Source organism: Diadema antillarum, unplaced genomic scaffold, assembly GCF_040938485.1.
Source record: "Diadema antillarum isolate AM-2024a unplaced genomic scaffold, OU_Dant_1.0 seq00001265_RagTag, whole genome shotgun sequence".
Classification (NCBI taxonomy): Eukaryota; Metazoa; Echinodermata; class Echinoidea; order Diadematoida; family Diadematidae; genus Diadema; species Diadema antillarum.
Window position 1 is genome coordinate 589,713 of NW_027272047.1, and position 72,089 is coordinate 661,801.

Here is a 72,089-nt window from a genome sequence, read left to right on the forward strand (position 1 = left end):
CAAATATCTTAATAAGAACAGTCAATGAAGAATTGATAATGGTCATACAATGGATATACGCAAACAAATTGTCATTAAATATTCAAAAAACAAAAGTTATGCTTTTTAGTAATTCTTTAGATAGCCTCCCAGGCAATATAACATTTGATACTACTCCCTTAGAAGAAGTTTCTTCTTTTAAATTTCTTGGTGTTTGCGTTGATAACAAGCTTTCATGGAGGAATCATATTGATAACATATGTACAATTATTTCACGTAACATTGGCGTAATGAATAGATTAAAATATTATCTTCCTTCATCTGCATTATTAACTCTTTATTCTAGTTTGATACTCCCTTACTTAAACTACGGGATTCTTGCTTGGGGTAATACATATCAGATGTTACTTGATAAACTTCTTTTATTGCAAAAGAAAGGGCTTAGAATTGTTTTTAATTTACATACCCGAGAACATACAGATGCTTTGTTTTCTGACCATAAAATATTAAAAGTAAATGATTTGTATGTGTTTCAACTTGGTCAGTTTATGTTTAATTACAACAGTACCTTTTTACCTAAAATATTCCACAATTTATTTCATCGAAACAGTCATGTTCATAACTATCCCACGCGACGATCCGACGAATTCCATCTTCCGTTAATGAGAACCGCACATGCCCAAAATACATTTCTTTATACCGGACCCAGACTTTGGAATAATTTAGATAATAGTTTAAAAGATTCCCCCAAATTTGTCACATTTAAATATAAACTCAGAAAACATTTACTTTCTATTTATAATCTTAGATAATTTAAATTGCTATAATTTATGCTTGAGCTTTCACCTGTCCTGATGTCGCAGCACTTGGCGTGTTCTGTGTGCAGACCTCTCTTCTTTCTTCTCTCCTTTTCCTTTCCTGTCTATTGTTCTTCGTAGACTTGTATTGTTACCGTCTTCTCTCCTCTCGGTACTGTCTCGCGTCCAACAGTGTATATGCGTGTGGGTAATTGAATGTGTGTACGAATGTATTGTCCTTGTCTTATTTTCCCGGTACATGTGGTTCAATGAACAGTGTCCGGGCACTATAGCATTGGTATTCTATATTTTTTTCCCGACCTGTGTATCTCAAAATAACTACATGTATATTGTTATAGAATAGTATATCATTCACTCATTATTTATCTAGCGATCCACGTCCGACAAGCTTTGCTTTTTAGTGGATCACTATTTTCCATGATCGAATTTATTTTCCGCTCGCCCACGTAGTATTTGTACAGTGTTCCTCTTTATTATTGTACATATATGTTGTTCTATAATTTGTCTCGTATATTACATGAATCTTTTGCAAGCGTTTGAACAATATCAGTTAATGACATGTATACATTGTACTATGTTTTTGATTTTCGTTGATTGGAAATAAACTATGATTAAATTGAATTGAATTGAAAAATGAAATAACCCAGAAATCACAATGTTCAGAAAAGATCAACGAGATGAATTTGAATGAAAATTTGACAAAAATGATATAAGCAAAGGATGAAATAGCTTTTGCTGCTATGCGTGCAGCTAGTGTGACGGACGAATTTGAATTGTAAATGAGGAAAATGTGTGACAAATTATATAGGCCTACTTTATTGAATACTTTGTTGAATAGACTTTGACGAAATACGAATTTGAATAAAGGATTGGCAAATCCCAATTTTTTCGGGACGAAAGTGAACTAAAGATCTATCAAAGTGAATGAAAAAAAGTTTGAAAATGAACGGGGAAAAAAGTGAATGGTTATAAATTCGTAATAACTGTCAACTATATATCGTCCGCGTGTGCATCTTTTCACTGTGTAGCCCTACAAAGTTTATGGAAGTGGACCGAAGGGGGAGACGTCACACACGAGGGAGTTTTTGCATTTTTAGAATTAACATTCAACAATTTGATATAAGATTTTGGTGGAATTTATGCAAATTTTCAATCAAAAAATTTATACTCTTGTATGTTCGCATTCATTATCAAAAATGCTATCAAAATAGAAATATAACAGCATTAAGCTTAAAGCTAACTTCTCCTCAGGAAGTGGTAAGCAGCAACATTATAACCGTCCAAAAAATAAAGGATTCAGTACTGGCGACCTCAACGTTCAGACTCAGTGTAACTAATAAAACACTATACATGTAAATACTCTTCATCGTCACTCATTTTACGCTGAAATGGTGATTGTTAAGAGACACATTATCATAGTATTGAAATGTGCAGTGTAATTCCCAGACAATAAACCTATCAGTAACTTAACCGCCCGAAACATGTGTTTGTTTGTTTTGTTTTGTTTTTTTCAAATGCACATTAATATAATATGTAATGCAGTGTCAAATATGGACTCATCTGTTTTTCATTGAGTGAAATATAAATGTCATATACATGTCATAATTGAATACATCATTTATCCAATGCCACGACTTCTTGTTTATGCATTATATATATATATATATATATATATATATATATATATATATATATTTATATTTATATATATTATACATATATATGATTATATATATGTATTTATATATACATATAATCAGATAGTAATATGCATGTGTGTGTGCATTTGTGTGAGTGCATAATGTTTACATATTTGAGTATACACCTATCATACATAACTGAATAAAACTGTTCTTGCCGCAACCACATTACTGTATCATTCTGTGCTCTATTCCAATTTGTGAATGTAGCGTTAGCAAATTACAAATCGATTTGTTCATCTTGATAGTATACATAAAGGTAGGCCTATGTACCCTTACCTCATACTATAATTTCTCTTTATCTCTCTTTCTCCATGTAATTTGATATATATATATATATATATATATATATATATATATATGTAATAAGTTGAAATTTCACGTATTGGCTCCACAAAGATTTGAAGAAACAAACTGGCAATGCATCTTTGGCCATTAAAGCATGAGTTTATTCGACTGAAACAAAATTTACATACACGATGGTGGTTAGTTCCGGTCACTTGTATGCGAGACTGGAAAATAATTAATTTTGTATATCTGAAATTCTCTCGCGCAGACCCACATTTTCTTTTTCGTCAGGCATTTGTTTTTTTTTAACTTTTTCTAACACGTCTAATGGTACTCACAACAAAAGAAAAATAATTTGAAATCACTATTATTCTCAAGTTTTACTAGCAATCAATAACTTCAAGCCCTTTGTTTCGTTTTGAATTCAAGTGGATATAAAATCACTTTGAATCAACTCAAGAATATTTAACACATTCAACTTTCTTGCTTCAATCTTTGCTTTTAAGTTTTTACTTGAGCATATCCAAGGAAAGCCTCTGAATGACATGTCCATTGGGAAAAGTTGAACAGGGACACACCCTGATAGAGATGTTGTCCTAATCCAATATTTTTTCCCTGGACTCCTGTTATACTATACATTTGTTTTCTGGAGGAGAAAGGATGTTCATTGTCCATGGAATGCCCTCCATAATAACGGTGACTCAACCTTCCATTGAAAGCGGAACTAATGGACTTTACATTGTACATTGAAGGAATTGCTTCCGCTACAACATCCTTTATTGTAATAAAAAAAACCCAAGAATTCCTTTCACTGATGAATTTATTACCATCCACTAGTCGAGCCTTATGGTATTTTTGACAATTGTTTTCGAATTCGGTATTTGAAGACATTTCCTTCGCCCGTTTTCTCTACGAGATGAAAAAGGTAACATACAAAAAAAAAGCACTTAGAAGGAAGTGACAAATTTTACGGTTTATTTTGATAAGAGGAATTAGTGAAGTGTACTAAAATTAATCACAAATAAAAAAAAAAAACATATCATACGTTTAAACAACTCTGTCCACAATACACTTTACTGTGGAGCGTGGATTACTGAAAAATGCTATAACCTTCAAGAATTCTGTTTTATTTCATATTGTAAAATAATTTCTTTTCCTTTTTCTGAACTCTAAGAGCATCATTGATTTATTATCCAAGATGTGATGTTTTCAAGGAACAAGTTCCAGTCTCGTCTACAACTTCTGGCTTTAAAAGGCCTATTTGATAGGCAGTTAGTGGAAGTGGACTATACATTTCATTTTAAAAGATAGCAAATCATACATCATAAAGAAAAGATAACAATGCCAATGCTGCCTGTCGCCAGTGATAGTACTCAAAGTGTAATAACAATAATAATGATAGTAATAATAGTAATAATAATAATGATAATAATAATAATAATAGTGATAATAAAACCAAGCTAATATATAAAGGGAAAAACCTTCGAAACACAATCAATATTTTGAATGCCCATATTGGCAGCAAGCTTATTTACTAAAGATTATGTTTGTGAACATGCTTTTTTCGATTCTACATACTTTTTTGTGGCTTTACTGCCTTTTCGAGTTCTCCTGAGAGAGAGTCCCTCTGAAATCGATTACTGTACTCCAAGCTCATAGAGTGACTTCTATTGTGTTGTAGTATTGACAAAGGGAACGACGAATCAACTGACGTACGACGATAAAAACTTCATAAAAATGTCCATTAGGGTACTTTCGGAGGAGATGAAATTTCAAATAGCAACAATAGACGCTGACGTGTGTCCTTCAGATAATCACTTCGGGGGGGGGGGGGGGGGGGGGGGTCACCGTCGGCTGCGGGAAAGTTTATCAGGGGAAAAAAGTCACGCGTGGCGCCAGAGCATCTCATTTGGATCTCCTCTCCTTACGTCGATCACCTCTCTTTTCGATTCTGTCGCAGTGTTTCCAGACTTCTTCTCGGTAAAGTGGTATGTCCCAGCACAATGAAGAGTGTTTGCAAAAACCGATAAGTCCATATTTGCCAAATGGAGATATTTGCGATTAAAGGTCCAGAAAAATAAGGAGTATAAAAAGATTTTGTTTGCTTCTTTTGACCATAACTTCAAAAATGTACCTTTAAAGTGACCAATGTATCATTTAAAAGGTATCATTTTGCACTTTTCGACAGAGACTTTACTTCAAAATCTTCAAAAATGGACTTATCGGTTTTTGCAAACAAACTTTCTATATAAGATACATACATGTATATATGGCGCTGTCAATAAGGGGTATATCATGCTGTATTATTCGGATCGAAGCTGTAAAAAAATTATATATTTTCACCAAACATGATTTATTATACCTCTATGAACATGATGATATTGTTCTTCTTGATCACTCACTTTAAAGAGATGGTATAGTATTGGTGGAGATGAAGTTTGGGTTTTTAACTTTCTGCGAGATACCAAGAAACCACTTATGAAATAGGACAGAGTACAACATCATAGCCTATCATTCTTAAAGGAATTCAACGTTTATTTGACGAAAATCGGTTTTGGAATGGCCGAGACATCTAAACACAAACTAAAACATAGCGATCGTAATAAAAAATTGGATCCCACCTTTTATTAACATCCATCTGTTTTGGATATCTAGCATTTTCAAAACCAATCTTCCACAAATAAACGGTGAATTGATCTTGAAGTTACATGCTCTTTGTATTTCATCAATTACAGGTTCCTCGTTTTCTCACACCAAAACAAAACAAAAAAAAAAAATATTAGGAACATGAAGTTAGGTCTAAACCAAAACTTTTTGTGGCGCAGGACTGACACTATGGTCCTTGTTCCTCCAGAAATGTTCAGAGATTATGTCCATATTTTCAGCATTCTTTTTACCTTGTCTTTGTGTTGTGTTGGTTCTTTTGCTTGTTTTCACTTTTACATTCCGTCTGTCGTTGATTTTTTTTTTATTGACTAAGCCCACTACCCAAAACGTAATTATGTTTGTTTATGGTATGATGTCGCAGTATTTTCAGTGATAGTAAATTTGTTAAGGAAGAACAGAATAACTTGCAGAGTGGTCCTGATGTCATTTGTTTATGGCTAGAAATCAAACCTCACACCCATAAAAGACAGAAGTCATTTGGGTTTTTTTTTTAATGAATAAAAAATGTGAAATGTTTTGATGATACAATAAAAAAAAATACCTATTCAAATTCATGAATTTTTGCCGCCAAGTGTTTTCATTGCAACTAATTAACAAATTGCCCTACATTGACGATTATTTGTTTGTTTGTTTGGTTTATTTCTGCATTTTCTTTCTCCGAATACAATTGCAAATGAAAACAAAATGATACAGATACATACAAATCAATACAAAAAAAAATCATTTGCGTAACAACATTCAGTCTGAAGTGGCATAATTATGAATCAAAATAACATATTAAGGCTTACTGTATCTAATAACAAAGGAGAAATCAATACAGGGGACCGTCATCATAAGCAGAGCTTGACGTGGATGAGGCCCTATCTGAATATGTGATACCAATGTAATACAACACCAATTATATATGTACTCATAAAACTCTTAATCTTAATACACAAAACACATTTTGCTACAGAAAAAAAAACAGAAAAGAAAAATAGTGACTTGGCGCTTTAGAACAAGAAAAAAAAAACAGCACGCAGCACCATTGACTGCTGCATGGTATAGTAGACAATAAAAGTGTAGGTGTGTGCGAGTGACAGTGCGTCGTGTGTGCAGGTGACAGTGCAAGAGAGAATAAAGGCTGTAGCATGCCTATTTTGGGGGTAAGGTATACGCTTTAATGAATGTATGCAATATCATTATCAAAGAAAGGAAAGGAACGGGAGGGAATGAAAAAAAAACACTTTGCATGGATCAGGGCTTACTGAGACTTCAGAAAAAAAGAAGAAAAAGTACATTGATCAAAAACTACTAACTGGAAACATATTTCAATAATAAATACTTTTTAAAATGAGCTTTAAAGGAAAACAGTGAAGTACACTGCTTTAATTGATCAGGTAGGTTATTCCAGACATCGGGACCGTAATGTCTAATTGATTTCTGAGCTAAAACAGTTTTGGGGTTTACAAGGTGAAAATCTGTCGAACGGCGAGTTGGATATGTGTGTATATTCGAATTTAAGTGAAAAATATTATGAAATAAAGAGGGAAGTTGATTTGTTGCATACTTGTACATAAATATACCTGTTTGTAAAATGTGGATGTCCTGAAGCTTCGAAGTATGCAAACGATGAAATAAAGGATCTGTATGAGATAAATATGTGGAATTAGTAATAATACGAATAGCACGCTTTTGGAGTAAATACAATGAATTCAGTTTAGTAATACTACAATTTCCCCATACAATATTTGAATACAATATATGAGGCAAAATTAAAGAATTATATAAAATAATCAGGGATCGTTCTGATAAGAGATCTTTCAACTTCCAGAGTACACCAATATTTCTTGATAGGGTCCTTTGTAAACAGGATATATGTTCGTTCCATGTTAAATGAGAATCGATTGTAATGCCTAAAAATCTAATAACCTGTTTCTCGCAAAGAGAAAACCCATCAATTGATATGTTGACATTAAGATCCTGTGAGTAGGGTTTTTTAAAATAAACAAAATTTGTCTTATTAACATTCAAAGATAACTTGTTTGATTTAAACCAATTCAATATATTCAATAATTCAGTGTTCAAACGATTAACAAGTGTCCCTATATCATAATCTGATGTAATAATGGATGTATCATCAGCAAAAAGTATAAAATTCAAAGATGGAGAAGAACCTATAATATCATTTATATAAATGTTAAACAACAGAGGCCCTAAAATGGAGCCTTGAGGTACCCCACATTTAATATCAAGTTTGTGTGATTCATAAGACTGAAAACTAACATACTGTTGACGGTTTTGCAAATAATTTATAAACCAGAGCAGAGCGTGACCTCGTATACCATACGTATTAAGTTTATGTATCAATACTTCATGGTCGATGGTGTCGAATGCTTTCGACAAATCCATGTATATACCTATAACATGCTTTTTATCAGCAAAAGCTTCAATCATTTTATCACACATGTGAGCGATTGCATAGTCAGTAGAATATCCACTTCTAAATCCAAATTGATTGGGTATCAATAAATTATTGGTTTGTAAAAACTGATATAACCTTTTATACACAATTTTTTCAAGAACTTTGGATATACTTGTTAATAATGAAATTGGTCTATAATTACTCATTAATTTAAAGTCATCTTTTTTATGAATGGGAATAACTTTTGCAAGTTTGAATGAGTTCGGAAAAATGCCTGTTGAAAGAGACATATTAAATACGTGAGTTAGGGGGCTTGCAATGTAAAAGATTATTTGTTTCAATAAATGAACACTAAGACCATCATGCCCACTCGATTTAGTTGTTTTCAGATTCTGAACAATATTGATTATTTCATGGTCATTGGTAGGCGTGAGAAATAATGAATTTTCACAAGGATTGGGTAAATAATCAGTAAAATGTGTATTACATGAATTCATATTAGATGCTAAACTAGGACCAATATTTATAAAATAATCATTAAATGAATTGGCAATTGTGGTAAAATCAGTAATTTCCTCATTGTCAATGATGATAGAGTTGGTAGTTTCTTTTACCGTCTTTCCCATAAGAGCATTGACAGTTTTCCACAATGAAAAAAGATTATCCTTATTTTTTTCTATATTAGTTGAATAATACAATTTTCGGGACAATCTTATTACTGATGTTAATTGATTTCTATATTTCCGGTATTTCATAAATGAGTTATTACTTTGATTCTTTATTGCTTGCTTATATAACTTATTACGGGTTGATATAGACCGCATAATACCTTTGGTAATCCAGGGTTGTCTATTTTTCTTTAAAGGTTTCCGTTTAACCAAAGGAATATTTCTCTGATAATAATACAATAATCTGCTGATAAATTTTTCATAAGCAGTATCAGCATTGCTTTCATCAAATACATCGTCCCATTCTTCCTGCGCTAAATCAAATATCAAAGAATTTATATTACTTTCTGTTTCCTTATAATACATTTGAGATTTTTTATTTTCAAAATATTGTTTTATTTTCAAAGAACTATTGTTGATGGTAAAAACAGGTAAATGATCGGATATATCATAATAAAATATACCATTTGTGAATTCTGTGTTTATTACATTTGAAAATATATTATCAATAAGAGTTTTTGACGTACTAGAAATTCTTGTTGGGTTGCTGATATGTGGTTGAAATGAGAAAGTTGCTAATAAACTTAGCAACTGCATTGTATGATTATCAGAATTATTTAAAAGATCAATATTAAAATCTCCCATTATAAAAGTGTCTTTCTTTTCCTGAGAAATAATACTCAGAATTTGATCAAAACTTTCTAAAAAACAATCAATGTTATTTCTTGGGGACCTATATATATTACCTATTATTATATTTTTTGCTTTACTGTTCACAATTTCAACAAAAATATCTTCCGTACCCTCGATATGTAAGTCATGCCTGACTTTTATATCAATGTTATTTCTAATGTAGAAAGCAACCCCACCTCCCTTGCCTAAGTAACGATCAGAACGATACATTCGATAATGCTCTAAATTAAACATTGGTGGTGAATTTGTATTAAGCCAAGTTTCTGATATGCCAATTATACTAAATTGAAAATTTTGTAAAGAGGAAAGAAATGATTCTATGGAATCAAAATTCTTATTTAAACTTCTGGCATTGATGTGAAGAAGACTAAACAAATCCAAAAATGATTGAAATTTATTTTGTTTTATGAGTGCATTAAACTCGGCAGTTGTGTAATAAGTACTTTCGGAGTCATTCAAACTTTGATCATCAAAGATCATACCATGAGGGATCATTGTCGGTGTGGGGGTATGAGTAGAAATTGAAGGGTTGTGGGAAGAGGTTTGAGTGCAAGTGCAGGTGTCTGTGTGTGCATGTGCGCTGAGCGTGCGTGCGTGTGCATTCATCTTGAGTGTATGTGATAAAGAGTGAAGCGTCTAAATTATTTACTTGAAACTAGAGTCACCGTATACAGAACTAGAAAAATATACAATGTCTGGAATATGCGGGAAGAATTAATGGGTAAAAAAAAAAACCTACAACAGTATTTGGCAGTCTGCCAGGGGTACCAAAATGGGTAATAATATACAGCAAATGTTATCTAAATAATCACTTTTTATATATTTACGAGAAAAAAAAAACCAAAGTGATTGCAAAGAGAATCACGATACATACGAGTCTCATTGAACCCAGAGTGATTGAGCAAGAAGATGACAGGAGCAGTGACATTGGTGTATTGACGAAAAAAAAAAAAAAAAAATCCAGCTGGTATAACAATCTCAGCTCTGGAGAGGTACAAAAAAAATGGAATTTAGCAGTAAATAGCCTTGTGTGAAGTACTGAAATTATTGTGAGCTATTACGAAACCAAAGGAGCTAACAGTATACAACTTAATACGGTTAATGAACTTAGAGAAACTTGGTGGGCTTAAAGTCATTGGACAAGGGTCGTCGTACTGGACTAAAATTCCCGTGCATATCTTTTATTATCTTTCAAAAAAAAAATTATCAAATTTATGGCAGTTAAACCAAATCGGTGTTTGCAGCACCAGGGATAAAATAAACGCACTGACATATTCATGCAGAAACATGCTGTCTTTAAACACTGTGAAAGTGCTAGTTGTTTCATTACCCTCTTTTAATAGAGGGTCACACACACAAAAAAAGAAATGGAACAGAACCTGGCTGCACATACAGATGTATATTCGTATATAATGTCGAATGACGATCGAGTTGTCGCCTCAGGATTGGAATATTGCTATGTGGCATTGAACAACGTACTGAGTTGAATTCTCCAGGAAAACCCGGAAGACCAAGAGTCATTAACCGTAGGCTGGAAAATAATATAACACCTGACATGTTCGCATTACTTTGTGGTTCAACATTTGGCTAAATGGATGTTTGTGAATAGGTCTACCAGGATGGAATAGAATAGTAAGACACTCTCGTTCAAATGTCTTGACAATCTGAGCCTGGATAAACTTAATTGTAATGGAATTATAATGATTGATACGAAATAGGGACAGCCACAATTTAAGTCGATCTAGGGCAATTTGTCAATCAGCTGCAAAGAAAATACTTGTAAAAAATTACAAATGTTAAATGAAATAATAAATTTGGGAGTAAAACTCGACCCTAATCTTAAATGTAAATTACATGTTTCAAGCACGTATTATTTGTCACAATAAAGTCTCCATGTCATATGAGGAAAATATGAAAATTTCTTTGATTATGAATAAATCAAAATATGAAGATTACTCTACTGCAATTTTACCTTGCATTGCCAATTGCAGTACATCTTGGTTAATAATTTGCAAAAGCACACAGGGATAAGTTACTGAAGCTTCAGAATTAATATGAACAAATAATTTTGAATGAAGACTGTGATTGCCTTCCATCAGAAATTGTTGCAAACGCTAAATTGATAATCAATGATAAACGTGTCAGATATCAATATTGTGTTCTTGTTTATAAAAACTGATTATGATTTAATACCAACCTATTTAGAACCAGTGATAAACGAACGTAGCATAATTGGTTACTGTAGAAAGCGATATTCAATAAAGTGTCACCTCAAATTACCCTGTCCAAGGAAGGGATATAAACGAAATTTATTTACGTAATTATGTTGACGCTACTTTTTACCATGCACTTCTTTGTAATATTCAGAATTGCATGTTCTAGCTCCATACTTTTAAAAAAGTATCGTAAATCTTTAGAATTTGACTTTATTTGATATTCTGACTAAATAGGAAATGAGTAAGTATCAATAATCGAATTGCGGAATGATACCTCCTTTTTTCCCAAGAAAATGCTTTACTGATTTCGAATTCGCTAATTAGTTATTACCGCGGTCCACTGCCATATAAAGATATACTATGGTTTCATCACAAATAACACTCAGTTTGTAACATGAAGATGAATTGTAAACGCCGTTCTTGAAATTTCTTTATGGCTCTTCTAATTTTTTCACCTCTTAAAACAACTTAAAATGTTTTCATTACTATAGTGTTCGGATTAACCAGTCCCCTTTGATTTTTCAGATTAACGAATATAATAGGTAGGCCTATAGGGGGTTAATGTGTGTTTCAGAACAACGAATCTTTGAAATAAAATCTTATTTCCGGATTAACAAGCCCTCGGAATAACGACCTTCACACGTTTCTAAGGCCGAGTAAAATTCTCTTTATCAATTTTTACACTCTGCGGTATACACAGACTTGGTGGTTTCGGATGTAGTGTTTTCAAAAGCTTTGAAATCGCTGAACTTCCTAAAGGAGCAATTGCCCACACTAACTTGGGAATTTAAGGCTAGTGTTAGACGGTTTCAAATTGGATATCAATTTCGTGCATTTCACCAATTATTTCCAAGTGTTTTCTTCCATAAGACACATGCCGTGAAATTAACGGTTACACCAATCTAACAACGAACAGCCGATCGTTTCAACGTTAGATAAGTGCATCATTAGGACTTGATTGGGTATGCCATAATAAATAAATTGTGATATTATCAATCGCTATCTAGAATAGAAATCCGTAAAATGGTGTACGTCCGCTTACATTGTTGAATCTTGTAGTAAAAGATGGGGGTATTGTGGCATAGTGAATAAGAACCCTGTATTTCAATCGGAGCTAGGACCCGAGTTCAAATCAAATCCAATTCTTGTCATGATGCTTGGACAAGATGTTTTAATCCACAATTTCCCTCTGGACCCAGGTGTATAAAAGGGTACCTGGCAACGCTTCGGGCAACGCTGGGGTAATAAAAATGGCTGGTCCTCTTGTAGGACAATGTGAACAGGAGGGAGGTTCCTCTGAATGAGGGAGACCATGTTGCCATGAATATGTTACTTTTCGCATTTTTTTTATTTGTCATAAACATAGTGGTGCCTTTCTGATTTAGTAACAAAGAGAAGTAAGAATTCTAAAACTCGTCAATCTGACACATTTTCTTAAATTGTTCCCTAGAAACCACCCTAAGAATCAACAACATGAGCACCCTCTACGTTGACGGCGTTATCAGTGTTGCTGACGAAACGGTTTTCCTAGACACCACGATATACCCATCTGTAACCTGGCGGGTTATCGCTGTGATATGCGTAACTGTGGTGACCGTCATTTCGAATTTTGCCATTCTTCTGGCGTTCTACTACGAGAGGAAGCTACGGACGTATAGCAACTACTACATCATGCCGATTCGCGCGACGTTTCTTCTCTTGGGCAGGACCTGGGTATTGGGTCAACCTTTCTGTCACGTTTTCTTGGGACTCCAGCGCGCGCTGCAGGGCGTGTCCGTTTTGGAATCGTCGTCATCTGCTTCGATCGTTACCTAGCAACGTCGTATCCTCTGCATCACTATAAGATGAAGAACAAGCGATCGGCCATGATTGCAAACTTGTTTACCTGGCTCCTTACAGTTTACTTACAAGGTATTCGTTTTCAACACAGTGTATGATGCCTGCGTTTGGTAACGAAACTGAATGAAAAATGATGGGGTAAATTACCTTAGGTAATTTTTACATACTTGAGGTTTACACTTTGTTGATGGCTTGAATCAAGGGCGACTCGCACATGTGGGTAACAGCGTGTGTTCCAGGTCGGACGTCTGTTTGAGGGTTCAATGACATTTTGGTCTCCGACAACTGCTTCCATTAAAACATCTCCACGCTATGACAAAGATAGACTCTACCGAAAAATATAATGCCACCCCTAATCCTAATTTTCACATCAAACTACTGAATCGAATTGAATTGAACTAATATTAAACCCATGTCACAACCCTAACAATACAATTCTATAACCATAACCCTAAACCCATGGAGAAAACTAGCGCACTCGCAAACGAGCAAAAATGTATCCCCCGAACCCGTCCCATACCCCATCTGGATTGCTTTTCAGGCCAGAATGTTGTACAAGACGGAACAAGCGAGGGCGCCACCACCAAAAACAATGGTTATCTTCATTCACTATAGGGCTCACACCCATAAATATTTCCCCATAGGGATGTGTGTTAAAAATCAACTTTCAAAAAATTCTGTAAAATAGCTGGGAGAAATGAGGTGTTTCAGCTTCACTAACCTGGATAAGTTAGATATACCCTTTCATCCATCAAATTCTCAGGGTGGATAATTCAGTTCAAATTCTGTCCAGGGGTCCGCAAAGCCAGACTACGAGTTCTTGTCACTCAAAAAACACCCATTTTCCGTACACGTACACAATGAAATATAGTCCCCTCAAATTCCACCAGAAAAGCTTTCATCTTCCAACCAAAATGCAATTTGTAGAGGAATTCATACTCAATATGTACAGCTATTCAGTTTTTTTTTTTTTGCCAAACTACATCATTGATTTTTAATCAATTTTTTTCAACATTTATTTTTGTATCTTTGGTACGAATTTGTGAAGGGGTCTGGGACAGTTCATTGTATTTACGGGTGTGAGTCCTATAGTGGAGGTCATATTTCTCATTTAAATTGAAGGGGTCGGTGCAATATAGTGCTAACCCACACAATAGTCATTATGAGATAATCGCTGTTGAATGTTTGGAAAGTCCATACATTGTACATTAATAAAACATGAATGCATGCATTTTTAACCATCTTATTGGTTGAATTGAAATATGATATTTTCATGGAGGTTAGAGTGAAGGATAAGGATTATAAAAATGCATGTAATTCAATTTTTACAAAAGTGTGGGTTAGCACTATATTGCACCGACCCCTTCAATTTTAAACATGATAAATGTGTTTTTGATGATATTTGCCCTTACATCACATGGAAAATTACACATTCAAGGGATATAAAGCTTCTCAAAGGACACTTTTGAATCTCATGCCATTTGAGGGTTTTTTTTTTTTTTAATAAAAATGTAATGTTGATCAGTTCTTCATAAGATGAATACCTAGATGCAGGCAGTAATCTTTGATTGTGGGGGTGTCATCATCACATTATTGCCTGCAAAATACTTGAAAAGACATTGTTTTGTCAAACAGACTAACTTTATGAATTTTAACCTGTTTCAGAGGTAGCCAAACAAAGAAATACATTAAAATAACACAGTCATTCAAAGTTGTGTGATACTGATGACTGCTATGTACAAAGAACTAGTAACACAACAACATAAAAAGAAAACAAATTGTAGCCAAACAGAGTGGGGGGGGGGGGTGGCAGAGGAGAGGGGGGGGGGGTAGGAAGTAGAAGGGGGGAGGGAGGAAGAGATCTGACACAATAGATCGACATAAACCAGCAGAGTTTGTATGGGATGAATACTTCCCATAGACTTGCGTGCATTGCATGCATCCTCTATAGGGCTCACACCCATAAATATTTCCCCATAGGGATGTGTGTTAAAAATCAAATTTCAAAAAATTCTGTAAAATAGCTGGGAGAAATGAGGTGTTTCAGCTTCACTAACCTGGATAAGTTAGATATACCCTTCCATCCATCAAATTCTCAGGGTGGATAATTCAGTTCAAATTCTGTCCAGTGGTCCGCAAAGCCAGACTACGAGTTCTTGTCACTCAAAAAAATCACCCATTTTCCGTACACGAACACAATGAAATATAGTCCCCTCAAATTCCACCAGAAAAGCTTTCATCTTCCAACCAAAATGCAATTTGTAGAGGAATTCATACTCAATATCTACAGCTATTCAGTTTTTTGCCAAACTACATCATTGATTTTTAATCAATTTTTTTCAACATTTATTTTTGTATCTTTGGTAAGAATTTGGGAAGGGGTCTGGGACAGTTCATTGTATTTACGGGTGTGAGCCCTATAATGCACCTTTTCTCCAAATTTGAAGAAATGTGGCTGATAGAGCACACACAAGAAATTTGCACTGGCATCCAAGTCGGAACACTGAGGGCGCCGTCACCACAAACTGTTGTTTCCTTCATGTAGAATGACCACCCATACATCTCCTTAGCAAGTCTGAATAAAATTCATTGAGTAACAATCAAGTTATTGCTTAAATAAGCACTTCTGCAAATTTTGACATGATCAGCTAGGTGACCTTTGACCTTGTAAAAGGTGGAACAATGAGAGCAGCATTTTCAATAGATATGGATGTATAGATTAGACTATGATACATTTACATACCGAATTTGAAAAAAAAAAATGGTCGAGAAACAAGGCCAGCATCACACACACAAGCAGATCCTGTTAAATTTACCTTTTCATGTATAAAGACGGAACAAGCGAGGGCGCCATCACCAAAAACAATAGGCGTCTTCGTCTTACCATAATACACCTTCATGCCAAATTGAAGATGATCGAAGAAGTACTGCAGCCAGTAGAGCGCTCTCAAGAAAATCTCTGCGGCGGACGCGGCGGACGCGGACGCGGACGCGGCGCACTGAGGCCAATTATAATATCCTCCGAACTCTGTTCGTGGAATACAATAAGACCGAAGCAGCTGTCGCAAGAGTAAAACTAATTTCGTGTCACCCTGTTGGAGTTTTTGATGTTTCAGGTACCTGAATTAGTGCACTCAGGTATATCAATTTACAACTTGAGGGCTGCATTTAAATGGTGTTGTTTTTAAGTTGTACATGTACGTCAATCGGATAAAGACATTATATTGCTTGACAGACAATGACATAACTTGCATTAAAGAAGAAATGAATTCATGTGTTATAAATATTGATTTTTCATTACTAATTTTCTTCTTCTTTGAACCTCAGGTAGTGAAATGCTGAATAGTTATTTTCATGTACATTGTCTCCCCATATTTCTAAGCCAACACGTATTACACATACATCAGAAGCGCTTACTGATAATATATTTTTGAAATGTTCTGACTCACGATGATTTTTTTTTTATTTTACATTTTGTAGCGGTGTATCGGATCATCTCTTTATTTTTCCTGTCACAGAAAATACGCTCGTTTTACCATGATTATCACCAAGGGTAATGTTAATTGCGCCGAAACGAAACCTGTGCTAACACTGATTAATGAAGACTTATGTTTAGCGCAGGTGCAATGATTATATAGATGCTAATTCCAAAAACGACACCAAAAGGGCAAATAAAATTTTCATATAATTATTTGTGATACGTACATGTCCCCTACATGTATGTACTGAAAAAAATTCGAAAAATACTCTATATCATACATTCACCCCTTAGTTTTGATAATATCTTGCATTCATTATTGTTTTCCTTTGAAACTACCACAAGAAGTGCATTTTAGTGAGATACACTACAAAAAAAAAAAACAACTACAATTTCCATAATTCTGTATAGATTCTGTGCTCCCTTGCACAGATATTTAAACTCCAAGTCCCTCTCCCACCCACCATCATTAAAACGGTACGATGCCCCTGAGATGATTGCTTTATTGACTTAAATCAAGAAAATTGAAAAATACAATAGCTACAGGAAAATATCGACTATACGTTATTACATAAAAAGAAATGGAGATCCAATTTTTTTATTGAATTTATTTGGGCATCATTCAGGGCTGCGCTACTTTTTTCAAAGGGGGGGGGGGGGGTGAAAATTGCCTGTCAGCCAAGAAGAAAGAAAATCAAAAGACAAGAGAAATAGCAAAAAAAAAAAAGTCTTCATACTTTTAAGGTCTGTTTTTTTTCCGCCGAAAATCGGCTGACAAACATTAAAAAAAAAAAGAAAAAAGGAAAAAAAGAAAGAAAAAAAGTCTTCATATTTTTGCCGCCACTTCCCTCCCACTTTATATTTCATGGGGTGGGGTGGGGTGGGGGAACCAAGCTTCTCTCCCCCCCCCCCCCCCCCCCCTCCCCCAAACGCTGCGCCGGTCCGGTTATGGGCTTGTAATCGTGGTAATGGTGACTATTGCTGATCATCCCCCCCCCCCCCCACTCCTCAGTACGGATTTACGCCCTTGCTTCAACAGTCTTTGATCGACGCTTCAACATACAGACAGGGGAATGTGCAACTGCGTTTCGTATTCAAGGCGATTTTTGCAGTGTGTAGCAGAGGGGGCACACGGTTTAGAAGCTTTATGAAGAACATTGTACATGAAATTAAGAGATCAAAGTTTAACATTTGACATTTTGTTATTTTCACGAAGCGATGACATGTTAGTTGACCTGTTTTGCATGCAAATTACATAAAATGATGTATTTCACAAGTCTACCTATGTACTTTGATCACTTTGTTTTAATGCTATATAAATGCGTTCATAACTTAGAACCTTCTTACCTTCAGGTACACTTAAGACCGCGTATGACTGCTGTATGACGGATCTGTAATAAACTAGCGTGTTTACATGGTTTATTCTTAGGTTATTGTGATTTATTTCGGATCCAAAGTCGGTCAGTCGTGCCACCGGTGTGAGCGGTGGCCTTTTGTAATAGTTAAACCTAATGATGTTCATGAACATTACACAAGGCAAGTACGTGTGCCGAGATTTCGCTCTGATTGTTATAAGCGTAGCCCAGTCATATCTTCTTCGCTTGAATGGAACAAGCTAGATGATTCAATCAGATCAGCTTCTTCCATATTATTATGTTCTTTTAAAAAGATTTTTTAAATATAGTTGTTGTTTATTTTAGATCTACTCATCAAATTTATTTTGTGATAACTATTATTATTCCTGCACATAATAGCGACTTGATTGGTATTTCGGCATTCTGGTGAACTCATGTTGTGCCATGTTAGCATAAAATATGTTCTATGTTACTTTTCAATGTACAGTATATACCTATGTTTTATCTTGTAAGTACGTTTTGAGTGTAGTTTGCATAACTATGTTTGTCAGTATCACTGAGGGCCCCGATGGAAGACCATGACAAAAGATTAGAAATAATCTTCTTTTGCAGTCAAAGTAAAAGAATGCTATAGAGAAACACAATGGCACCTACTTAAACATGTTAAAAGCAAGCTTGCCGGGTATAGCTACATATGAGCAACTTTGGCCATTTTGAAAAATGTGACCCAAGCTTGTTGAGTGAAAAAAGGCAAGTGCTGAGAACCTCGACTGCAACAAAACAATTTATTCACAAGCGTCCTCCCATCTTTTGCCTCAGCCGAAGACAATGCCTCAGAAATACAGAAAAATGGGCGCCCATCATTTGCATGCGATATGTGAAGAGATTGCAGTAATTTTGTTACGTACATATCTTGTAATTTGTTGCATGACCAGTATGATTTTAGGTGTGACTGAGCTTTTAGTGTGTGTGTGTGTGTGTGTGTGTGCGTGTGTGTGCGTGTGTGTGCGTGTGTGTGTGTGTTTCCCTTGGGGTGAGGGGAATAAGCAATTCTTTAAGGGCAAGGTCTGCGTCAACTCAATTTGTCACAAATTTCTGCTTTTTATAAATCAGAATCCACGATCAGCTTACACTTTCACTAAACACTCTCCTCCTTCCACGCATCACTCCATGCTTCTACCTATCCACCCGGAGAGTCCCGTTCTTCAATCACACACGTTGCCTTAGCAACTGTCTGGAGTCTCGTTTCTGCACCATCAATATGAAATTATGATATACCGTCACAAAAATAGAGAAAAAGAAAGACTTCACTGCTGAGAGAAAGAGTGATTTAATGATTGACTTACAGTGATTTATCTTTAACACAAAACAGGTTCATTCGTCGCATGCCTATTATACAGGCATCCTATACTCTGCCAGGTTCGTAACGAAATTGTTTCTAACAACTTACTGAACGGAAGTGATGTACATTGTATACACGGAATTTCCTCTCAAAGCAAAATCGTACAGCGATGAAAGCAGGTGGGTTAAAACAGCATATTAGTACAAATGGAATTTATTTACGAGAGTCGCAGAGTGTAAATAAAATCAAATTCGGCATTAACGTGCTACACTAGTATCAGATGCTTGAAGTAAATCAAGGGAAGACGTCTCATCCAAACTGTTCGTGCAAACTTGAAATATCCACAGAATTATTTGTCTCAAACATTCATCAGGGTTTCGTTTTCTTTGTGTAAGGAACATGAGAATAATAATAGGCAAGATAAGTATTAATTTTTATGTTGGTATTATTCATTTTTCTCTTGGGGGAGGGGATAGTGACATTAGGAAAATACCTATTCGCAAAACATAATATTGATGAGTACAACAACGATCAGCACGATGGTTATGTGATTTGGTCTGCAGAAATCACAACGTTGAGAAAAAAATACTCTCACCGGTCCACAAAATCACGATGACAAATGCACTACAACTGTAGCGTAGTAGGTCACGCTAACGTAGTTACAACAAAAGGATCCTAGAGTCGCTGACGGGCGAGCCAAACATGGCCCAGAAAAATGTTATTTTTAGGCCTTTCCTTTGATCATTTAGCTTCGAAATTTCGGCAGATGATAGAAGATACATAAGACTACAAAATTATGTAAAAACAGACATCTGAACGTTTTGACAGATTTTGGTGATCTGTCTTCAAACTCGATTTTTCTCGGCTCACCCGTCAGCGACTTTAGGATCCTTTTGTTGTAGTGGGTCACATATTATGTATGTCAATGGGATTATAATTGTCTTCTTTTGCAAGACGCTCAGGAACTGTGGTGTATGAAACGAAGTAACGACATCTGATACATTTCAGCACAATCTGGTTTTCTACGCCTAATGAAAGATTTCCACCAGCTATGGAGACCAATCTCATGGCTGCACGGTTCTAGAAGCCATTAGAAAAAGCTTCATTTTCCCTAACTGTGTAGTTTTTATTATCGGAAGCGACATTTTCCCCAATATAGCATTGTATATAGTAGTTGTTCAGCTATAAAATATAGTAATGATTATGCCTTTAATAGGCATCTGTTTATAGTATGCGTACATCAGACAATGGAAGAAAAACAAGTCGTGCAAAAATATAGTGATTACATGAAAAAAAGATAGAGAGATGAAAAGAGAAAAAGGAGGAAGAGAGAGAGAGAGAGAGAGAGAGAGAGAGAAGGAGGAACTGAGGGAGAAGGAGGAGAGACCGATTAAAGCCGGGAAACTTGCATCAGGCTCGTGTGGTCCAGGAGTGTAGTCATGGCTCGTTTAAACGGGAATCAAATCAACCTCGAGAAGATCATCGATCTCACGACGACGACGACGTTCATGGTCCTCATCATCATGGTGACCGTGGTGTCCGTGTCCATGTCCGTGTCCGTGCCCGTGTTTGTGTCCGTGTTTGTGTCCGTGTCCGTGTCCGTGCCAGTTCCCGTGTCCGTGGTCGCCGTCCTCGGTTGGTACGAGAATTTCAAAGCGATGTGGCTGGGGTCTCCATGGAGCATCGTAAGCTGTATAATTCCACGTGGATGTACAAAGAGAAGTTTATACATTAAGAAGATAGCTAAGTGATAACGCAAACTGCAACAACAGAGGGCGCTAATCAAGTCATTTCCTCAGAGCCGTAATATAGAACGGCTCTGCCTTTATTTTCTTAATGAATATCGGCAGTCACCATGATGTCGAGAGAAATGAAATGCTTCAGCCTAAATACATGCATTGCATAGTAAACATTATTGATACATAAATAAGGCAGTTTGTATGTTAAGTTTGTTTATAATTAAGATCTTTGCTATTTAACTGCTCACAACGGTAGGTATACACAGATAGGAAATACTGCTGTTATGTGATACATGTATACCTCTCCAAAGTTAAATCTATCAACAGTAGCTCAGGTTGAACAGATTGATGGAAGAACTTTCATTGATATAAAGTAAATAAAGTAAGTAGCTTTTAAAATGTGCATACTTTCTTTGCTAACAACAATGGCATGGTGTCATTCAAAGGCATAACTTATTAGCCATTTGCAAATAGTTCTAAAATGTGAGTTAGGGATAGAAACAACTAACGTAAAATATTAAGCCAGTATAATCGTGGTTAAGTATTGTTAAATAAACAAATGTGAACAATAGTTATAATGAAAATGTTTCCATACTCAACCATCTACAGTTAGAGTTTAATGAGAAAAATAGTGTTATCTTCTTATATCCTAGGCATTATCGCAAGTTATGATAGGGAGTTTTGTGATACTGTACTACTGACCTACATACATGCATCAAAAGTGATATCTTGAACATTATCAACTCTTTACGTGCCATGGTGGAAACCCCCTATGTGCCACGTTATTCTGAGATACGAAGGTAGTCATGCTTTGAGAAATAATTCTGTTTTTCCAATTTGTATAACTTCTACAAATTTCTGTTAAGATGGGGGTAATAGTAGGCAAAGTTAAAGAGGAATGCCAAACTTTGTTTCGATATAAATTCTATGCCGACTCTATTTTCATTTTTTTTTCTTTTAATGACCAGTTGCTACATTACTATAAAGGCATGACTTTTGCACATTAAATCGTGACAGAAACATAGAATGTACGAGTAAATCTAGTTGGGAACATCGCTGGATAGTCGATCACCATAGAATGCAAGCCGTATACGAAAGGAACAAAAGCAGGAGAAACGCTTTCATTGTGCCGCGGGATTAGCAGTAATTAGCGGTTTATCGATCGGTCTTGGCGGCTTTGTTTGTTGAGCAGAATATGCGAAGTTGGCACGCCGTCGACTGAGTCGGAGGTGCGAACGTGGCACATAAAGAGTTAAATCACCGCTAAAGGTATAGTCTGTAATACCATCGTAATACCATCTAATATGCAAATGAATGGGGCGTGATGTGAGTCCGAGCATTCTAGGCTAGAATATGCCATTCACTTCATCTGTAATGTGCATAATCAAGTCCGTGAAAGTGCGTGCTTGCCAGTGTGTGAACATTTCTTTGTTTATTGGTGCTGAGAAGATCGAGTTTCCAATCAATGTGTTGTATCAATATAATACAATCATATAACAACCATTCCCCGAATTGAATGCAATTCCAATCGTTATATTTATTTCAAATATAGGCCTAATATTTAAATGTTCTATCATCAACCTATCAGGGTTGTTGTTGGTTTGTTCTTTGCTGTCTGTATGTTCGTTTGTGTTTTGGACCTCTACTCTGAGGGAATGTAATATGACACGAACCTCCGGGACTCTTTAGACATTATTGATTATTGGTTTGAATTAGTTCTTCTGATTATAATAATAATCATTAAAAAAAGAATCATACTTGATCCCAAATGTGTGTAAGTGTGTCTATGCTCTTTAGGGACCATGGGACTGGCGTATATGATACTAATTACGCAGGACTACACGGAATTATGCCTAATTTGCAAAATGGACTAATCTAGCTTTTTTACCTCTGCTGACCAAATTTGGAAGTCAATTCCTTCATACTCAATTTCATTCTGAGTAATAAAAGAATATCGATGAGTATTGCAACAAATTTGAGTTTACCCCGTATCTTTCTTAGACATTTCTGGAGTTTAATTTGGCATATTCTTTTCTAATCCTTATTCTTCTGGACTATTCTATTTTATTTCATTTCATCCTACGCTATGTATGCTACATGCTATTCTATTCTATTCTGTTCTATTCTATTCTATTCTATTTTTTCTATTCTATTCTATTCTACTTTATTCGCATGATTCCAATCTATTTACTCGAGTTACAATGACGTTGATGTGGAGTTCTGTTTTAATGTATTTCTATATTTTGGATGTAGGCCTATTTGGATTTTTTTTTCATTTACCACATGTGTACCGGTATATACTTGCATTTTTTCTTCTTTTTAATGCGTAAGTAATCTTATGGAATTATTTTAGATGAAATGGTAGTATTTTCGTTAAAAAGTCATTGATTTTACGGTGTATGATAATTGTGTTTGTTTCTATTTCTTATGTTATGTATACTAAGTATAAAATGTTGTATTATGTTACCTTGATTTGTTTTTACCTCATCACGGACTCACTGAAGGACAGCCATTGGCTGAAGTGAGTGACCGTGTCAAAATAAAATAAACTGAAACTGATATGTGGCTTTGATTAGGCTTTGGCTGCAATCCACTATAAAAAAAAAAAGAAGTCAAACTTACACAAGATGGAGTACGCGTCACGGCTGAACCAAAATGTCCGCTCCTCCAGAAACGTCACGAGCTCTCGGTAATGCTGTTTTAACGCGGCTAAGGTCGGGCGGCCACCAATGAGAGCACGGCCGTAGAATTCTCGTGGCTCTGTAGCTCGGATCAGATGAATGTCGGACTTCTGTGAATGACAGAATGATAAAGTGGGATTAAAATTATGATCTTCGCGAAAAGCAGATTCTTAATATCCTAAAACATTCAAAATTAAAGTAAGAGAGCATAATTATCATGCTGTTTATCGGGTTTTGTTTTCCTCTGCAGCATTTGCAACAGCTAAGTTTTCTCTGATTGACTACCGTCTATGTTTGAGGACGTGTCCCTCATTATCTTTATGATGATAAAAACGAGTTAACAGCGATGATGGTCATTCGATTGCTTCTCCTTCATTAAAATATTCATTCTCATAATTCACAAAAGGGTCTCGAACTATTGTAAAAATAAAAATAATAATGATAATAATGATAATAACAATGATAATAATAATAATAATAAAAATAAAACTTAAAAGTAATAATAATAATGATAAAAACAATAAGAACAATAGTGTTAACATTATCATTTTTTATTTTAATTTCATATTTCTCACATATATCACAATAAAATATATAAATACGAAAATTATACATGATATAATCTGAAATGGAGTTTCACCGGAATGTTCAAAAGTTTGTTTTGGTACAAACACAATTATTATTATTAATATCGGTTATCATTATTATTATTATTAATCATCATCATTTTAGTTGTAGTAGTAGTAGTAGTAGTAGTAGTAGTAGTAGTATTAGTAGTAGTAATAGTAGTAGTAGTAGTAGTAGCAGTAGTTATCATCATCATTATTATCAAACGGCCCCGAACTTTGCATAAAGAACAGCTAATGACCATAAAACCTACATTCATGACATGGACACACAATCTCATCGCTACACAAACTCTCAACACTATTACATTAAGCACTACTGGACCCCCCCCCCCCCCCCCTTAAAAAGAAAAAAAAAAGTTCGGTGAGTGGTGACTGCGTTATTTTGAGAGGGGACTGATATATATTGAATTCTGAAATGCCCATAAACTTAATACGCAAGCCACCAGGTTTCGTGTGGAACGGACTAACTAATAGTCGGAGAGATGTGAGGTTATAATTGCATGATTCAGTACTCTTCCAATTTGCTTGTGCTGTCACTATGCGGTGAAAACATAATTTATAGAACTATAACTTAGTCCTCCACGGCTGTTTAATTCAAATTCAAATTTTGATGAAACTCCGTATCCCTAAAAATTATTTTGTTCGTGTGATCTAAGGCATGTGAAAATGTGGAATTGCACTTTTGTAAAGAAAGAACATAAACACATTGATAAAGAGCGTGGGTATGGTTTTGTGAAGGATGTTGACTAGAAACGCACATTTGACGGTGGTGGCGCTGTAGCCTGTGACTCCGAGGGAATGTAGAATTGGAGGCTGAAGCCCTGTGGGCAGCACCAAAGGTGGTCCGACTCCTCCGGGCAGAACACGGAGCGCTGTTTCTTCTCATTCACAGTCAGGACGATAGGGGTGGTTCGCTTAATGCCATTGTCTACAGGCACACAAACACACACACATACACATAAACATACACACAAAAATAGTGAGTTATGATATTAAAAAAAAAAAACCTTATGATATTAATAAGCACTGTCTTATACAGTGCTCACCGCTTATAATCGCATGGGGTCAGGAGATATAAGTTTTTCTCCCGTTTAAGCGGGCTCCCGCTTAAGCGATGGCCAATATTGGTCCGTGCAAACCAAACAAAATGAAGCCAAGTATGTGAGCATTACATTAAACCATGCACAGTCGTCATACTCGGTATTACAAATACATAAAACTTGTATAAGGGCCTATCTATTCATTATACACAATATTCAACACCACCTGTCCTTTTCTTTTTCGGTGGTGGCCCATTCGAGCCACCAGAATCATCAAATATCAATTTTTGGTCGTGGCCCGATGACAATGAAATTTGATGGCCCCGGGGGAAAAAAAAAAGGTCAAAGAAAATAAAAAATGCGTTTACTTAACAAATTATCAAAATAGTACAACAAACCGTGATCATTTTGTAAAAACTATATCTATATAATTGCTATTACAGATACAGATAAAGACATATTGTGTGTACATGTGGAATCTGTCACGTCTTTCGCGCGACATTAAAAAAGCACCAGAATTTTGTGCGCGAAAATTTTCACTTTTGAAGTGTATTCGTAATCAATTATGTAGAAGAAATAACTAGCTATAAACTTGTTGAAATGAATACAAATATATCATAAGAAATTTTGCCATTACTGTCATTGAATAATTATGGTAAAAATGTAATATAGCTACTATAGCAGATGCTATTTTCTCATCGTCAAAGGCAAATTATGTGTATGAGATATTCGTCACATAACTGAGGTTGATGCAAGGCATGCGCCAAATCTACCTCTTACTAGAAAGACATAACCTATAAACAGGTATGTTCAATAAAATGCGATTCCTCATCGCGTTCAAGTTGACTTTGATAAGTGAGCTTGTGTTTCTTGGTTAATGCTATTAATTAGAATATACTTTGAAAACTTTACTCCGCAACAAGAATTAACTGATAAAACAAAGGGGTAAAAGCACCTAACAACAATAAAAAAAAACCTGCTGATTGTACAATGGAGGCGAACGGGAAAGGAAAATACAGGTATTATTGTGTGTATTGCTGTAGGACAACGACGATACATTGAACAAAAACACAGTAAAGGTGTATTAAAAAAAAAACATTACCTCGGAAGTAGTAGTGGAGATCCATGTAAACACTCATTGTAGCGGACGTAATATTGCAGGTCGGCGCAACCTTGTAGACCCATGCGCCTGGTTCGACGCGACGCTTGAAGAAGCCGTCACCATAATCCTCCAGCAAGGTGTACTCGGGACATGGAGATCCTAGTTAGGGTCGGAGCGGTCAACATTCCAAATTTATTGATTAACAGGGGGGTGTTTCATAAAGCTGTTCGTAAACTTACGAACGACTTACGAGCGACTGGTGATCAGTTCTGGTGCTGAGTTATGGAAATTATGATAAGTATAGCACGTCAGAACTGATCACCAGTCGCTCGTAAGTTGTTCGTAACTTTACGAGCAGCTTTATGAAACAGGGCCCAGGTTAATCAACAAACTGATTGGTTGATTGATCTTGAAGAGCAGTAGCAACACTGAAGTGGCTATACCCTGGGTAGATAAGACCTCGTTATTATTATCGTTATTATCATTAGTAGTAGTATTATCATTATCATTATTATTATCATTATTATTATTAGCATTATTATTATCACTATTATTATTATTAGTATTATTATTATTATTATCATTATTAATGATAATAATAATAATAATAATATTATTATTATTATCATCATCATTATTATTATTACTATTATTATTGTTACTATCTATCAATTTAGTTTGATTCACAGAGTGTGATTTTTCGTCTCAACAAAAAAAAAAAGGAAGGAGATGAACAGGTCTGAAATGATGATTATCAATAACTCTTTGATATTGGATGTCCCTCCCCCCTCTACCACCACCACCACCACTACCAACAAAGTGGTAGAAAATCCATCCCGTATAAATGAAACGTTGCCTCCGAGTAAAGGAGCTTTGGTATCAAGTTCACTTATAAGATTAGTCAGACGTGCGGAATATTCAAATTAATCTCGATGAATATGACAAGAAGGGATAATCAAATCAGCTGGAATCTTAGCTTTTTTTGCTACGCACATCTTATCCATGATACGCTCAACAGTATCGAAATTTTTCAAACTTTCTTAGGGGTGTTCATGCAAAACTTTCACTTCACTCTTCGATGGAAGGCGGAGGACGTTATACTTCAAATCTGTAAACAAGAAATGACACGGCAATCTGTTACTGAACATTTCTTGTGGCTCATCCTGCTCTTCCAAACTGCAGATTTAAATGGAAAGGGTGGCTACAGTGGACATTTTGGAATATTATACCCAAAACAACCCACATTACACTTTTGGCATGTTTTTCAAAGTTAAGTTGTGAAAGCTGGGAAGACGAACAGCTTTTTCACGTGGGAGACAAGAATCGAACGCTGTTTGCAGGTTAGGAGAAGAGTTCGATAATGGTTATGATATGGTGGTCATTCAGCAGGCTGTATAGATGGATAAATTTGTATAGATGACAATGACTTTTCAAGGAGGTGTCCCACACTCACGGGCACATTGACGAATACCGTTCGGTGCAGGCGTGGGCGTAGGTGTGGGTTTGGTCGCAGGTAAAGCGGCCGCTTTGGTCGCAGGTAAAGCGGCCGCTACTGAGATGGCAGCCGTTAGAATCAAAGGCACCAGCATGGTTGCAGTAGCAGGACACTAGGCTCTGCCCTTTCAAAACCTGTTAATAGCTGAAATTACATCAAATCGCAACTCAAATCATCATCCAAAAACCAGATTTCCCATTAGATTTTAATAGATCTTACCGTTACAACTAGATTTCCTGCTGGTATTTGCAGTCACATCTTTATGTTTATAAATTTGAGAAGCATAATGAATATTTTGATTTTCTTTCGTTGATTTATAACGCCTCATTAATACTTCATGTTCGCGGAAGTGAAATTTACTTCTGTCCCCGGAGTTTGATAACTTATCAATTGCATTTGTATCACACTGACTGGTATCAATTATTTCTCGATCAATTCCAAATCATTCTTTTGCAATCCTTCCAAAATTTCCCTATTTCGTTCTTATTCTGTTATTCTATTGCTTCAAACGAATCGAGGATGGTAGGAGAGTGTAGGAAGGAACAATTGTAACTATTTTATATTATGTCATTCCGAGTAAAAACAAACAAACAAAAAAACAACAAAAAAAAAGAAAAACCAACTGGATACATTTTCCGTGGCCAAGCAAAATGAGCGATATCAATACGCTCAATTCAACACAATTTGATAAACATACAAGTAGGCAATACACATACAAAAAGTAAATAAAAACAAAAAAGTACGATGGGTATCCTTCGGCGGGGGAAAGATGATGAGGCATTGATGCTGATGAGCATAAAAGAAAATAGGACGCCAGGAGGATTTGGGCCAAATTATGTCCTTTGAATCTCTCAAGCACCCGTGACGTTCATGTCTCTGTGTATAATTATCTTATTTTTTTTATTTGGACAATTACAGGTTAGTTGTTAATCTTTGCGTACAAGTTGCATTTTATTTTGGATGTATCCCCCTTTTTAGGTTAGCGAGTCTTTTTGTTTCAAGATTTGTACTAGACCCTTTGCCATCTATTATGTGTATTGAGCCAAGATGTCACAGACAAGAGAACGCACAAGGATTGACCGGCTGAAGTCTACTTGGCTCAAAAACCAGTTTTATTTGTTTTTTGTTTGCTTTGTTCTGTTTTGTGTTAAATTTCATTTCATTTCATATCATTTATTTTTCAGCATGATGGTACAAATCAACAAAATCATGCTAGAAAACATACACATTGATTCATCATTTATTACATAGTAAATGTAGCTAACCTTTGCACGCGAGAGCAAAGAAGTCATCGTAACAGAATATCAAAAATAGAATACAAGGAAAACTCAAACTACCACACCGAAGGATCCCCAACAAGCCAAAAGAATAAAGGGCCTCATTAGACACATATAGAAATGACAGTGATTTTGATGAATAAAACCACAAACTATTTCATAAAACAAAACATTGATAGACATGTACACACGTTATGCTAATGAAAAAAAGAACGAAGAAAGAGAAATGATGTAAGATAGTGAGAACGAAAAGGAGAGAATAGAAAAGGGTGCACGTCACGAGTTCGACACCCACGAATAACACAGCCCAAGAATCATACAGCCCCAAAAGCACTATAACACTTAAAGTAGACAAGGCCCATGAAACTGACACATTAGAGGGATAGTATATAGTATTGTTGGAGATGAGGATTGGGTGTTTAACTTTTTGCGAGATACCAAGAAACCTGCACTAATGAAATAATACAGAGCATACCAAGAGGAATTCAAAGTTCATTAGATGAAAATCGAAAGGCAGAGACATCTAAAAACAAAATAAGACAAGGGGATCCTCATAAAAGGTGGATCCCATCTTTTATTAGTATTGCTTCGTTTTGCATACCTCCGACAGTTCAAAACCAATTTTTGTGAAATAAACGTTGAATCCCTCTTGGAATTACATGCTCTTTCATATTTCATAAGAGGCTTCTCATATTCTCACCAAAACAATGTTAGAAACCTGAGGTTGGGTCTGAACCAAAACTATACACGATCCCTTTATAAGCCCGTGCTGTAATGTCATGGGCTGTTTTGACCTCTGTAATGTCGAACTCATGAGCCTTATTTGCTTATAGGGCGGTATTCTGAAATCCTTACTAGCAAGATTTTTCTTCCTAACTAACTCTAAATCAGGATTTTTTCCAAGTGGTATTCTGAAGATCTTCTTAAAACTGCTTCACATGAAAATTGAACACTGACTTTGCATCCTTTTATAGTACCTGGCACGGATTGTGTAATGTTGGTTATAATTTTCACACTGCTGCAACTACAGCAACCAAACTCTGCCTTTCAGGACACGTAAATTACTGGGACATTGCTGTCACATATTGCTTTGTTTCTCAGGGCATGACGAAAAAATGAACTCACAGGTGGTAAAGTATTTCTTATCTACCCAGAAATATATATAGTGAAATAGAGTTCTAGAACTTACCTGTTGGTGAAACGCGCAGTATTAGAAGCGAACCGTCTTGTTCGTCCAAGCACAGGATGGGTTTGTGTGTTTGTGGCCTGTGATATCATCGTTTTGTCAGAAATGAAAAAAAGAGGGAAATTTACCGGAACCATCGCAACAACCTCGTGATCTGAGGATGTCATCGCATACATTGGATACAGCGGGAAAACTTGTCCGGCATAAGATTATCAATAGAGTCTTCTGTATCATCAGACCAGAAGTATGTTTCATTGTTTGTTTGCTTGCTTGCTAATTGTTTGATTGTGCATTCGTTTAGTTGTTAATAGATGTTTGGTTGTTTTTGTCTTCTCTTCTTTTTCAAGACCAAGACCAGATAGCAGAATAATATTCAAAAGATAATTCAAGTAACTTGTTTGTAAACGACACAGGCAACACGAAACTCACTTATTACGTTTTTATCAGAGTATCCAATATCCTAGTTCCCTTTATAAATAAATACATGTCTGTGAACAATGGAGGTCAATAACCATACCGGGGCAGAATACAGACTGGAACATCCGTACATAACAATTGAGATTTATATCATGAGGACGGTTAGTCTGCATTGTGAGATCATCTGTCAATCAGTGCAGGGAACTTACCTTTGTCAAATCCCTGGTCCTGGATGTTGTTGTTGTTGTTTTCCGCAAGGATGTTACCTACAAGCAAAACGACAGAGCTTGGCTGCTTGTGTTTTGCTTCGATTTATCCCCTGACCTATAAGTAGGGTTATTCTGCGATGCACCACCACGCGAGTACCCATGGATTTCCTTTTTTTTGGGGGGGGGGGGGGGGGGGGGATTGGAAAAAGTGGCTCTCTCTGAGCGGGGCGTCTATTTGGGGATAGTTTTAAAAGGAAAATTCAATAAATTATTCACCTTTAGTAGTTTGAGAGAAGATCTCTGATCTCCTTCACGCCTTGATCTAATCTATCATCTATCTCTCAAACTTTCTTGTCATAAAGGTAGATAATTTCAAGAGACGCTAAAACTAAATGGTTTTCATGAGGATGCGTGCAAGAATTTGTTCAATATCTTTGAGAGCACGTTAGTAAGGGAGCTGGACGGGGGGGGGGGGGATTACCTAGCACATTGGGAAGTTATAGCCGTTCTAGTATTGAAATTCAGTTTTTTTGGTGCACACTGTTGGTAAAATATTAAGGAAATGTTTAAATCCAAGATATACAACGAGGATCTTATTTTCCCCCTTTTGCTGATAAAACAAGTTTAAATATGTTATTTTGAAAGCGCACCGAGACAGTCTGTGCGTATGCGGAGGGGGGGGGGGGGGGTGGGGAGCTCAGGGGGCACAGGGGGCGCAAAGTTGGAGGGAGGGAGATGTCCCCTCTCCCACACAAGGGAGCTATTGCGTTTTTAGAATTGAGATGCATCGGTCTAGCGCCCACCGTTGGTAGATTATATGTCTGTGAATTTTTTGCCCATTAAAGGGATTTTATAGTTTTGCTTGAGACCTAATTTCAGGCTTCTAACATTTTGGGTGACATAATGAGAAACCTCTTATGAAATATGAAAGAGCATGTAATTCCAATTGGCCAAGATAATGCAGAATAGAGCAATCCTAATAAAAGGCGGGAACCACCTTTTATTATGATCGCTTTGATTAATACCTTGTTTCTGGATGTCTCAGCAATTCCAGAACCGATTTCATCCAATTAAAACTTTGCATTCGTCATAGAATGGTATGCTCTGTACTATTTCATAAGTGGTCTCTTCATATCTCACAAAAAGTTAAAAGCCTAATCCTCGCCTCCACCAATACTGTACCATCCCTTTAACAAAAGTAAGACTATACACATTAGGGGGCAAACCTTCGATAACCCCCCCCCCCCTACTGTGGCACATTACAAATTTGCCTTGTCAAAATCATATGTGGTCTCTTTCACCGCTTTGCGATATCACTAAAAAGATTTAAGTGGAATTGATTTAAAATGTTTATGATTTCGGTGAATGCAGAAATAACATAACACATCACTGAAGTTTGACGAAACTCAGACAATCCATTCACTGTACAAGAGAATAGTTATTTCCATGCTGACACATACAAGTGGAGCAATTCAAAGGGAATATTGATAATACCCAAAAAAGATAATTTTGTCATGAAAAGTACACAGTATGGTAGCAAATTTAAGGCTAATATGATTTCCCCTACTTTCTGAAGGAAATAAGTAAAATCTTTTTAGCATATTAAACACACACACACACACGCGCGCGCACACACACACACACACACACACACACATTCAAAGGTTCTGACGGTGTTCTGGCGAGGGGTTAGGACCTAATTCTTGAATCTAAAATGTGTTGATTCATCTTCGGTTGCAGTCACCATGGTACATTTTGGCAATCAATACCTGTTATGCCCCCAAACAAACAAACAAACAAACAAACAAACAAACAAACACGAAATAGTCATGTTAACGAACCCCGACTGACATATAGGCCTACCCATATTCGTTATTGCCTCTATGGCATAATACGAAACGATGAAACGATACATTCCTGTTACCCTGCCTTCATTTCTTCTTCTTCTTCTTCTTCTTCTTCTTCTTCTTCTTCTTCTTCTTCTTCTTCTTCTTCATGGCGTGAAATGTGACACCTCATACCAAAATATGTGAAAGATTTCTCGTCTTAACTTCAAGTGAGCAAACCTTATTTTACCCGGCGATATAATGAGGAAGAAAATTGATGCTTTTTAAAAAAGTTTAAAAATCGTTATTAAAAGCAAAGTTTGTGTAAAGGTTGATCTTTTCGAAAGGACTGGGAACTAGCCCGATATGAAAGTGTCTTGTCAGGACCGATCCTAACGAAGAATACGAACCGGGGACAAATTCATACTGCTTCCCTGGTCTTACGCAAGAACGTGCCTTCTTAATTCCAATGATAGAAGAGAAAAGGGCAGGATTTTCTCCCTTTTTCTCTCAACACTTAGGGCTACTCATTAAGCAATGTCAAACCTCATACGCTGATATTTCCTTTGCCAATCTATAAACTTTCAAACACTAACTTACATGAGACCTGGTAACAAGGCTTCATACCAAGGCCTTGCATGGTTCCAGTCACTATGGAAACGAAAGAGCAGTTCCTACCTGCCGCTGCCAAGTGCTGGGATAACAGCTGCAATAGAAACCTTTTCCTTTTATTGAGTAGGGATTTCCCCATCGCTCGGCCGAATAGATAATCGGAAGGAACTACATACGCTAAACACGGGCGAGGTCAGTGGTACATTGTTTCGACTCAATTGGACTGCCTTCTATGGTTTATAGGCAATCCCTATGCTATCTTTACAAAGTCACCACGCAATATTGTATTCAGAATACATCCCCTGACACCCCTACCCCCCCCCCCCCCGCCCGCCTCATGTCTTCTCACCGTATGCCACAGATCTCGAGGTGCCTTGGAGCTGTGAGCTTCCCTATATGAGATAGCACTATTATGGTTGCAAGGTTTCATGCCATCGGAACAATGCGAAAAATACAGCAATTGCCTTTTCGAAGGCTACTTAATTCAAAAATTGAATAATGTTTGTTATTCCGATGGTTCATTAATGCCTTCTCTTCATTTTCGGATAGACGCACCTTCGGAATAACAAACCTTATTTCATTTTTGAATTAATGAACCTTCGGAATAATGTTGGCCGAAGGCATGCATGCGTTGCAGTCTCAAAATAATGTGACACACAGGGTTTACACCCTGGCGCACAAAGAGTTAAACCGCCTGTCCAAAAACAACCAAACACTGTAGTATTAAAGTGTGAGAGATGTCGGACACCCTAACACTTCAGTGTTGGCCCAGTGGATAATAGGGACACTTTAACGGGAGGTCATGCATTTGACTCCTCTCTGGAGCTTATAACCGTGGAAAAGCTGTTTTATTCATGATGTCCACCAAAACGGTTACGCCACAATGCTGGGGTTATAAAAGATCTCCGGGGTCCTACTTGTATACACAACAGAGAACCACGTCAGACTTGGTCAAAATCAGTTTCCATTTTTGTGATTACTAATATCACCACCGTAAACACAAGGCCTATATTGTCATAATATAACAATGATGAAGACTATGACGATTGGAATTATTATCATCATCATAGTTATCAGCATTTAGGTTTTTATTATTATTATTATTGCCCCTTTCAATATTATTGCCATCATCATCAACACCATCGTATGAAATTGTGGACTGCTTACAAGTTGAAAATAATGTCAGTTGTAACTGTATCAATGCCCTTTTAAACTGTGACCCTGTGTCTCAGTGTATCGTGACGGGGGAGGGGGGGGGGGAATAGATATTGTCAGCTATTAGTACAAAGCAGGGACCGCTATGGATGAGGATGTACAATTAATCCTTGATATATCCCCCATTGGTCCGCAGCCCCCACATTAAAACAAACAAACAAACAAACAAACAAACAAACAAACAAACAAGCAAACAAAAACTTTCCGCGGCCGCTGCAAGGGTGTGAGAGATCATGACTTTAAAGGCACTGTTTACCATTGAGAACAGTGATTAAGAAAACGTTTGATATATCACATATGATGCATGTGTAGGTCAGTCGTATCACAAAACATCCTATACCATAAAGTTTCCGTAATAAAGATATCAGGAGATATCACTATTTTTCAGACTATTCCATAATATTGTACACGGCTTAGTCTAGAGACATTTTTACAAAAATTATTGCTCACAATGTCATTTGTGTATTAAACAATACTTAACATTGATTATACTGATTCATATTTTCACATTAGTTGTTTCTATTCCTAACTCACCATTTAGAACTTTTTAAGCACAAAAGCTCGGTTTTTGTTTCATCTGCAAATAGTAAATAATGCCTTTAAAGCATTTTATCATACTCCGCTATTGGCTCACACTTTCACGATGATACATTCTCATCCGCCCACATATCTTGGAATACTTCTTCACAACATGCACAACACTCAGGCATCCTTGATATTCAGTCACACACTGCATCCTGCGTGTTGCCATAACAACTGTCTGGAATGGTCTTGCTTCATCGTCAGTTTATCAATCCCTTTATCGCCAATCAGTTGAAAAATAACGAAAAGACAGACCGCACTGATGAAGAAAAGGGTCATTTAATGATTGACTTACAGGAACATACACAAGTCATCTTCAAAAGAGTATTAAAATAAAACGGAAGTAACGTATACAATGTGAGCAAGGCATTTGTTCTCTAAGCAAAGTGGACATGGGCGAAAGCAGTTGAATTATCAAAGGAAAAATTCACCTTCATAGACATTATTATGGATCGAGCAAATGCAGCAATATTAGTATCACATCAGTGAAAGTTTGAGGAAAATCAGACAATCCGTTCAAAAGTAGTAATTTTTGGAAGTTTCTGCGCAGTCACTGCTGGATACTACAGCTTGTGATGTTACATGTGTGGAACGATATAAGGAAAATATAAAGAAAATTCAGCATATTTTCACTTCTCTTGCATCATAAAAGAACACTTGACTTGCAGGTAATGTGCACTTTTTCCTCCAAATGGTGAAATTTTGTTTTTATTATTTTCCTTATATCTTTCTACGCATGTGACATCATGCACTCTGGTTGTCTGGCGAAACTTTAAAAATCAATTACTTTTGAACGGATTATTCGCTGCATTCACTCAATCTACATGTATATGTAGTTGGACATGTCTTTTAAAAGCAGAAAATTTGTTCAAAAGCGAATGCAGTAAGAACGAAGAACATGTAGATTGACTATTCGGCAATAACGTCTTGAACGTACTGTCTGAGGCTTTACTTGTAATGTTGTCTAGATCATGTAGATCATAATGATGGCGTCCCTCGCTAACAACTTTCCATAATCCTCATCATAATGTTGTACAAGAAAATATCCATGGAATTATTTGTGTCGAATTTTCATCAGGGATTTGACTTCTTTGTCTAAGGTAAATAAGAACAATAAACCTATTTTTGTATTATTTTGTTAAAGGATTCTGACACTAGCACAAGCCTAGTCGCAAAACGCAAATTGTAAGGTTACATTCACTGTCATCGTGATTACGGTTACAGCTCGATATTCCGAAGGTTCGTTATTCCGAAGGCTCTTTATTCCTAAGATTCGCTATTCCGAAGGTTCATTGTTCCGAATTTCATTTTCGGATTAACCAATCTTCGGAATAACGAACCTTCGGAATAACGCCACAAATCTTCGGATGAACGAACCCTTTTTCATTTTCGGATTAACGAACCTGTAGGTATAGGGAATTTGCGTGTTTCGGATTAACGACCCTTCGGAATAACGAACCTTCGGAATAGCGAACCTTCGGAGTAACGAACAGCACCCGTGATATTACTGGTGATGGTTCTGTGACTTGGTCCTATCCGCAGAGACTATACGTTGAGCCACTGTCAGTCATTGCTTTTGATCTTCGTAATTTGCGTGATCTCTCACGTATTTTTATTTTTTCTTTGTACATTTGCAAAAACATAGTGACACAATATACCCTTTTATTATGGTACGTATAGTAATAATAATTGCAAACAACATTTTTCCCTATGTAATTATAGTGGTTAATAATGGATCACAGATTAAGTTACAGTTATATGATTAAGCTTTTAGCCCCTTTCACACTTGGTCTGCGACCAGTTTGCGACCGCCTCCACACTCGAGATGTAGTGTTTTTGATTATTTTTTTTTCTCGGGGTGTTGTACGACAGATCGCTGGCTGTCGGTGCGAACACTCGCATTCGTTGCAGGTTAGTCGCTTCTGTGTACGACAGCCGTTGCATTCGTTGAAGCCTCTCTGCAACCCGATAGGATCGAAGGCGATTGAAGCCGGTTGCAGCCTGTCGTGCGACCCCCCCCCCCCACCCCATCTCAAAAGGAAATGGTCGCAAACGGTTAAAGACCAATTGTGTAAGAGGCTGGAGACATCTATTAACAGTAAGACTTTGTGTACATCACAAGATGAAGGATATGTCCTGTAAGTAAAGAATGGAAAATGGGAATGGGGGAAAAAAGAAACGGAGAGCTGAAGATAGCGGGAAAAACAGAAAGAAAGAGAGAGAGGGAGAGGGATCGTCGAGAGGGAGATCTGACCAGTTAAAGGGGAAAGCCAGTCCAAATATAAAGTTAATGTGATAAGAAAGAGTAAAATATGACAAGTTCAACCGTTAAAAAATTGATCGAAATCGGGTGAAAAATAAGGAATTACAATTTGAAGTTTTGCTAATTTTTCAGGAAACAGTTCTTGAACGGTCAATATGGATATGCATAATTATGGCAAAGTGAGCATGTCATCCCATCACAACTTGCTATATAGTTTGTACATAAAATTTTGAGATTTCCAGTTTTTCATTCAAACGCAATCATGCCCGAAGCTCAAATACTGGTATATCTAACTGATTACTATTCATTCTGAAGTTATTTAACCAGGAATAACTTCATGTTTCAGACTTCAATGACAGAAGCATTTAACTTTTGTCATATTTTGTAAACGATCAATGGGAAATTGTGAGGTTATGACATGGTCAACTCACTCATTTGCATATTCATATTCACTGTAGAAGAACTGTTTAGCAGAAATTCGCAAATTTTCAAAATTTCATAACTGTCTTATTTTTCATGCGATTTCAGTCAAATTTTTACAGTTGAATTCGTAAGATTTTACTCTTTTTTTTTAATTAGACCAACTTATTTTGGGATTGGATTTTCTCCTTTAAAATAAAGAAACAGGTATCAGGCGCGTGTAGTATTTTCTGGCTCGTTTGAGATTAAACAGGAATCAAACAATCTCGAGAAGACCATTGATCTCACGACGGTTACGGTGTCCAAGCTCCTCATCCTTATGCATGTTATGGTAGCCGTGCTGGTGGTGTCGAGGATCGTGTCAATAATCGCCCCGTTCCATCGGTATGAGGATTTCATAGCGATATGGCGGGGGACCCTCCCAAGCATTGTAACCTGCACAAACATGATAAAGAGAGATACACGGGTACAGCTACGCTATTCATTAGGCAGAGTGCGACGACAGAGGGTGCTATAACGGAGTCATCCCACGAGACCAACACCCACGAGTCATACGGTCCACGAGACCGACATCAAAAATTGTTTCATGACTCATACAGCCCATGTGTTCTACGGCTAGCGAGTCATACAGCCCATCACTTCGTCACTACGCACAAAAGACTCATGAGACCCGCACTATTCAAGCGAAGAAAGCCCAAGAGACCGACACTACACAATAAAGGCTCACGAGATCGAGTACGCAAAACAGGCTCACGAGACTGACACTAAAGGCGGTGTCACACCTGTCCGGGCAAGCTTCGCGGGCTTGTGGCGAGGAGGTAGTTTAAAGCACGCAGAAGATTTTCCGCGGGCGGACAAGAATGTTTGCAATTTTTGCACTTGTTTCTTACTTACTAGACGCGTGCTACTTAGCTTCTACTTGCGTGCGTTCCGTGTGACTCGCGTGAGAGCTTTGAAACCGAGCCATTTTCTGTTACGAGCGACTTACGGGGATTGCGAAGTACCTGCTTTGGAGTTGCCTGTGAGGTGCTACCGGTATGGGTTTCCTACTTGTGTTCTGCGCGTACCTCTACGGGCAACTCCCGTGACTCTTCCGGAACAAGTTTTGAGCATGCTCAAGGCCTTGTCATACCGTATCTTGGGAAGTTTTGCGGCTTGACTTGCGGGGAAACAAATTTGCTACCCGGAGCTCTCCGCAGTTTGCCCGAACTTGACAGTACCTAGCACTTATCTCGTCCTTAGTTGCCCGAAGGTGCGCACGCTAGTCCAATTTTCCCGCAGCAAAGTTTTGAGCATGACCAAAACTATTTCCGGATGAGTCGCGAGGATTGCCCGAAGAGTTCCACGCAGAACACCCGTAGGAGGGCCGTAGCCGCAGCAATTCACAGGCATTTGACCCACTTGAAGTAGGTAAGTTGCCCGCTGATCTATGCCTATGTGAAGGGAGTGCGTGCTATTTGTGGGCTCATTCTCTTCTTTGTCCTCTGTCCTCTGTCCTCTGTGGCGTCGAGGACTACCTGGTCCCTTTCGGACAGAACTTCATCCGCCGAATGGACTTCAGCAGCAATTTGATGCATTTGCTGTGAATCTTCCGGGCTTTGTGGCTGTCCATCCACTGGACGTTCTCTGCCCTTGTGCACTTTCCGTCTACGGGGCATCTTCACTTCTTGAAAGCTAGTTGACAAATGAGTGTGTGCCCATCTACTCGAACCAGCCTATTGTTCAGGCTAGCACTCCCCTCGCAGGCGACTAGTATGCAGATAACACGCAGTTGTGGCGCAGGTACTTCGCAGAGCCCGTGTGTCGCCCGTAACTGACATAAAAGAAGCTAGCACGAAGCTATCACGTGACACCCACGCGCCTAACATGTAGTTCAACGGAATACACGCAAGAAGGACTTAGGTATCACGCGTTTATCATGTAATACCCACGCCAAACTCGCCCTAAACCTTGCCCGGCCGCAGAAATTATTCTGCGTGCTGAAAAATCCCCATACGCAATAAGCACGCTTAGCTGGTGTGACAGGGCCTTTTTTGGCAGCGGGTAAATAGAGCCAGCGTGCGCACCTCCGGGTAACTACTTTTGAGATACATGCTAGGTACTGTCATGTGCGGGTCATCTGCGGGGACCTCCGGAGAGCAAAAATGTTCTTCGGAAGTCGCACGCAAGGCTGGTGTGACACAACCTTAAGGAACAGAAAGCCCACGAGACCAACACTAGGCAAAGAAGGCTCACAAGACTGACAGGATGAACAGCGCCATCTACAAGTCATTTATAAATATGTACATGTACAGGGCGTTCCATTAAGGGAAAATTACATACTAGCGGGTGCAATTTCGTCACGCTGTCGAGCGAGAGATTGTAACTAATTGAACGGCACCATCTACATATCAACGACATTAAGAATGTATTTCTACACGTGTGACTTTTAGGGGGCAGTTCTGTCACGCTACGGGAAGCGACATTGTTGCCATTTTTTTCTTTTTAAAATGAAATTGTTCTCTTTATGGGACCCCCCCCCCAAAAAAAAAAATAATGTATGAAAAAATAATAGAGGACAAGAACGATGTATGATTTCATTTTAGATACCATCGTGCTTTTTTTAATAGGCTTTCCTAATTTCTATCTAGACGGTGGATAGGATCTAAGTTTTTTTTCGCCCTTTTCTTTCTCGCTTCACAAGTTAAAGAAGAAATTCATAGGAAATAATATCATATAAATTGACTGTTTTCCATTATTTAATAATATTTTGATTAATTTCTGACATAAATCATGCAATAAAGTTGTTTCTGCTTTGAATATAAGAATGTTTATTTTTACCAAATTTGAGCACTGGAAAATGTTCGATATGGCTACGAAAAATGCCAAATCTGCGACGTCACCAAATGTGTATGCAACCCAGTGGGATTTACGTATCTATAGGCAAACTGTGTGCACTTTTCAGGAAATTGGTGTGTAATTTGTTGTCAATCTAGAATAAATAGTCCGCAAAAACTATATATTCACGTCGTGGAATTGTTTGTTTGTTTGTGTTCATTGGAATCATTTTTTACACCCATAAATTTACGGAAAAAAAACAAAGTATTAAAAGCACAAAACCTATCGTTAGCTCAATATTCACGATCGCCGTGATCAGCTGTTCCTTCGTACAGCCATAATTTGCTGTTATTATTGACACAACAAATCGATCATTGCGGGGGAATTGCGTATAGCTGAGGTAATCTTAGGCCTACATACTCATGAAGGATGATAAATAAGTCAAAGAGCTGTAATTGATTGGAAATCATTTTACACCCATAAATTTACGGAAATACGATGTTTGAAAAGCACAAAACCTACTGAAATCAGCTCAGGATTCGCGATCGCCGTGATCAGCTGTTCCTTCGTACAGCCATAATTTGCTGTTATTATTGACACAACAAATCGATCATTGCGGGGGAATTGCGTATAGCTGAGGTAATCTTACATACTCATGAAGGATGATAACTAAGTCAAAAAGCTGGAATTGATTGGAAATAATTTTTACACCCATAAATTTACGGAAATACGACGTTTGAAAAGCAAAAAACCTACCGTAATCAGCTCAAGATTCGCGATCGCCGTGATTAGGTGTACGCACAACAGTACCAGTAGAATAGGTAGTGTAGAGGTATTCCTTGATGCCGTGATTTCAGCTTGATTCTTCTTCGAAATGGCATGATGAAGGTTTGTTAGATAAATGTGACCTTCTTTTTCTCTTGTGTGTAGGTTTAAATTCTAATTTCTACCTCTTGCTAAAAGAAACAGTCTAACAAAGCGGGAAACTGCAACATTTCCGTGCTGAGCAGCAGTCACGATACACGTGTTGCATGCAAGCATGCACCGCTGCTGCAGCGATCCCCATAGTATAACACGTAGGTTGCTTGTAAACAAGGGGGTCCTCGGCGCAGTTGACCAATCGTGAACACGTATTTCGATCAGGTGTCTTGGTAACAAGGTTGTCTATGCGTCTGGGAGACGATTTGCATAATCTTACGCATGTTTCAGACGAATTTATGAATGAAAGTGAGTAGCATGACATCATGCCATGACCATATTTGGAATAAGCAGAGGTAGAGCTTTCTGTAGGTACCAAATTTGTCAGGGTTCAACGCAGACTATCTAAGACACGATCGCCAAAAGACTAGTCATTTTCACCGTAAGCGAAGGCGATTTGGTCTTTAGACGTAAGATTTTGGCCAACTTTTGAGATTGACATCCCACTTTTCTCTTCAAAATTCCTCATTTTATAGGTATTTCGAAATGTTGTTGATATCAGTCAGAAACTAGAAAATTTCCCCTACAACGTGATACCAAAATGTCGGTCCCTGAGGCCATTTTTGACCTTTTTTCGGGCTGTAGCGCGAAATCACATTTGCCGAGAAGTTTCGGGTTTTTCCACAGCGGGTCTCATATTATAGCCGTATGGCAAATCAGCTCATACACATTTGGTGACGTCGCTCAAATCCGATGTTTCTTGTAGCGAACGGAGCTACGTGGTCATGGAAATTGGGTGTTTTTTCAATCTAAAAAAAAAAAAAACAGTTTGGGGGTAAAGTTACATCGTCTAAAAGATATCCAGTTTTGTTAAAGGGACATTCCAGACGACTTTCATAATTTCACATCATGTAGTACATAAATCGACAACTCCTTGTACAGATTTGTGGAATTTAATGTGGTTCTTTAGCAGAGAAACAATATTTTGAAAACCTTAAACAAATTACACGGATCAAGGATGATGACATAGGAGGTTCACATATTTCAGAAATGTAGCAGTGTAATTCCATTACAATACCGCTTGCTTGCGAGTTCACCTGTGCATAATCTATGCATGCCTTCTTCTTTTGTTCTGTTTCCGTGAGTCCCAACTCATGCATTCTTATGGTGACTCTGCCATTTCATCATCCTTGTTTATTGCAATTTGTTCTAAATTTTGAAAATATTCTTCTTCTTCATCCAAATTATCACAAATTCTGAAACTCTCTTCTCAGTTTAACTAATTATATATCACTTTATTGATATACAAATCGAACAAAGGAATACATAAATACAAAACATAAAAGCCCAGGACATAACTGGATGAACAGAATAAGCAGGGCATATACATAAATATCACACAATGTTACAGAAGATTGAGTTATGTGAGGTGATACAGAAGTTGTTCAAATGAAAAAATCTGAAAATCATCCGGAGGTCTCCTTTAACTAGCTTCTTAGCTTTCCGTGGATATCAAACTTGTCATATTTCTAGATTCTCTATAAATTTCTGCTTTAAGTAGGCCTTACTAAATATGCTATCCGCCTGCTTACACCCGCCTGCTTAGAATTCAATTTGTAATTTTCTCTGTGGCTATAATGTATGAAATTCAACGGATGAAAACGTTTTATGTCGTAGCGATTCACCTCGATCTGTGACTTGTGTTTGTAAAATTATTCTTCTCAAAACGGTACACTTTCCATGATATAGAATAGGTGTTTTCACGGATGCATCTTCTTTTTCTGAATTCTTCACGCAACCTTAACAGGCGATTACATTATTTTCTGTGAATTTATACTAACTCAACACCTTTGCAGATGACTACCCTCCCCCTCCCATATCGTGTAAAGCAGGTGTGCACTGCAACATTGACCATTCAAATTTGTGAATAATTTTCTTGTAGTTAACTTTATTTCATACTTGGGTATTTTTTCTAGTTGGTTGATCTGAATGTCCACATCATTTTATCATTTTTATTTTCTATGTATAGGTTTATACCGGTATGGGCTTTGCTGAAAGGGAAACTAGGATGATTGGGTATTTTCGAAATTAATATTGAAATATCTCATACACTTTTACTGAATTTTGTGTATTTCTTCACAAACACTCACATACGCAAATACAATTAAAGATCTTGAACCGTTCACGGGGTGAGAGAGAGCAATAATTGATGGGGTAATACCTTTATAGCAACTCTCCTTTTCCATCACTTATATCTTCCTTATGCCATTATCTGGACACCCTATAGGCCTACAATTAATTGGTCTATAAGTGGCGCTGTTCATCCTGTCGGTCTCGTGGGCCTTCTTTGCTTAGTGTCGGTCTCATGAGCCTCTTTTGTGTAGTGTCGGTCTCGTGAGCCTCTTGTGCGTAGCTTCGAACTCATGGGTGGTATAACTCGTGGACTTATTTTACTTGATCGTGATGTCGAACTCATGGGCTTTATTTACTCAGTGTCGAACTCGTGAGCTGTATAACTAGTGGGCTGTATGACTTGTGAGCTGTATGACTCGTGGGCTGTATTACTTGTGAGCTAGCTGTATGACTTGTGGGTTTTATGACTCGTGGGTAACGGTCTCGTGCCGCGCACCCGTTATAACTGCCTCTTATCAATGCATCAGTGCCGTATTCTCTATACTGTATAGGCTTACTGCACTGCCTCTCCTGCCCCTTGCCGATCGTAGACATCATCAGAGAATATAGAAGGGCGCGGTGAGGCACAAACCTTGAACCCTGAACCTTGAAGTAGTAATCCCTTTCAGCAATTCCTTGAAACTATCCCGGGATGGTGAAAGTGTCGTGCGTCAGTGAGAGGTGACATGGTGAACAGGATGATTTTTAAATGTCACTAATGTACAATAAAAGTGACGGTGCATAGTGCTAGTTAAAAAAAATGCCTCTTTGCTTAGAGCATGTGTGACCCAACAGGAGGCTGCATCACTCGGATGACTGGAAGAGCAGCCTCTCTGAATGTTAATGGGTTGGTAATCGCGACCACAAGTCCTGGCAGATGGTTCCAGGTTCTAACAGCTGGAGGGGGGGGGGGGGGAATTTGAACACATCTATGGTCGCGATTGGATTACGTACTTGAGCTTATAGTCACGCCTTCCTATGTAGGTAGCTGGGAAATCACATGTGGTAAACGTAGAAGTTGACAGTTTAGTGTATCTTATGAAAGAGGGTGCACTGTGCAAGGAGGCGTCGTGTGTGGAGACTATCCTAACCAAGAGCTGAGACCAGCGTTGAGGAAGATGTTGAATAGCTGTAGTCTCCGTTTACAAACCGAGCAGCAGTTTTCTGCACCTGTTCGAGAGAGTTTATCATTGTTGCTGTGTGTGGGTTCCAGGCCTCTAATGCATATTCTAGTTAGGGCCGGACAAGTGCAGCATAGGCTCTGGCCTTTACTTCCTTGGTGCATGGTGATAATGTTCTGAGGAGAAGCCCTAATGTCTTGCTTGCTCTGTGTCTGATGTTCTGGCGATGCTTGTTCCAGCTCAAATCATGAGTGATTGTCACTCCCAGGTACTTGTATTCCTGTGCTTTAGGTATTATAGGGTAATTTTGGAGATGATACTGGAAAACAGAGGGATTACGTTTCCGGGTGATAGACAGGACAACGCATTTCTTCCCATTAAAGCTCATAAGCCAAGTTGAAGACCAGGTGGATAATTGCTGAATTTCTTGTTGTATTATGTGATGGCCTGAGTCTGCATTTATTTCTCTGTAAATGACGCAATCATCAGCAAAGAGGCGGGTATTTGACTGAATATCATCTTGTATGTCATTTACGAAGGGATGTTACAGGATGCAAGATGCTTTGAAACTTGACTAAGGACGATATGCTCCATTACCTTAATTTGAGGTCTCGCTCTTGTCACCAGAATTGTGTACAGGATATACGAGGGCCTGTCTCCATTGTGATGGGACTGTACCATCGCTGTATCTCTGTTGGTATAGGAATGAGAGAGCTGGGGCTATCTCATGTACAATAAGCTGCAGGAGTCTGGGTGGGATCTCGTCTGGCCCGCTGGCCTTGGAGGGGTTTAATTGCTTTAGCTGCTTCTCCACTCCAGTCCTGTGAAAGTGCAGGTGACCTATTGATGCATAACCAGAGTGGCATTTTGATGGGTTCTGTTAAATATTTTCACTTGAAAACATTCGATGAAAATAGTCGTTCAAAGCCTCTGCTTTTTCTGTAGCTGTGGCACACAACTTGGATGTAGTACAAAGAGATGGTATTCCGATGTGCTCAGATCAGTAGCTTTTGACGTATGACCAAAAGGCTTCGGGTGTGTCTGTCAGACTGGTCCCGATTATGTCGTTTATAAGTCACGGTGGGCCTTGTGAACAGTTTTTGCCACTTGATTTCTAAACTCTCGGAACTTCCCCCATGTGGCTGCGCTATTCTGACGAAGGGCACTCTTGAAGAGGCGGTCCCTCTTTCTCATCTGCCGTTTAACAGTGTTTCATTGCTGGGGTAATCCATGGTAGATGTCGCTTACCCTTGGTCATCTTTGCTGGTACGAGTTCCGTCAGACATCTCGTCAGGAAGTTTGAGATGATTGTCCAGTTTGTTTCCACATCTCTGTTTTCAGGGTCAGACTGAAGGAAGTGAGTTGAAAATTCTGCAGCAGCTTGCTTGAGCTCATCGAGGTCAAGCTTGTTGAAAAGGTGGATTTTTCTCGGAGGTTTTGGCTAATACTTTGGCCTACATGAGACGTTGAATGTCAGGATGTGATGGTCCGAGATGCCGGGTTGTACATTACAGGGCTGCCAATTCTCACTCATATTGAGAGTGAGACTCACTCACTTTGGTCCTTTCTCACTCTAAAACTTTATTTCATTTGCATGCATTTCTATTGTTCTCACTCATATTGACTCCTGAATTATAGTATTTGCCTATGGGATTCTCACTCTCAACTAGTTTAATTCCAATGTTGGCAGCCCTGACTTTAACATCATCAAGAAGAGCAGGGTTAGATGTGACTATCAGATCGAGGGTGTTCCCTGAAGAAGGGCGAGTAACTTCTTTCACCATCTGAAACAAGGAATTGCTTACCAGTTCTTCCAATAACTTCTGATGCGAAGCAGCAGTAGGAGAATTGGTTGTAGCCTGCGTGTCCCAGTTTATGTCTGGATGGTTGAAATCCCCAGCTACGACGACATTTGGGTGTTTACGACAACTGCTCATCAATAAAGACAAGGACTCATCAAGGCCATCAACACTAGCCTGACGATTGTTTGGTGGGCAGTAATAGCAACCAAAAATGAATGGTTTGAATCTTCCATATCTATAGAACATCATTGGAATTCACAGCTAGTAGTAAATTGAGGACATCCACTGGCTGTGATTAAGTTTTTGATAGCAATGAAAATACCACCACCATGCTGGTTTCTGTCCTTTCAGAAAACCATGTATTCATCAGGGAAGATTGAGTAAGTAGGAATGTCTTCACTAATCTTAGATTCACATCCAATGATGATATCTGGTGCATGGTGTGTAATGGCTGCTAGGAAGTTAGCTCTTTTTGAGCTCCCCTTAAGACCGTTACAGTTCAACGCCATCGCTTTCAAGACCTTTCTCTTGTTTTTGGCAGGACGTGAAGGTCTTGGGGATAAAAAGCATGGCTTAGGGGTGGAGGTTATCCTGTTTGGACTCCCTTTGGACGTGGAAGTCAATGGAATCAAGTTAGACTGGGTGTTGGAAACATCAGCTGCATCTTGATCCAGATCACGCAGGGGAAGAACACATTTTCATCGGAGAGATTGAATCCTTGTAATGACATACATGGCGTGACGTTCATGGAGCCACACTGAAAACAGCTCCATGCAAAACTTTTTGACTGATTTCCAAGGCGTTGATAGGAGTGTGTAGAGATCCCAACACAAGTGTTAAATGTGACACCATTGGTCACAGACATCACATAGAATTGCTTGATCAGTTTCACATACATGTACCTCGTTACCACAAACAGTACATGGATACTACTCCTCCACTGTAGTAGGGCCAGGAATTGTTTCCACTTGGCCACCGAGAAGTAGAAGAATGGCAAGATGACCCATTGATGTTGAGCGGAAAGCAAGAAAGGTCAGGTTTACATGAACAATCTTTGGTCTTTGGTGCACAGTCATATGGATAGCTGTAGAGCTGTCAATATTTGAGATTCTGAATGAAGTTGCTTACATACAGGGGTTACAACAGCCATTGCTCACCATATGAAGCACATAAAATGCACTGAACAATGCAAAAAAGAGGGGACGTGACCTCTTTACCTCCATGTTGCATGCAATATTAGGTTCACCACTGGCTAATAATAAAAAAGAAAACATGGCAGAAGCAGCAAAAATACATCATTAATATCAACATTAATGCATGCACTAATAACTGTCTAAACAATTGAAGAAACGTATCCAATACATAATGAATAAATGGTTAAATACAATTAAACTGTGTTTATCCCCAAAAGAGCTTCACTGAACATAATGATGGTAATAATGTACACAATGAAGTTGCTAAAAGAGCCAAGGAGAGGTGCTAGTAGGTACATAGTAAAGTTTTTGTTGAGGCATGGTTTCAGGTTTCTGACTTTTTTGGTGAGAAGAAAAACGTTTGAGTATCGAAGAGCATGTACCTCAAAGAGGAATTCAATGTTTATTTGATGAATGTACGTTTTAAAATGGCTGAGATATCCAAAATAAAGCGATGCTTATAAAAGGTAGGACCCATCTTTTATTAGTATTACTCTGTTTTACTTTATTTCTGGATATCTCTGCCATTTCAAAACCGATTTTCATAAAATAGACTTAAAATTCCTACTTGAAATGCATTCTCTGTAACACTTCATTTAAGTGTTTTTAGTATACAATTGCACAAAAAGTTAAAAGCTCAATCTTATCTCCACCAATACTATGATCCCTTTGAACTTACGACAAAGCAAGGAGTACGTGTAGCGGCTGAATCCAAGGTTCCTCCCCTCGAGAAATGCCCGAAGTCTCCCGTAAAAATATTCGACATCGTCGAAGGTCGGGGGACGGTAAGCTGAGATCATACGGCCGTAGAATTCTCTTGGCTCTGTAGCTCGGATGAGATAAATGCTTGACTCCTGTGCATTATAGATATGATGAAATTTAAATTGCATATCACTGAACCACATGTTTAGATCTGTTAAAACATACCAAGAGATCATCATGCTGTAAATATTATGTTGTAATCAGGTTCTGTTGTCTTCTCCGGCATTTGCAATTAAACAGTGTATCTATTGATATTACACGAGGACGCTTCAGCCGATATAATGCCTGCGCCATGAGTTCTGTCCAGATTCTTGGAGGAAAATTCCGTCCACATCTCCCAATCATCTTCATCCCCATCCATTTCAAGGCCCCCTCCATTTTAAGCTTAATCGCTTACGATAGCGATCATCTGCATTCAATTATCTCTGTTATTTTCTGACAAAAAATGTATATGTTATTCTATGTTTCTGTGTGTATGCTGCTCAATGCAATTGTTTATGAGTATCCATTTGTGCATGGGTAGGATGTCTCAGTTTCAAGACCAATTTTCATCAAATTAATCATGAATTCCTCTTAGAATTTGTTCATATAAGCAGTTTACAATTATCTTCCAAAAAGTTAAAACCTGAATTCCCATATCAACCAAACTGCATCACCCTTTTAACAGCGATTTGAGCCCCTGCCAAAAAACAAAACAAAACAAAACAAAATAAAAAAACAGATACAAGTAAATCTTTTAGCGTCTGCACTGGCTACTCGCCTCTTAGAAACAACAGCGTGACCAGTTAGAAAAACGCACTTTCAGTTTGCGAAAAGACCAGGGCCAATCAACCAGAATTCGACCAGTGGCAACTGAACTTTACTACGAAATCACTGATCAATTCAGTGCTTATTTACTTCGATGTAGAGCAGTTTGTCAATCAGTTGCAAAATTGGTTGCATTTTTTTTTATACTTTAGAACTTAATTGCTTGAATTCAAGTAATTAAAGCAGAGAACAAGTTGAGTTCAATGTAATTTTACTGCTCAAAGAAAATGATTAATCATACCTGATCGACAAGAGGATTTTGATTGTCATTGGAATGAGGAATGGGGTTGTCCCCATCAGGTATTGGCAGTGCGTCCGTAGTCTGAAAAGTAGAAAAGTATTGTACATAAAGACTTCACGACCAAAAATATACCAACATATTTTAGATTTCATATTTAATTTCAGGTTTGAATTTATCTTTGAAAATAACATATCATCAAGAACCTGACAAAATAGTGTCCGATAAGACTCATAATGTATTTTATCGATTGGTATGAGAGAGGTTTACCTTGCACATTCTCCGTCATCTAAGAATTACCTGCATTGTTTTTTTTTTTCTTTATGCCAAATTGTAAGAAATATCAAGAACACTACTAAAATATTGTACCTCCAAGAGCCCCGTCTTAACAGACCTTCTCCCCGGGTGCGCCCGGGCGCGCCCGGGCGCACCTGGCGAAGATATACATTCCACTGATTCCATGAAACACAGAGAACCCCGTTTTAACAGGCATTGCTCGAAAACCTTCCCCGGGGAATACACTTTCTCAATAGCCCCGTCTTAACAGACCTTCTCCGGGCGCGCCCGGGTGTTCGCCGGCGAAGATTGCATTCCACAAATTCCGTAGGCCTAAACACGGGTTAACCACCAAAGTGTCCCGTTTTAACAGGCATTCCTCGAAAACCTTCTCCGGGGAGGATACGCTCTCCTCGACCAATCACATACCCTGAAAATGAAGCATTTCACACGCACATCATTGTCATTGCACTAACATGTGGTTGAGTACTAATGTACAAGTGTGTACTGCTGACAGAGGCATGTTGGAACTAATATCTACCGAGGCGTTTCAATATATATTAGACAAACTGCGTTTCCTTAAAATGTGTTTACTGTGAAAGCGCCTTTCTTTTGTCTTTTCATAATGATCTTTCAAAAAGAAGTAAAGAAAGAAGAAGTCATGAAATCAACCACAGGATTTTATCAGAGGGTGCCAGGTAAAAATGGCAGAGGTAAAAATGGCAGGGGTAAAAATGGCAGAGGTAAAAATGGCAGAGGTAAAAATGACAGAGGTAAAAATGGAAGAGGTAAAAATGGCAGAGGTAAAAATGGCAGGGGTAAAAATGGCAGAGGTAAAAATGGCAGAGGTAATGAGAGCGATTTTATCAGAGATAAGCGTATGAAGAGGTTTTGAATGATAACCTAGCCAGAGCAAACTGTATTTATCGAATTATCAAATCCAAACTGCAGATTTTAAGAATGTTTATTGAATTATGTTTTAAAAAGATTAGAGGACTCTCATTCTGAGTTTGATTCAAGTGCAGTGGCGTAATCTGTCTGTTCAGAGGAATGATAAACCGGCTAAGAGCCTAGTAGGCCTATGGAAAATTATTTTTATCATTCAGTATTATTATTATTATTATTATTATTATTATTATTATTATTATTATTATTATCAATGTTATCTATCATTATAAGAGGGTTCCAACAATGCTGCAAAGCCCTTAAACAGTATAATCCTACGTTGTTTCGCCCAATGAAGTTATCACACGCACACACACACACACACACATGAACCCACTTTTGGTATTAACATATACTTCTATACGCAGATATACACATGTACATACTCTCACATACACACTCTTACACAAACGAATTCCGCTCATGTCCAGGCTAGTATATTGTCATTATTTTTCATCTAGTTTTTGAACTGTTTAGTGTAAAGAAGTGAAGGAGACACAGTCGAAGCAAACCGCTAAATTGTCACCTGTTCTATATGTTATTTTCTCACATTCAGGTTTCGTAGGAGCCTATTTATCTCACAAGGCCTGATCGCGACATAATGTAGAAGTAAAAATACAAAACGCAAAAAACAAACTACAGCAGATGTATCGGCAGACATAAGTAAGCTCTTGCAAAATATTTTATTACATTGTTCAAGTATCACATGAGGCAAAAACAAATATCTCGAAGTTTGATGAACACTTTGTGGTCATTTTACAAACTTATGCCTATTAAAACTGGAGACGAACATTAGCAATAGACTGTTCTAGTGAGAGTAAAAACCGATAGTTTGCCATGGGTTTTCTTTCAATTATTGTTGAACGAATCCGCAGGCGAAAAATGTAACTGTTTGATACCTCTCAAACTTAGCTGTTGCCCCAAAGCATGGGCGTAAATCCCGGAACACACCAGAATCAGGTCAATAGCACCATTAGACCCAGAGATAATCGCAACTGTAGATTTCAAATGGCGACCATTTTGAAATTCCATATGGCGGACATAAAGAGAGAATTGCAAGTGGCCCAATATCTGAAAATGTTTGCAATATATGTTTATGTACATTTTGTGCCACATTTGGTGCTTGTATCACAAAATGCACGATAGGTTTGCTAAGCTGCTAGAGTTTGCTAAGCTGCTAGAGTATTTAGTGATACCCCTTTATATATAATATATTTAGTGATACCCCTTTATATATAATCATATTTCCCCGGTACACGTGGTTCAATGAACAGTGTCCGGGCACTATAGCATTGGTATTCTATATTTTTTTCCCGACCTGTGTATCTCAAAATAACTACATGTATATTGTTATAGAATAGTATATCATTCACTCATTATTTATCTAGCGATCCACGTCCGACAAGCTTTGCTTTTTAGTGGATCACTATTTTCCATGATCGAATTTATTTTCCGCTCGCCCACGTAGTATTTGTACAGTGTTCCTCTTTATTATTGTACATATATGTTGTTCTATAATTTGTCTCGTATATTACATGAATCTTTTGCAAGCGTTTGAACAATATCATTTAATGACATGTATACATTGTACTATGTTTTTGATTTTCGTTGATTGGAAATAAACTATGATTGAATTGAATTGAATTGAATTGAATTATATAAAACATTTTCGTGTAATTAATGATTTGTTTAACCCCTAATTTTGGGGGAATGGGACATCAAGCGGGGAGAAATGAGACAATCTGGAGAGAAATTGGATAACCATCATGACCAAAGTAGGATTTACATGTGCCGCGGGGAGAAATGTAACACTGCCCTATTAAATTTCTCCCAGTGGTAACAGAAACAGTAAAAGATCCCTGCCAATTTTTCATACCTGCATGTCTGTTATCAAGCAATTTTATTTTCAGAAGTTTGCATACTAATATTAAAATACCTATTAACATAGTATAGGACCTACCAGATCTAAAGTAAGTTTGATATTTTACTGACAAGATACCTGTAGAGCTGTATAGTGGTTAATATGTCCATTTTCAGGTGTACCGAGGCTCATCTTTTTACTGATATAATTGGATTGTTGACTGGCCAAGCATTTTTCAAGTTACATGAGTGTCCCATATTTCTCGTGTCCCATTTCTCCCCGGTCTCCCCCGTGCTTTATTTCAGAAGGCACGAAAAGCGCGTATTGCGAGAAAGGTGTCAGAAACATGAAGAAAAAAATCTGTCACTTTTACCTCGTCCTCTTGCATTTCAACGACTGAATTTTTATCAATGGCATTTTTATCTCTAGCATTTTGACCATTGACATTTCGACCACTGACAACTTTACCTCAGACATATTTACCACTGACATAATCATTTACCTCTGACATTACCCCTGCCATTTTTACCTCTTCCATTTTTACCTCTGCCATTTTTACCCCTGCCATTTTTACCCCTGCCATTTTTACCTCTGCCATTTTTACCTCTGCCATTTTTACCTCTGCCATTTTTACCCCTGCCATTTTTACCCCTGCCATTTTTACCTCTGCCTTTTACCCGAGGCTATCCACTGTGTTGCGTCTTAACAGACACAGGGGAAGATTCTTCACCCGAGGCTATCCCGAGGCTACCCTGCGTTTTTAAAGACTTAGCCCGAGGTTACCCCGCGGCTACCCCGAGCCTGTCCACTGTGTTGCGTCTTAACAGGCACAATCTTCTCAGGGGAAGATTCTTCACCCGAGGCTACCCCGAGGCTACCCTGCGTTTTGTGGCCTGTTAAGACAAGGTACAACAGCAGGGTTGTGATTTCTACCAGCAGCGTCATCATTATCCATGGAATACCAGTAATAGTCAGAAGGCTGAAAAAAAAACCCAACAATAACATCATTGCGATACATTTATAGCAAAACGCTCAGCATGTCTTATAGCTTTTATCAATTTCAATAAGGTGTAGCAATGATAATTCATCTTACCATCTTTTCATCTTTTCATTAATCAGCGGAGGACAACAAAGCAATCTCTGTCTTGAAGTGTTTTAAAGTGATTAAAGAGTCCAAATATATATGAATGTATGTTACGAATTAATCCCGTTATAACGAGATAGGATACAACGAGAATCTGCTTATAAAAAGATGAAAAAGATGATAAATTTGCGTGTTAGCCTATGGGGATTCGGAGTTCCGGTTATTGCGAGATAATTTTCGGGCCTGAAAACAACAACAACAACAACAACAACAACAAAACAACAACAACAAACAAACAAAGACGAATTTGTGCGGATGTAACGACATTTTCTCTTTGAAACTAAACAACGCAAAAAGTCACGCACTATTCCAAAACCAGAAAAGGTCCATTCTCCGCGTAATTGTCTGAATTATCGTTGCGTGCAAGCAGAGACTAACATCTGCCAGTGCCAGAGACAACGCAATCAAGGTGAAGCGCCGCAAGCTCATACAGTCTGTTTCCGAGGGCCGTGATGGAATGAAATCGGAATATCTAGAAGCTGTAGCTTTCGCTAAAAAATATGTCTAAATGTTATCACAAACGCTAAAGTTCGAAATTTAGATGGTACAGTTAGTTACACATGCATTTTTGTATACGAAATGTTAAGTTAACCTTTCCAGATAATAAGGGAAGTTTGTAACTGTGAGCAGCAAATGTTTGCGAACGTAGCGAAGTTTAAGTTTCGGGAGAAATATGAATAATATCATGTTCAAACAGGGAGGTTCTCTTCCCACCTCCTTGGTTCAAAATTTCTTTGCGATAAGAAAAACCGGTTGCAAAATGAAAACTGTCTTCAAGATTGATTGTAACTGTTACCGAAATTTAAAATCTGCTATTACTCGCTACGCTCGCAAACAGCCTCTCAATAGATACCCCATTTACGTAACTTTGATTAAGAGAGAAATTGAGTCAGATGTCAAAATCAAAATATGATGAGGTCGTAAGCTAAAATTTGAATTAACTCAACACTTGCTAATCGAAATATTACTATATCAGTTCAGTTACCGGCTACTGATTTTTGTTTTCGTAAACGGCATGCATCCGTCAATCTCGTCGGGTAAAACATTCATACAAAGCATGCATTCAACCTGGTGCTTCGCAACAAGCTGGAAGCACATGGTGCTCTGTCTGGCAGTATAAAAGTCATCACGCGTTTCGCGCACCACACTTTACAGTAATAGCGAGAAGAAATAGGATGTTTCGGCACGGTGTCCTTGAAGGAAATGATAAAAAAGAATGAGAGCATAAATCACGATGTAAACTTCACCATAATAAACGTGATTTATATCAATAATTTGTCACAGAAGGAAAGATAAATTCGGACTTCAGTCACAGCTTTCATCCACGCGAGTTACGCTAAACGCAGCGTTAAGAGCGCAATGACCTTACCTATACTTGCATAATTTTTTCTTCTCATCTCTCTTCTCAGATGTGCAGAAAGATTAGCATGCGGATAACAAAAAGCAGGCCACATCGACGACATGATTATAATGATTTGTCAAATCTGAAAAATTTGATAACAAGCGTCGAGGAAAAAAATGCTCTCACATTTTCCAGTCTCATTTCCTGTTTTTCTGTTCATCAAAATGAAGTCGTCATATATCGATGCATGTTACCCAATTTTAACAGAGCATGTTTCTATAAAGTGTACTTTCCACAAGTATTCGGATACAACGAGAATCCGGATATAACGAGAAAAATCACCAGGAACTGACGATCTCGTTATAGCGGGATTCCCCTGTACTTTTTTGCTGGACCAAAAGTTTTGTTTTGCGAGGATAATTAGAAAAAAAAAACAATAAATTTGTCAGAACTTTTTTGGAATAATCAAACGCTTTTGATTCACCAACTAAAGTAATGTTAATAATAACATTATCCTATACCTTGTGTTTCAAATTACCCCGTTAAGACAGCGGCGGACAAGACATCCTCGTATCGCGAAGGTTTTGTGTGTGTGTGTGTGTGTGTGTGTGCGTGTGTGTGCGTGTGTGTGCGTGTGTGTGCGTGTGTGTGTGTGTGTGTGTGTACTAGAGAGGGACGTCAATGTGTTAGTTTTATTGAAAGGTTTTCGCAAAGTTGGGGAGAAATATTGATTGATGTAAGTGATTAAGGGAGCCGGTTCCAAGCAGCCTTGGAGAAGGAAAGGTTTTAGTACTGGGATTACGTGCAGCTGTTGCTATGTCAGTAAAAAAAGGTGAATATTCACCTTCCCTAGTTGTCTAAAAATTTGTAGCTTTCTGAATGATGTGAAGTCTAATACCCGTATTGTTTGGAATCTCTCCTTTGTGTCCGTGCATGTTCCGTGCAGCTGAGAAGTAATGCGCTCTATCGCAGGTGTCAATGAATTGCTTTGACAAAAGAAAACACTTATGTGTGTATATATATATATATATATATATATATATATATATATATATATATATATATATATATATATATATATATATATAAGTAATTAAACAAGTTCACCCGGTTGACTGCAGGTTCAACCACATTTATTCAGAGCTAACATTTGGACGTTTTCTGAACGTTCTTTAAACGTTCCAAGTTCGTTATTTGGACGTTTTGTCAAAACGTTTTCAGAACGTCTTTTTGTGGAAGGTTTTCGACGTATCTAAAACGTTTGAAATGGACATTATAAAAACGTTTTTAAACGTTTAAAAAACAATAAAAAAAAACCATTCGGATTTTTTAAGGACCTGCAAAAAATCTTTTGGACATTATAGACGTCAGTAAAACCTTTTAAGAATATTCAAAACGTTCTGTGAACGTTCTGCAGACGTCCGAAAAACCCTTGAAAACCGTCTAGAACGTTCAAAAAACGATTTAAGAACGTCTGAAAAGTCTTATGACCCGTTCCAGAACGTTTAGAGAACCTTTCATATGCGTCTAGAACTTCCAGAAAACCTTTCAAGAACGTCTAATGTTTATTTTTAATTGGGTATTAAAACAAATTATATAGTTACGAGATTATACAGGGACATTCTGGGATTAATGTACCCTAATCCTAATCCTATGTAATCCTATCCTAACCTGTTCCTAATATCCTACCACCTATACCTACATGTATACTATATCCTATTCCCAATTGATGAATCGGTATCACATTCTTTTATATACCAGCAAAATGTTGTAATGCATGAAGACATGGTTACTAAGATTAGATCACACACACATTAATTAGGCCTATTGTTATGAAAATACCTCTTCATAAAACAATTTAAAATTGTGAATAACTGTCCAATAACGTAGGTAAGTTTATTTTTAACACAGGAAGTTTGAACCCAGCATACATTTTTAGATTTCAATGTCTTTTATCTATTTCCACTAGTTTTAAAATCTTCTTATTTGAATATTCATAAACAGGCATGAATATTCACGATAAAGAAACCAATGACGAATACGGACCAGACCTAATAAGAACGTTTTGTGGGCGTTTCTAAAGGACGAAGACGTAACAGACATGATAAAAACGTTTTGTAACGTCCATTGACTTATTTAAAACGTTTTCGAAAAAAAAAAAAAACCTGTGCTTTGCGGTAAATGCTAAGTCCCAACTTTGACGTTGTATGTACGTTTTAAAAACGTCCATTTTATGCGAAGACGTACGGAAACTAAAAAAAAAAAGTTTAGGAAACGTTCTGAAAACGTTATGCGTTTGCTAGGTTACAACTCTGAGTTTCATGCAACCTCCATGAGGTGCAATCATCAGGCAATTTGTAGTGACCTGGCACATTTGTATACTAGTATAGTACTGACGGCTACAGCAGTTTAATACGGTCAGGAAACAACATAGTTCATTTGCATTCCTTTATATTCAAGTTTCGGTGTTTACGCGCGTGGAAGACGTGTTTTGATATTAATTCAGCACTCTTCGCTTGCCAATGTAACATTTTAGCGAGTGTCAACATTCAACATTCCATGTGTTCGCTCCACCTTACTAAGATTTGTAAGGCTCCAATCAGACCTCACCTTCGTCACCGGACCAATCATAAATCAGCGTATTTTCACGGCGTGATTGAGTTCAACCAATGAACGTATTTTTTTCGGCCGTGGTCACCGATTGCTGAGGTCGCGCTCGCGAAGTCATTTCTTCGTGTTCATCACTCTACTCTTATGTACTCCGTCACGTTTACTTCGCGTAGGCCTGCAGTCACGTAAAAAGAGTTTAGTCGCTATCGCTGTATGAACGGGAACCTTATTTTAGTTTCACCAACCGTGGATATCTTATTGACATTCTCTACAGTATACGCCTGCATTCTCGGTGAGTAGAGTAACTACGTAGACCTACGGAGTGTAATTAACTGTTTAAATACTCTACAGTTACTTCCCAGCAATAATACCATTGTACAATGCATTGGATTGAATTGACGCGCTTTAAAGCGCGTGACACCATGACAAGCTATGTTATACGCGCTAGCACCATATTGACCAGTACGCACTGAATCACATTCCAACTGTCCAAGATTATTGATTACAATTAGATGCTGGGTAATACTAAAAAGGGCATTGTTCCGTTTTTTTTATATGTTTGTTCTTTTAATTCTAAAAGACCCAGTGGTGCAAACAGAATCAAAATTTCATAACGATTTAGTCCGTAATTTCATTTAAAAAATGGAAGTTTTCGGGTGAGAATTATGCTAATGAGATGACGAGCCCGGATGTCGTGATGTCACAGGTGCCAAATATATCACTGATTACAAGCCCTCGCATACGCGTGCGTTAAATCGTGCCGAGTAGCAGACGACGCTTAGGCCCAATTTAGCTAGCAGCCGGCACTTGTGTACTGTCCTATCCATGCAGCTGTCTCAAATTTCGCTGAACCAAATCGCACCAAAATTACAGGATATACTTCTAAGCGTATTTCAAAATACTGTATTATATTTAAACTAAATCGGTAATCAAAAAGTATCAATATTGACGCCGACTTTCAAGTTGTCACTCAAAAAAAACCTCCCTCTTCGCGAGAGATCTTGGTAAACGAGACATGCACAATCTAGAACCCAAGTTAGCCGACTAGTACTGTGCGAACGGGGAATTTACGCGGGATTTTGGCGATTTGTGTGATTTTCGAACTATATTTTTTATTCAACTTAACTCAGATAATTTATAAATTGATTTGTTGCTTCCGATTTCTTGAAAGATTTGTCTCATGATATTAGATGGCTAAATTCAGGCTGTGCGTGCGCAGGCAGATAGGGCTACTACGCCGCGATCACTCGTTTAGTCGAACAGAGCAGATTATTTTTAGCGACGACAGGAAAGTCGACAACTTCACTTACGCTTCCCGACTTGCGATTTGGTTCCAATTAGCGTAAGCAAGTGGACATGAGTCATGAAATATTTCTTGTGATTTTGGTGCAATCTGGTTCAGTGAATTTTGAGATATCTACATGGATACGGAAGTACTCTAGCACTATACCTACACCAGCGTTTGGATCGCGAAGCGGCGGCACTGTTTGTATCTACGTGGACAGGCCACTGGTGTTAATACGACCACCATGGGATTTATCTCGACTACAAAAACATAAAAAATCCATAAAGCAGATACCTTACCTGCAAAATTCAGCACAGAAACAACAGGGCCTGCAGCACAAGGGCCTAGATCTAGCGGCAACGCTAGACCTTGGAGTCTGGACTTTCGTCTGGACTTTCTTCAAGTTTTGGCAGCAGGGGTATGTACTGTATACTACTTATAACGTTTACGCTGTGCCTATTATTATAGACTAGTCAATCTACCCCCCCCCCCCCCCAAATGGCCAAACCCGGAAAAAATTGCAACAGAATTTATTTTTTCACCCACATGTTCCACTGATATCCTCAAACAACATACAAAAAATCTAGAGGAATATAGGTGGGGTAACCTGTCTAGAATAGGATCCAAAGAGAATGTGTGTTTTGCCACGTTGTAAGCACAACCACATGCGTTGTTTTCTTGGTGTGTGTTACACAAAGATGCTCTTTGTATCCAAGCTAACATCATACCTTCATTTACATCATTACATCAGCATCCAGTGAGACTGGCTTCCCTGTCTGTACACTAGTTGTGCATGGTCTTCCAGAAAAGCTGCTTAGAGGAATCTAGAGGAATATAGGTGGGGAGCCTGTCTGAAATAGGATCCAAAGAGAATGTGTGTTTTGCCACGTTGTAAGCACAACCACATTCGTTGTTTTCTTGGTGTGTGTTACACAAAGATGCTCTTTGTATCCAAGCTAACATCTAACCTTCATTGGCATCATTACATCAGCATCCAGTGAGACTGGCTTCCCTGTCTGTACACTAGTTGTGCATGGTCTTCAGGGAAAGCTGGCAGTTCTCTGATCGCCTTGTCAGTACATAGTCTTAAACAACCTTCAGACATGGATCTTTGTGTGTTGTGCAATGAGTCCTTGACCAATGGACAGTCAACTGTTGTACTGGGAGAAAAGGGGAGCAGTGGTGTCAACAAAGCAGCTGGATTACGGGGGGACAACATTGATGTATGTGCTGGACATTCTGTGCATCAAAAGTGTAGAAGGGACTACACCAACAAAAACATAATCAGTCGTGATCTGAAAGCAAAGCTAGACGGTAACACCTCAACTAGTGGTCCCACTCTGCGTTCACAGGGCCGGTGTTCACATTTAGTAAGCACTGCCTATTTTGCGCTCAACCTGTACAGCCTACCGGGAAAAAGAGAGGCCACGATGACACAGTTGTCTTTGTTGTGAGAACGGAAGATTTCCAGGCTACAGTAGAAAGTACATGTATATGTAAAGAACGGCAGGACAGCTGGGTTGAAAAAGTTCACAGCAGGATTGAGTTTGCACAAGATCTCCATGCAGCAGATGCGGTCTATCATCAAGTGTGCAGCATCAATTTCAGAACTGGAAAGCAGAATTCATTAATGTACCAATGTTCAGCTGATGATTCTATGCAGAAACAAATAGGACGACCTGTAATGTCCCACAGAGAGCATGCCTTTCTGAAAGTTGCTGAATACTTGATAGAGAATGATGATGAGCAGATAACCGTGACTGATCTAGCAGACAAGATGGAGGAGTTTTGCGATGAGCCTTACAGTGTGAAGTACATGAAGCAAAATTTGCAGGAGCATTTTGGTGACCAGATTATCATCACTTCCATCAATGGTAAAGCCAATGTGGTGACATTCACTAGCACAGCATCAGCCATACTGAACAAGTTCTACGAGACTCCAAAGATGACCGATCCTGAGGCTGAAAAGATGAGAATGGTAGCAGCAGCAGCAAAAATGATCAAGAATGACATAGAGCGCACAGAGACATCGAAAGCTGTCTACCCAACACCAGATGATATTTTCCTCCGTGGAAAAGAACAATGCCATTATTCCTGAATCCCTCAGACTCTTACTCAGAAGGAAATTTAGCGAAAAGAAAGCAGAGGTGAAGATAGCCTCAGTAGGGCAGGCGATTGTGCAGGCAGCCAGACCAAGAGTTATCATTGCTCCCCTTCAGATTGGCCTTGCAGTTCAACTGCATCATCATTTGCATCAAAGTTCTTGATTGACTCCCTGAACAAGCATGGCTTTTGCTCTTCATATTTAGAAGTGAAGAAATTTGAAGTATGTGCAGCAGCTACACAGGGCGCAGATATCCCAGGTCTCACTCCTGACCATTTTGTTCAGTATGTGGCAGACAATGTTGACCACAATGTGAGAACACTGGACGGGCTGAACACATTTCATGGAATGGCCATCATTGCAGCTGTGACCCCAGGGGTAAAGAGAACAGAGCCTGTGCCAAGAGATTCAATACCAAGTGAAGCAACAATTACAAAGGCAAAGATCAACATGTGCTTCTACAATAAACCATCCCTCGTAGCGTTGATCTCCGGAGTGAAATGCTTCGGATCACGCGTGGAGTTGTGTGGACGAGCGGGAACGTGGGATGTGGTGTTCCGTTTACGTCGAAAAGTGCGACGCGGGCCAAAGTCGGGTGTGGGCGAACGCTCTCCGAGAGTGGTGACCGGGGGGGGGGGGGGGGGGGGGGGTTATTATCCGCCTGTAAATGAGATGTAGGCGAAGACTTCGTCTTGTGGGGTGCTGAAGGAGGGAGGGCGCTGACTTCGGCTCCGGTGACTGTCGAAGAGTGTGTACCGTGTTCGACAGCACGGTGTTGTCGATCTGAGGTGGAAGATCGGCGACCAGTTGTGTCACTGCCAGAGGGACTCGTTGCCGCTAATCTCTGGCAGGGCTGTTTCCCTGGTGCGTTGAAAGTGCTTGGGGTTTTTCGCCGCGAACCGGGTGAGCGGCACTGCTGGGCGTCGTCACCAAACTTTGTTGAGAAGGGGTTCGCTTCCGCGGTGCGCTGCGCGGCCCGTCTCCATGGCCGCGGTTGCCGCCTCTAGACCGCTGACGAGGACGGTGTTTCCGTTGCGAACTGCGTGATGTTCGCTGAGACCATCGTTCGTCCTGCTCTATACGTGCTACTAGTATGCACACCTGCTTTGTTAGCAGAAGGACCTGCGCCGTAAGGTTCGCTATGACATCCGTCGGTGGGCTGGTTGTAGTTGCGTTAGCCGTCATATTCGTTGAAGTGAAGGATGAAGGATGAACATGAAGGATGTGAAGTTGGCCCTATGTAAACGATCACGTCGGGGTCACCATGAATGTAGGTATTATTGTGTGGGCCTAAAATGAAACACCTACTCACCAAATGGCTAACGGGACGTAGAGCTGAAGGCACCGCCGGCAGGAGTGGTATACGACTGCAACAGGGGTTAAATGCACTAGGGCACCAGAAGAGGTGAACAGTGTCCTTGTATTGCACTTCCCGAAATGATATGAAATAATAGGGACAAACTCCAAAATGCACTGGGGGAAATATGTACAAAAGATCCAGCGACAGCGTGGAATAGCCTCCGAGTGTCGCGGCTAGCACAAGCGAGAGTATGTCCACCGCTGGAGCGCTAGGTAGAGAACTGCGAGGTCCCTGGTAGAGTCTGCCACACCACTAACAGCACGCTATCAGGACCGAAGCAGCGACGTAACGCGACGTAAATGTAGCGATGAAAAAGTCCCTCAGATTGGAGCGTAGAACCTGAAGAAAGTGCAAGTCGCGATGTAAAACGTAGCGGATATCGCGCAGTATAAAATCCGAGCTCGGGGTAGAGGCAAAGTGTAATTAATGTAAATTGCGATGTAGGATGCGTTGAAGATGCAGCGAAGATCGCGAAGTAGAAGGTGTATAATCCGTATTGAATATAATCCAAGATACCCAAATAGGGTGTAAACCACGCCTCGCTGACTGCCATGACGTCTGCACGTAGGGTAGAAGTAGTGATATGTAGGTCATCAAGTTTGTTAAGCAATGATTGAGCGTTACATGGGCAGAAAGATGGAAGAGTGTGGCCAATAGTGTTACTGCACTGGCGAACAGGTGTGAGATTTCTTGTCCGATGAAGGGCTAATTTTGGCCGGAGAGCTATTGTTGACTATTGTTGTTCAAAACACAAATTTTTCGCCTGGTGTGGGTACCTCCACGTCTTCCAAGCCGTTTATAAGTACCACATTCTAGTGCAGTAAAGTAGATATCTCTAGGCAGATGTAACTTGGCTGAGTTTCTTAGTCTGTAGAGTTCCGCAACTGTGTATTTGTAAGTGCTCTGAGTACTTGATCTTACTCTTTGTGGGTGTTCCATCATGGCCGCTACCGTGTGATGGCTGTGGCTCACCAGTGGTTGTAGCGAAGCGTCGGGCAAGTGGTTCAGCGTACTCCCGCACAACAGTGACATGAGAGTCGTGATGGCAAGCAGTTGGAAAGAAGACATTTCGATCGTGAGACAATGTACATCAAATGTGGCACAGTTTATACACAAATTCTGATAAATTCTGTTACTTCAGTGCACTAAACAGAAAATGTGAAACAAATGGGTGGAATAGGGTGAAAAAAGACCAAAATCCCTCACGGAGCAATAACGGCGTCAGCTCATGACAGCGTCCTCTTTGTATGTATCCAAACACAAACACACACATACAAATGTACGCACACACAGGCACACGTTACACAGACAAACCAATACCACTGACAGTATAGGACCCGACAACCCACCACACATGCACACAATGACAACGACAATGTTTGACATTGACAATGACAATGTTGTTGTTTTTTCCCACGTCACCCAAATTATATAGATTCCACACATAATTGTTATGATACCTCAAACCAAGGAGGTATTAGTGAACTTACTAATACCTCCTTGTTCATACACACACACACACCAAATACAAACCTATGCGTTCGAATATACACACCTACACACCGTAGACAGCACATACCATGCACCCCCCCCCCACACACACACACTTCCCATTTACCAATCATACCAACTCCACCCAAGCATACCATAGGAACACCCACCCTATGCACCACACAATTCGTAGGGCATCTTGGCATCATTTTTTGTAGTTTGAAGAAAACGACCGACGATAATTTGAACAGATACGTTTTATTTTACCTGCACACATTCTCGCCATTGGAGTCAAAAATAGGGAACTGCACCAGCCGCACAATTTGTCGCCTGGCAGAGGCGATGATTTGTGTCGTCACTCCATGCACAAATCGTCGCCCTATGCCGGGGGTGACAATTTGTGTCGCAACATGCACTCTTTGATTAAATCTGCGAAAGCAAACAGAGGACTTACCGAGGCGGCGGAGGTCACGGGTACGTTGGATGTACTTGACCAGTCAAAGTACTCAGAGCTGCTTTCTACAGTCTCTCGAAATATGCGGTCTGCGATGCCCGAGGGAATGTAGTATTGCATGCTAAAGCTCCGTGGGCAGCACGTGAGGTCGTCCGACTCCTCTGGGCAGAAAACAGAGCGCGGTCTCTTCTCGTTCACAGTGAAGACGATAGGGGCGGTTCTGGGGATGGAATTTGCTACAGGCACACGCACACACACACACACACACAAGAATAAAATAATGACATGCATAAACAGTGTCTAATATATGGAAAATATAAATGCATGCATGTGTGCATGAAAAAATGTATATATCATAATATAGTATGAATTTATAATACATGTATTGATACGTTATGCCTACCCATTATGTATAATGATAGTAGAACTCGTAAATCATAATACATGTACACCTTATGCATACCCATGTATTTATAATATTTCGTTCTCTCATGTTTCACTGTGCAAGTGGAAATTTCTGCCATTTCACACATGAAACTAACGCGAAAAAAACCCCGAGAATATTTTTGCTTTATATATATATATATATATATATATATATTAGTTCATTCGATATGTAATATTATGTCTTATGCCGTATTGGACCTTTACAGACAGGTATAAAGTGCTTTTATTGGTCCCCCTAGTTTTAAATAAAGAGTTACTTCTTTTAATACAATTTATATGTAAATAAATGAAATGAATAAAAACAAAACTTGAGAAACACATCTTACCCGGCAGAGCGATAGAAATTACTCCCGCGAATATGAATTCAACTATTAGAGTTTTATGTTTGAAGGGGAAATCCAGTCCAAATAAAAGTAAGTTTGACAAGAAAGAGTGAAATATTACGAGTTTAACGGTAACATTTTGATCGAAATCGGATGAAATATAAGGAAGTTATAACATTTTGAAGTTTCGCTTATTTTTGAGGGAACAGTTCTTGAACAGTCGATATGAATATGTAAATGGAAAAGTTAGCATGACATCTCCTCACAACTTGCCATTGGTATGGTCTTCACTAAGAATTCATGTCTGGCGACTTTTTGTTTGTTTTGAGGTGCAGGGTCACATATAGTTTGTACATAAAATTGGGACATTTCCAGTTTTTCATTCAAACGCAATTTTGTCCGAGGCTCAAATCCTTATATATATCTAACTAATCACAATTCTAAAGTTATTCAACTAGGAACAACATCATGTTGCAGACTTCAGTGACAGAGAAATTGAATTTTCATCATTTTGTGAACACGATCAATTAAAAATTGTGAAGTTATGGCATGGTCAGCTCACTCATTTGCATATTCATATCCACTGTACAAGAACTGTTTTGCCGAAATTAGCACAACTTCAAATTTCATAACTTCCAACTATTTTTCATCCGATCTAGGTCAAATTTTTAACGTTGAACTCGTAAGATTTTACTCTTTTTTATCAGACTAACTTATTTTTGGACTGGATTTCTCCTTATGCATACACTGTAAAAGTGCAATCAATTCTGCATATGTACTGTTTGGATATATATATATATATATATATATATATATATATGATTGCAGAAAAAAGAACTAGTTAAACATATCAAAAGTAATAATTAAGGACAGTTTATACCAAAATCATTTCATTGTAAATGATCTTATTTATTAATATATAATAAATTCTTATTCATCCAGGGTAGCCTCTGCAGTGCTGCCACGGCTCGATACCAGAGAGCCCTGCAATTATCATTACCCCAGCGTTACCAGGCACCCGCATATACCGACGTCGAGAGAGACATAGTGGGCAAAATAAAACATTTTGTATAAGGACGTAATCACTGGGCGGGAATTGAACTCGGGTCCTCCGATTGGGAGTTATTAATTTTACAAGGCTTCTGTATTATTTATTGTACCGCGTACACACTTTGTTAATAACACATTGTAAACAACGTGTGTACACGATGTATACGTGTATATCTTACATAATGCCAACAATGATTGTACATGTAAAATGATAATGCAGAAACTACTAAATCAAATCAAATCAAATAAGTTGCACATGTGTCATTCTGGACGACATTTCGTTTCGCTTCGTAATGGTCTTGGGTAGAAATTAATTACAGTAAAATTGACAAAAATATATTTTTAGTCAACGTTATGTTACCGTTGAAAATGCATCTTTGTATTTACTTCGGCGGCATTATGAACCCCTATCATCAAAGGAATAGTAGATCATCACTGTAATTTATTACAATTTATGTATGTTTCTTTTCCAGCAGCGGTAACTACGCATTCTATTCACTTCCTCCCTCCCATGCTAAGTTCCGTAGGCTGGAATTTACTTAGATGTTGCTAAGTCGGGCAAACTATGTAGTTGTTTTATAAGGGCAATTTTTGTGAATATGTGACCGTGCACCTTAAAACGAACATAAAGTCGCACACACTGATTTTGTGTGAGGACTGAAAATAAGTGAAATGAGTCAACCTAGCCGAACTTGACTTTTTCATATTTTCTGAAAGAGCGGGTCTTCTTTTATATCATGCTAAAATTTGGTTTCATAAAACGGGCAGGAAAGTGTGTTTTTTTTAAGCAATTTATCTCGAACATTTTTGGTAGAATAGTTTGATTAGGTGTGTCTTTAGAATCCCTTTTTCATTTCTGAAAAACCTTGTGCACACTCTTCACTTTCAACTCTAATAACTTTTGAAAGGATAGTGCTACTGCTTTGAAAGTTGGCAGTAATTATGGACAGAATGTGTTAATGAGGCATGCTTAATTTCAGTATAAGCTGATAATCTCTTCGTTGTTGTTACTCTGGTGGTTTACTTCCTGTTTTTTGTCCCATTCATCGCACAGCCAGCACGGTTTGGTAAAGATTAAGCGTTTGAATAGACACTGTACTTCAGAGCCTCTTTTCTCAGTTCACACTTTTCCTGGGTTTGTGCTTTCTTTCCAATATTTAGATAGGTTAGGTGAGTCCATTCGATTTGAGTTATACATCATTTTAAAGCTTGAAGTCTGCTCTTTCAGAATATGGTAACTAAAAATTCATGTCTGGCGACATTTTGTTTGTTTTGAGGTGCAGGGTCACATATAGCATGCATGAAATCTGAATACATTACATTACCGATCCATTGCACCTGTAGAATCATTTTGTGCAAGCAAACGAAACAGCTAGCTGTTTGAATAGTAAACTCTTCAAGCTCCTTGGATAAATAGACAGAAAGGCCCGAATTCACGAATGTGGCACACATTTTTGTCCATGGTTTAAACCATGGACAAAGACCGTTGTTTTGTATGGGGCGCCAAGTGTCGCATGGCCTATTTCGTTACGAAATGACAACATTATGATTTAACATATAACGAAATAATCAGAAATTTCGTACCGAAATGACAACATTATAATTTAGCATAATTATTACAAAATGACCGATTTCGTAACGAAATAGGCCATGCGACACTTGGCGCCCCATACAAAATTACGGTCTTTGTCCATGGTTTAAACCACGGACAAAGATTGTACATGTACTACCTTCGTGAATTCGGGCCGACGAATCTTTAAAGAAGCACTTTCAAAGAATTACACTGCATGTTCGAGCTGACGCTGATTTACATTGTTTAATTCACTATATAAAAGTAAACGTTGAAATTATACTCGGCAACACGACTTAACTGATAAAACAAACATCTATAAGATTATTGCTTGCGGTGCAAAGCAAACAGGAAGTCAACTGCGATTGTGTGCATTTATGGGGCAACACAAACATTGAACAAAAGCAAAGAATATTGCAAGAACGATTACCCCGGAAGTAGTTTTCCATGTGCATAAAAAGATTTTCATAGGCGGAATCCATGTCGCAGGCCGGTGAAATCTTATAGAGCCACCTGCCTGGTTCGATGCGACGCTTGAAGAAGCCGTTACCATAATCCTCCAGTAGAGTATACTCGGGACATGGAAACCCTCGGGTCGAAAAGGTCAAATTAGCAACTCAGAAGTAATTGACAGGATGACTGACAAACTGAATGGTCAACTGATGTATCAACAAGCATGATTAATTAATTGTTTCTTTCATTGATAGCGTCTTTTGACCTCATATAGATACTTTTAAAAATCTATGAGAGAGATGAATAGGTCTGAGATGATATTCATAATAACTCCTCATAACTGCCATCTACCAAAACAAAAAAAAAAAAAAAAAATATATATATATATATACGATAGCAAATCCTGTCTGTAGGCATCAGCAGTTGCTTTTAAATAAAGGACCTTTTGTATCGAGCTCATCTGTAATAATTGTGCAGAATATTCAAATTAATCTCCATATAGGGATAGTAACATAAGCTTGCATCGTATAGTGTCCTTACTATGCATATTTTATTCATGATAATCTCAAAACATCGTTTCATTTTAAAGTTTCTGTAATGTGTACATGCAAGCATTCATTTAGTAATACTTACCTTTCGGTGGAAATCGGATTATGCTGGGCCAATTTCAGATTTTTTTTTTTTTACATGAGATAATGCAGAGGTAATTACAACCAAATACGCTGATACACCTCATGGTGGACTGTACTATACTAGAAGAAGAAGAAGAAGAAGAAGAAGAAGAAGAAGAAGAAGAAATTTGACGGACTGATGACAGAGACCTCAAATTCCCTGACGCAAACCTTGGTTTACGAAATGATGAGATCCTAGAAATGTGTGATACAAGAAAAAAACTCAAAAACCAATAGACCGAGCATCTGCTTTCAGAGACATCAGCAAGAAGGTCGGGGAAGACATGAATAAGCAGGTCAAAGAAGACTGGATACAAGAACAGTACTCAGAAGTAGAAGACAGTGTCAGCAAGAACAAAAGCAAGAGGGCTTACCAAGTTCTGAAAGATCTCACCCATGCAAAGACAGACAATGATTAGTTACCTTTCAGGACAAATTAGAAAAATGAATGTCGGAAAATTAATAAAGACGTCATAATACTCATAATACGTCATAATACCCTTGCAACTCTCCTTTTCCATCTCACGTTTTCCTCATGCCATTATCTGGACACCCTATACAATTAATTGTTCTATTGATGGCGCCGTTCATCCTGTCGGTCTTGTGGGCCTTCTTTGCCTAGTGTCGGTCTCGTGAGCCTTTTAAGCGTGGGCTTTGTTTGCATAGTGTCGGTCTAGTGAGTCCTTTTTGCCAAGTGTCGGTCTCGTGAGACTTTTGTATATACTGTCGAATTCATGGGCTGTAGGCTCTCTACAACTCGTGGCCTGTAAGTATAACTAGTGTGCTGTATGACATGTGAGCTGTGTGACTCGTGGACTGTATGACTCGTGAGTGTTGGTCTCGTGACGCGCACTCGCCCCAGCAGAGCTGATCAAGCATGGGAGAGAAGTAGTGACTGATGCCTCCTGCGTAACAATTATTTAAGTCTGGGAGAAGGGAGAATGGCCCACGCTATGGATACATTCGAACCTCTTCCTGCTCGATTACGTACGCCTATGACCTTTTTTTTTGAATTTTTATCATGGCCACTACTAAAAACATTGATCAATTTAATGCTTATTTACGTCGATGCAGGGCAATTTGTCAATTAGTTACAATAGGAACACTTCAACGGAAGAATTTAATGAATTTGAAAGACATGGCAAGTTGATAAAACATTTCTTGTACTTAATCATTATACGCTTCTAAAGTTAAGCTTTAGATTGGAAAATAGGCGGAAATTCAGAAAATAACCCCAAACCCCAATTGAAATTTTGAGTTTGTTTGTAAGAGTTCAGCTATCAAAAGCGGGAAAACCTAAGCAGTTAAGCATTTTCAGTTACCCACGTGGAAGCGAAAATAGGACACCATTTGCGCGGGTGGCAGGGGAGTGGTTTAAGATGTGACAGACATTCAGTTGCCTGCCTTTAATAAACGAAAACGTTTGTAGAGGACATTTTAAGGAGTTGTTCCACACTCACGGGCACATCCGCGGATACCGTTCGGCACAGGCGTGGGTGTGGTCCCAGGTAAAGCGGCCGCGAGTGAGATGAAAGTCGTTACAATCACCGGCACCAGCATGGTCGCAGGAGCAGGACACTGGGCTTCCCGTTTAAAATCTGTCAATAGTTGAAGTCACAACCATTACGTGGCAACTCATAACATCATCAGATTTTGCATCATTATGGAGATCATACCGTAACAATTACATGTCTTACCGAAGTTTACACTCATACTAAAAAGCCATAATAGGATAATTTTGTTTGCTTGTTGTTTTCATTGACTTATAACACATTATCATTCTGATGTTGTGATTTAAAGAGAGAAGAAAGAGAGAAAATGGGTCCCTATACAACAAATAATTTGCCCCGGATAAAACTGGCATAAATCAAACGTAACAAATCTGAAAAGTATCAAACAAGAATATTAGAAATACCATAATGATGCCTCCACGAAAGTACTCATATTGAAAGTCTCATGCAGTGGAGCTCATTCAAATTATCTCCACAAAGGAGGTTGTGCAAATATTAATGATTAGAGTGATATCATTCAGTACCAAAACTAATAATGATGTCTTTAAAAGGAGTTCATGATAAGAGTATACTATACGGTACTATCTAGGTTGAAGAATTACCTCACTAAATCTTATCATATTACTACATAAAGAGTTTTATAGCAGACTGATTAAGCGCCACTTTTTTTGACTTCTGTAAGTACGTCTATCATCGGATCGAGCAAACTAAAATCTTCCCAGTGATACCTCACTTGCATAATAAGAGAATATTCTCAAAGTTGTGATGAAATATATATTATGTTTTCTTATCGTGTTTTTAGCAGATTTTCGCTCAGATATTGCAAATTGCCAAGAACGGAATCAACTCATTTAGCGATCAAACTGTTCATAATCTCCTGCAGGCAGAAACTTACTTCTCTCACATCAATTCAAGTACCTACAAATTGCATCTGTATCATACTGACTGATATCCCGTTCGTGATTAATTCCAATTGCTTCTTTTACAAGTCTTGTCCATTAAATTCCTCCCTTTATTTTATTTTTTATATAAGTATCGTTCAAAGAAATCGATGATCGATATAAACATTTCAAATCATTATATCATCACTGGTAAAAATGTAAGACAATTTTGATAGACTTCCACGACGGAGCAAAACTAATGATATGAATACGTCAAAGCGACACATCAATACCAAACATACTAATAGCAGTGGCGGATCCAGGAGGGGCGCAATATGTCT

The 72,089-nt window shown here is 38.2% G+C and overlaps 1 protein-coding gene and 1 long non-coding RNA gene across 2 annotated transcripts in view; both read right to left on the minus strand.

The window, feature by feature from the left end:
• Positions 1-20,803: 20,803 nt before the first annotated feature.
• LOC139745429 (uncharacterized) lies at positions 20,804-30,703 on the minus strand. Its single transcript, XM_071655819.1, has 6 exons — positions 30,600-30,703; positions 28,092-28,277; positions 26,639-26,797; positions 25,255-25,424; positions 23,809-23,977; positions 20,804-21,137 (listed from the first exon to the last, which is right to left on the minus strand). Exons 2-6 carry the CDS (start codon positions 28,225-28,227, stop codon positions 20,896-20,898), a joined length of 876 nt encoding a protein of 291 aa, XP_071511920.1. The 5' UTR covers positions 28,228-28,277; positions 30,600-30,703; the 3' UTR covers positions 20,804-20,895.
• A 37,954-nt stretch (positions 30,704-68,657) lies between these two features.
• The window catches only part of LOC139745430 (uncharacterized), a 4,093-nt gene continuing 661 nt past the window's right edge, over positions 68,658-72,089 (minus strand). The window contains exons 2-3 of the long non-coding RNA XR_011711890.1: positions 70,817-70,954; positions 68,658-68,821 (exon numbers count right to left, since the gene is read on the minus strand). This is a non-coding gene — a long non-coding RNA (uncharacterized lncRNA). The remainder of the gene's footprint in view (positions 68,822-70,816; positions 70,955-72,089) is intronic.

Coding starts and splice junctions, on each gene's coding strand:
- LOC139745429 (XM_071655819.1), bottom strand. CDS start 28,227: ATGCTGGTGCCTTTGATTCTAACGGCTGCCATCTCAGTAGCGGCCGCT. Junction 26,798..28,091: donor CGGTATTCGTCAATGTGCCC/GTGAGTGTGGGA, acceptor GACCCTAACTAG/GATCTCCATGTCCCGAGTAC. Junction 25,425..26,638: donor TCTCCACTACTACTTCCGAG/GTAATGTTTTTT, acceptor GTGTGCCTGTAG/ACAATGGCATTAAGCGAACC.